At 41.3% G+C, this 72,089-nt stretch overlaps 2 protein-coding genes across 3 annotated transcripts; one reads left to right on the forward strand and one right to left on the reverse strand.

Moving 5' to 3' along the window:
- Positions 1 to 16,635: 16,635 nt before the first annotated feature.
- LOC112184492 (LEAF RUST 10 DISEASE-RESISTANCE LOCUS RECEPTOR-LIKE PROTEIN KINASE-like 2.3) lies at positions 16,636 to 38,533 on the reverse strand. Its single transcript, XM_024322781.2, has 5 exons — positions 37,677 to 38,533; positions 19,056 to 19,085; positions 18,696 to 18,812; positions 17,559 to 18,359; positions 16,636 to 16,952 (listed from the first exon to the last, which is right to left on the reverse strand). Exons 1-5 carry the CDS (start codon positions 38,491 to 38,493, stop codon positions 16,636 to 16,638), a joined length of 2,082 nt encoding a protein of 693 aa, XP_024178549.2. The 5' UTR covers positions 38,494 to 38,533.
- Positions 38,534 to 38,790: 257 nt separating this feature from the next.
- LOC112184364 (rust resistance kinase Lr10) lies at positions 38,791 to 41,418 on the forward strand. Of its 2 annotated transcripts, XM_024322697.2 has the most exons (4): positions 38,792 to 39,165; positions 39,386 to 39,774; positions 39,927 to 39,962; positions 40,095 to 41,418. In XM_024322697.2, the coding sequence occupies exons 1-4, from the start codon at positions 39,119 to 39,121 to the stop codon at positions 41,138 to 41,140; spliced, it is 1,518 nt and encodes a 505-aa protein (XP_024178465.1). In that variant the 5' UTR covers positions 38,792 to 39,118; the 3' UTR covers positions 41,141 to 41,418. The 2 variants fall into 2 exon arrangements, with proteins under 2 accessions (XP_024178415.2, XP_024178465.1); XM_024322647.2 differs by having other exon boundaries at positions 38,791 to 39,774.
- The last annotated feature ends 30,671 nt before the right edge of the window (positions 41,419 to 72,089 follow it).

The following is a 72,089-nucleotide window of genomic DNA, read 5'->3' on the forward strand; positions in this document are numbered from 1 at the left end:
CCATTATTCCCAGACTCTTAGGCCAATTTTGCAAGCATATAAAGGCTTCAACACTCCTAGGAGTTAAGGAACTCCTGTGTGGATCGATTACTCGCTTGCCTGTGCTAAAGCATGACTCAGAAGCTACTGTGGAGACTTGTATGGCTAGCACATCTTTTGCCACAGCTCGCAAGTTGGGATATTTCGATCCACTGTGCTTCCACCAAGTTAAAACTTCAAAGGTTTCCCCCACTTTAGGCCTCTCGAAGGGATCAATAATGTATCGATCAACTTCACACTCCACCACAATTTCATCGTTGTTCTCAAGTTCTTTCGCCCAATTATCCATCATTTCGGCCATCTTGCCACTAGCACCTCTCGTACTAGAATGCCTCGATCCATTGGTGACCTTCTCCTTTTGGTTTGAGGCTGAATTCATTGAAGCTACATATGTATCAGTCAAGGCCACTAGCAGATCTTTGACCTTTGCTTCCCTCTCTTTAGCTTCACCATCATCCATGCCCAACTCCGTCTTGCAAATATGAGTGAAACTTCGAAGTTTATACCTAGGATCAAGAACTAAGGCAACCAAAAGAAGCTGATTGACATCATCGATGTTGCTAAAATATTTTTGAAACTTATTCTTCATCCTCACTGCCATCCGACCCGTCAACGATGCTGTTTCATTCTCATAAGCCATTCCAAGCTACCACATTCCATCAATCTCAGCCTCTATTGCCACAATGTCATGGAAAGTTGAATGGTCAGTAGGCTTCAAAGTTGTACTTATCCTCAATGTAACATCATAGAAAACTCGTAAAAACTGGCAGAAAATGGCAGCCCTTTCCCAATCATCATCATTTGGTGGTCCAACCCTCTTCCTACGAGTTTTGGACTTCACTTCCTCCACCACTTCTAAATCTTCATCTATCGCATCTTCTTCACCGAAATATTCATTATATTGATGCACATTCTCTTCAGCTAACCAACCAAAGTCCTTTTTCAAGGCAATTGCTGTGTCCAACATTAGAAATCTGGAGTTCCACCTAGTCGGAACATCAAGAATGCAAACTCTATTGGAATCCAAAATTTCCTTCTCAACACACAACTTGAATTCATTGAGCCTAGAAGAAGAAGACCTCACATACCTCACTGTACTTCTAATTAAATCAACCGACTTGTCCATAATAGACAAGCCGGATCTAACTACGAGGTTCAAAATGTGAGCCAAGCACCTCACATGTAGATGCTTCCCCCCCAAAACCGGGGGACTTGTCTAATTCAATATCTTCTTCCGAACATACTCCACTGCATGTTTGTTGGCAGCAGCATTATCAACCGAAATGGTCAATACTTTATCTATCTTCCACTACACCAAGGACGTTTCTAAGATCTTCCCAATGGTGACACCCAAATGATTGGGAATGCAGCAAAAGTTCAGTATCCTTTTGTGCAAATTCCAACCTCCATCGATAAAATGCGCTGCCACCACCATGTAATTGACATTCTGTATTGATGTCCATGTATCGGTAGTCAGACACACTCTATGTTTGCACAACTCAGCCCTAAGCTCCTCTTTTTTGGCATCATACATCGCTAAGAATCTCTTCACAATAACCCTTCTGCTAGGGATTTCCCACCGAGGAATGGAAACCGAACAAAAGTACTTAAATCCCTCCTTTTCCACCTGACTAAAAGGTAATTCATCCATAACTATCATCACCACACAGGCCTCTGTACAAGCTTCTGGACTCCACTATCTCATCACTACAAAATTGGCACTCCCATCACTAGTCAACACCTTTTGTCCTTCCTCCAAATCTAATCTACCAGGATATTTTTTGCACACATTCTCTATATGACATCTAAAAGTTGAAGTACCATTAAAAGATGAATTAGCTTTGAACACAGTATCACAATACTTACATCTCGCTTTGCTGCAATGTCCGACTACATCCTCCTTCCCATCCTGTTCCGAACTCATAAGTGGTTCATCAAACTTCTCAAAATGCTCCAAAACATTAGATCGCCAACTGCTATTTCTAGTCCGACTCGAATCCTCCCTCTTTCTCTTCGCTGTCTCCGCTTGGCTTGAAGCCGTCTAACCACCATCAGTCGTCGCACCGCCACCAGTCGCCGCATCGCCGTTAGTTGTCGCACTGCCCTCAGCGGATGGATTCGCTGGCACCAACTCATTCCCAGAAGTGGCCATTTCGAACAAGAACGAACAAGATATCAGACGTAAAAGGCTGAAGAAGGCTATACATGAACCGATCGAAGCTTGATTTTAGAAATAGGCTAGGATTGGAAATCTGAAATTGGGGGTTTTACTTCTTGTTTTAAGGTTCGAAGAAAAGAGAGGCAGAGAGATGAGGTCGTGCGTGATAGCTACTAAACGAGTAGGATTGGAAATCTGAAATGGGATTGGAAATCTGAAATTGGGGGTTTTACTTCTCCTTTTAAGGTTCGAAGAAAAGAGAGGCAGAGAGATGAGGTCGTGCTAGGGCTACTAGCTGCTAAACGAGTCGTGTAGATAAGTGGGGGTTGTGATCACCTGTGGTCAATTTCACGGTATACTCAAATAAATGACCTATCACAGAGGGACATATGGCAGTAATGGGACTAATGGCTTTTACGGGCTATAATCCGGGCTTTTATGCATGAGAGATACCGGGCCCGGGACCGGCCTTTTTTTATTCATAAACGGTCAGGGCCTCAAATTTCCCTCTTTTTTTTCTCAAAGCCAGGCCCGAACTCTGTGGTCCGGACCGGTCCGGCCTGGTTTTTCCGGTTTTCAAGTCCAATCACCCAGCCTTAGCGTGACGGTCGTTGTCGTTATAAGGCGTTACCTCGGGAGTCGCCGCTAGCGGGAGCCTCTCTGCTGAGAGCTAGTGGTGCATAGCAGAGGCTTTCTCACTTGCAAGACGAAGGTGAGAAGTTCTGCCAACGGTGTTGCGCTTAGTGGAGACTTTCTCTCCTGAATGGTGAAAGTGAGAAGTTTCGTTAGCAGTGTTGCGCTTAGCTGAAACTTTCTCGCTTGCAAGACAAAGGTGAGAAGTTCCGCTGGTTGTGTTGTGCTTAGCGGAGACTTTCTCGCTTGCAAGACGAAGGTGAAAAGTTCCACTAGCGATGTTGCGCTTAGCGGAGACTTTCTCGCCTGAATGGTGAAAGTGAGAAGTTCCGCTAGCAGTGTTGCGCGTGTCGGAGACTTTCTCCCTTGCAAGATGAAGGTGAGAAGTTTTGCTAGTGGTGTTGTGCTTAGCGGAGACTTTCTCGCTTGTAAGACCAAGGTGAGAAGTTCCACTAGAGATGTTGCGCTTAGTGGAGACTTTCTCGCTTGCAAGACCAAGGTGAGAAGTTCCACTAGCGGTGTTGCGATTAGCGGAGACTTTCTCTTCTGAATGGTGAAAGTGAGAAGTTCTGCTAGCGGTGTTGCGCTTAGCGGAGACTTTCTCTCATGCAAGACAAATGTGAGAAGTTCCGCTAGCGGTGTTGTGCTTAGCGGAGACTTTCTCGTTTGTCGATTGATATGTCTGCTCTTGAAGGTTGAATTGGATAGATGTTTCTTCTGACAGTGCCTGACGTGTGTCGGCTACCTATTAGGTTGGCGTGTGGGTGTACGTCTTCTCAGCATGCCCATCGCTTAGCCATTAATGAGAGTAAATATCATTTTTGTAACCGAGGCGACACCTCAGTTAACTTAGATAGTGGGTGCGATCGTGGGGCATGCGTACGGTTCCTGTGCGATGTCATTTTTCAGTGGACGGCCTAGATTTATCTGATGTTGACATAAAAGAAAGGGAGCTTAGAGGGATTTGACACTTTCTCTAAACTTCAAACCTGATTCGTCATCTTCAAGCCTTGTTCTGTGAGAGTCAGAAGGAGTAAATACTGCAATTTAGGAGTGAGGGTGTCGATCTTGGAGGAGAAAAACTATCCCAGAGGCAAAATTAGGCATCTGCAAGCACACACGGCAAACATGCTTCACATATTTCAGGTTGGTGATCTCTGGCCACTGTTTCGTGTTTCATTGTTTGTCTGTCTTCTGTTCTTCTTGAATATTTTTCCTTTTGAATGAATTCTTGCCATTCTGTGACAACGTGTTTGAGGGTTTAGAAAGGTTTGTGGGTTGGTTTTGGCGTTTTTGGCAGAGGGTTCGTGGTGGTGAGTTTGCTAGATGGTCGAATCTGGGTTAAGATGGGAATATGTTTTGTCTGCTTTTGGTGGTTTCTGGGTTTTCTTTGCACTTGCGTTCTTGGAGTTCTTGGATAGAATCTGACATAGGGATAGTTTAGATCCATCTGGAACTAACTGATTTGGGTTTTAGGGTGTTTGTGATGGCTAACTTCATAGAGATCTCGAGCAGTGAGGATTCCGGGTTTGACGTGTTGCTCAACGGTTTAGATAGGGTTTTTATTGACTCGTTGGGTCTGTCTACGCCTATAGGAACCTCACTATCCGATCCGCTAGATATCGAACCGCTATTCACAATATACCCGACTATGGGTGGAGACGAACAAAGCGGTGGGGGACGAATGAAAACTACTGTGTCGGCAGGGGAAGATACCGCCGCCAGCCAAAGGCGAGTGGAGCGATTGGCTAGTCACGGTGCATCCAGCGGTTCACACGAGGAGGGTGGTAATCTTGGTAACGATAGCGCTGTTGTGTCGACATGGAAGTTGTCCGATGGGACGCCGGTTGACGAAACGGGCGGCCCGATGACGCAGATGGCGATCAACAGGGTGAAGCTAGTGTTCAAGCTCCCTGGGGTGGCGAAGCTAAGGTCGCCGTTGAGGAACGAACAAGCGTTGTCTCTATCGGCGAGCTATGCAGCTGTACACGAGGAGGTGTTTCATTAGGGGGTTTAGTTCCGCTGTTGCCGAACCTTTAAATACTGAATTCGACATCGCCTTTGGACAAGTCTGTCCAAACATGTGTCACCTACTAATTAAGCTTAATGCACTATGGAGGATGTCCGGCTATGAAGGTCCGACTGTGGCTGAGGTTCTGCACTTTTATGAGTTAGCGAACGTGCAGAGGAAAGGGTGCAGTGGGCAAGTGAACCTGAGCCAGCGTACCGGAGCTCCTCTGTTAGTTGAGAATCCTCCGGACTCCATGTCCCTCTGGCTGCAATCTACTGCGTCGTGATGGAGGGTTGGGAGTACGAACCGACCCTTAATAAAAAGGGTCCAACCCATAGGATTAAGTCGAAGTTTCAACCTATCAGAGGTTGCCGCTGTTCCTTTTTTTTTTTTTTTTTTTCATTGCTTCAATTCCACTATACCCAAAACTAACGCTTCCCTTCTTCTTAGTGTGTGCAGTAGGGTTGCACTTTGTGTTAATGCCGGAGGAAGAGTGCCACGTGGCTAGAATCACCAATTGCTAGAAAAATCGCAACCTTCTCGATCTACGGCTATTGACTGGCTGGGAGTTGTTGGTGCAGCTGAATTTGACTCGGCTTCCAGGTAGCTACCCCTGAGTATACTTCCTTTGTATTTTGTTATTTTTCTGTGTGTTTCCACTGTCCTATTGGTTTAACTTGACGCTGGCCTTGTAGATCCCGTTCCTAGCAACAAATTAAGTCATGCAGCTTTTGATAAAGCTATGGACAGCCCGGCCTTGACAACTACCTGGAGGGCATATTCACGGCGGCTCTTAATATGCAGAAGACCACCATTGACCCCCAGACGTAGGAGGTCAGCCCTGTTGAGCAACAGGTTCTCCTAGAGATGCCTCATCACTCCCATCTCCCTACCACAGGGGAAACAACTGTGAGTCAGACAGCCACCCGATCGGAGTGCCCGTGGTCAAGGGAAGGTAGCAGGCGGCAAGAAAAGGCCGTGGAGAAAGTTAATTCATGTTGCCCAGCGTGTGGTCCAGAAGGAGAAGGCCGTGCCGCGAAAAGATCCTGGCAGCGGTGAGGCTGTTACCATAGTCAGTCTAGAATCGGATGCCCCGACAAGGACAGTCGCCTCTGATGTCGCCAACGTGCTGCCCTTTAGAGGAAGCGGTGGCAGAACGATGGCGAATAGGGTGATGACGCGGTGGAAAACATGCCGCTTTCCCTACGCTAACAATAAAAGAAGGCACGGAAGGAGAGTCGGGCGGTCGTTGCTGACGCCGGCGGGGAGGTGCCATCCAGCGGTCATGACTCCTTCGCTTCATATGTTGAATTCCTCATCGACAGCGAGCGGGAGCTACTCTTCAACATCTGCGAGAGATTGGGGTTCAGAGGCATGGATGGCACCGTGCTAGACACTTCGCTGCAACAGTCAACATTCAGCTCGGCCTTCGGCCAGCTCATTGTCGGGCTAAACGAGTTGTTCTTGGCGGTCTCCAAACCATCCGCCGTCGAGGTGCAATTGCGCGCTGAAGTCAATAGTCTGCGGCAAGAGTTGGCGGGTGTAAAGAAACGGCTCCAGGAGTGTGAGCAACAACTCTCCAAGGAGGAGGTGGACTGGTGGATGCCCGGGGCAAGCTGGAGGTTGTCATCAATCAGAATGTGCAGCACAATGTCAAGGTGGCGGAGCTGTGAGAAGAGATTGCCTGCGTTAGCGAACAGCTGTCGGCTAAAGTAAAACGGCTTGACATCGTGCAACTGGATGCTGCTGCTCGGTCTGAAGAGGTCAAGCTGTTACAACGTCGGGCCGAGGGTTGGGAGGTGGAGAAGGAAAAGTTAGCCGCCGCGGCTGTTGAGGCCTTCAAGCAGTCGAGGGAATACAAAGACGCGCTGATGAACCCCGGCATAGCTGGTGCTACCGCCAACTTTAGCAAGTTGGATGTCAAGGGCGTAATCAACTGGGATAAGGCGGCCCAAATGCAAGCTGAGCAAAGTCAGCGACAGACCGCTGAAGGTCGACCTGACTCCTCGAAGCCCGAAGGTGTGTGGTTTGGTAGCGGTGAGTCTGTCCAGCGGAAGGGTGAAAGTCCTTAATAGTCCCTGGTGTCGACTGTCTCTCGATGCCTCCCATGGCCGGTTCATGGCTGCCAATACCCGCAATGATGGAACAATGATTACTCCGAGTCCCACTGCCCCCGGATTTGACCAGATGAGCGGCTCAGTGGCGCAACCCGCGCAGGTGGATGGATATGGTGCCGCAGGCCCCCAAGGAGAGTTGCGTGATGCTTAGGGCTTTTATTTTTGTATCGCCGCTAAGGCAATTTGTGCTTCATACTAAAACAACATTTTGGTTGGGGAGTCCCAACTAGAGTTTTCAATAAAGTGATGTTATTTCTTTCTTTGAATTTTTCGAAGTGTGGGATTGCCGCTTACAAATACTTGTGTTGTTTTAGTGTTAGTATACCGCTAGAGCTTGGCTTATGCTTTTGTTTGTCAATGAAACATTAAAGGAATTAAAATTGTTCTATGTGTACGAAGTAGTGGATGTGGTCCGCTGAATGTTGTTTGGTGTTTCCAGTTAACTATTTGTGCTTATGGAGAACAATGGTTTGAATAATTCCTAGTTTCATTGATAGCTGGAAGATCAGCGTTTACAAAAGAGTGAGAGTACCCATTGATTAGCTTCCCTTAGCTAAATATTGTTCAAAAATTTAGCTAAGTCAAGATGCTCGTGGGTCAGCGGTATGATTACTTGTAGTAATACCGAAGGTGTGCGGTATTCTAAGGGTGGGTTTGTCGTGATGCCATCCTTGTCCCTTAGATAGAAAGTGTCGGGGCTGACGACTTCTACTATTTGGTATGGTCCTTCCTAGGTGGGACGAAGTACGGTTGGTGGTGGAATAACTTCCTTCATTACCCAGTCCCCAAGTTGGAGATTCCAGGCCTTGACTCTAGCATTGTAAAAACGCGATACCCGTTGCTTATTTTGCAAATTGTGCAAGTGAGCCCTGTGGCATTTTTCCTTGAGGAGATCCTTGTCGAGGTTGATGCCCTTGCCGTTGGTCTCGGTGCAGTAGCCCTCGACCCTAACGGCAGGTTAGGTGACTTCGATGGGCAGGACAGCCTCTGTTTCGAACATCATGCAGAATGGTGTTTCACTGTTAGCGTATGTTGGGGTTGTCCTGATGGCCCACAGGACCTTCGGGAGTTTCTCCGTCCATAAGCCCTTGGCGGCATCGAGTTTCTTTTTGAGCAATTTTTTGATTATCTTGTTTACCGCTTCAACCTGCCCGTTGGTTTGGGGGTGTGCCACAGATGCACAGCGCATTTTGGTGCCTAGATTAGCGGTAAAAGATATTATCTCCTCGTTGTTGAAATGTGCCTCATTGTCTGTGACGATGGTGTGAGGGACGCCGTACCAGCAATAGATGTTTTTTTAGAGGAAGTGGGTTACCTTAGCGGTAATGATTGCCGTCAGCGGTTCCGCTTCTATCCATTTGTTGTTGTAGTCGATGGCGACGATGATGTACTTGAACTGGCCCTTAGCAGTTGGTAATTTGCCAACTAGGTCGAGGCCCCAAGTGGAGTGAATCCATGGGCCAATGATTATTGAGAGGGGCTCCACTGGGGCATGAGGGAGGTCAGTGTATTACTGACATTGGTGGCAGGACTTGGAGAGTTCTCTGGCGTTATCGCCGAGCATGGGCCAAAAGTACCCTTGGCGCATAGTGCGATTTGCCAGAGATCTGGCGCCTGAATGATTACCACATTCCCCCGCATGTATCATTGCCAGGACTACCCTTCCTTCTTCTGGGGTGAGGCATTGGAGGTGGGGATAGGTGAATCCCTGGGGGTAAAGCTTGTCGTTCTGTATGTTATAGCGGGTTGCCCCCCGCTTGAGCTACCGTGCCTCGACCTTGTCGGTTTGCAGCATTCCATTGTGCTTATATTCGATTATTTTATCCATCCCGCTGGGATTGACCTCAATGTTGAATATTTTCGCTAGGGTTTTGGTGATGCTTGGCTTGTCAAGGCATTCTACCCTTGTGTCCATCAGATTTTGGTGTGGCTGAGCGGCTGCCAGTCTTGCGAGAGAGTCTGCCTTGGTGTTCTTTTCTGTAGGGATTTGTGTGATGGTGTGGAACTTGAATTTCCTAAGCAGAGTTTTGACGTACCCTAAGTATGCCGTTAGCTATTTATCCTTGGCCTGGAAGATGTTGTTGACTTGGTTGACGACTAGTTGGGAGTCGCTAAATATGTTGACACTATCAGTGCCTGAGTCAAAGTTGAGGAGCAAGCCTATAATGAGTGCCACATACTCCTCTATATTCTTTGAGGCTATGAAGTTGAATTTCAACATGTACTCTACGTTCAGTCCCTTTAGCCTCGTCAAGATGACTCCCACTCCACAGGCCTTGGCGCAGTCTAAGCCATCGACATGGAGGTTCCATTTTGACTGTTGCTTGGGTGTTGGTTCCTCGGTGGTTGTCATGGCTGTACCGCTTTCCTCTGCCCCTAGGGTAGGTTCATCTTGACGTTCAGTGAGCTTAGCGATGAAGTCTGGTACCGCTTGGCCTTTCATAGCGGTTCATGGCTTGTATTCGATGTTGAACTTGCTGAGCTCGATGGCCCACTTACTAAGGCGGCCAGAGTGTTTGGGGTTCTGCATTACCTGCTTCAGCTGTTGATTTGTTAGGACATGAATTGTATGGGCTTGGAAGTATTGGCGGAGACGTTTATCGGTGACGATGAGTGCGAGAATGAGCTACTCCAGGGGTGTGTATCTTGTCTCAGCGCTGTTCATACCTCTGCCGGCGTAAAATACTGGGAGCTTGTCCTGTCCCTCTCTTCGTACGATGGTGCTGATGTGGATACCGCAAGATATATGTAAAGTATCTCACCTTATAAGGGAATGGAGAGGAGTGAGATTGCTGCTAAATATTGCTTCAAACTTTGGAATGCCACTTCATAGTCCGGGGTCCAATCAATTTCCTTCTTGTGGGTCCTCTTCATGGCTTTGAAGAATGGGAGACATCTGTCGATGAGCTTGGAGATGAAACAAGAAAGGGCGATTAGTATGCCCTGGAAGCTCTGAACGTGCACCTTCCACACCGGGGATTTCATGTTGAGGATTGCTTGTACCATGTCGGGGATAGCCTCTATGCCTCGTTCCTGACAATGTAGCCCAGAAATTTGCTAGTGGTGACGCCGAAAAAACATTTCTCAGGGTTGAGGCGCATACCGTAGGCTAAGAGAATGGCGAATATGACACGGAGGTTTGCCACGTGTTCACTGGCTTTGATGCTCTTTACTAGCATGTCATCCACGTATACCTCTATTATTTTGCCAAGGTACTCCTCGAACATGGCATTCATCAACCGCAGGTATGTTGCTCTGGTGTTCTTCAATCGGAAAGGCATGATATTGTAGCAGTATAGGCCTTTGTTGGTTATGAAGGTGGTGCATTCTTGGTCGCCGGGGTGCATCTTGATTTGGTTGTATCCGGAGAAAGCATCCATCATGCTGAGCAGCTCGTGTCCGGCTGTTGCGTCGACCAACTGGTCAATGCGAGGTAGCGGGAAACTATTGTTGGGGTATGCCTTGTTGGGACCTTTGAAGCCTACACACATTCGCCATTTTCCGCTAGGCTTTTTTACCATGACCAAGTTGGAAATCCATTGGGGATATTTGACTTGGCGGATGAACCCAATGCCTTGTAGTTTTGCGACCTCATCCCCTATTGCATGATATCTTTCTTCATCAAAGGTCGTTCGCTTTTTTTTGATTGGATAGAAAGATGGTTTGATACTTAACTTGTGCATGATGATTTCAGGGGAGATGCCTGGCATGTCGGCATAGGACCATGCGAACACAGTGGCATTATCACGCAGAAATTGTTTGAGTACCGTCACTATCTATGGGATGAGCTGAGCGTCGATGTTGACTGTCCTCTTAGGGTGTTCGTCAGAGATGCTGATGACTTGTAGGGATGTTTCTGGGTTGACAGGTTCCTTTTTTACATACTTCTTTTCGTCTTCTTTGGGGTCTTCAATTGCATCCGTCAACGGCACATGATTTCCTATCGTTAAGGTCTCATGGCGGCGCATTGATTGCGCTACTGTTGTTGAGTAGCATTTCGCGCTAGCTGTTGGCTTCCCTTCACACAGCCCGTGTCGTTGGGTGTAGGGAACTTCATGAGAAGCATGTATCCGGCAATGATGCACTTTAGCTTGTTAAGTGCCGGTTGGCAGATGATGGCATTGTAGGAACTGAAGCAGTCGACAACAATAAATTCTGTATGTATCTCTGCTGTGCATGGGCTAGCACCGATGGATAGGCGTATGTAGTCAGAACCCAGCGGTTGTGTGACGTCACCGGAGAAGCTGAGCAGCGACTCGTGATCTTGGAGTAGCTTTCTGTTTCGTTGGAGTTGGTTGTAGCAACCATTGAAGATGACATTGATAGCGGATCCGCTGTCAATGAGGACCCTTCCCACTGAGCATTTGTCGAGCATGGCGTTGATCAAGAATGGATCGTCATGGGGAGATGTACTCTGCGCTCTTCTTCCTCGGAGAAGGTTATGGGTTCCCATCCAAATCTTGGTAACTTAGCGGATCTTTCACAGCGGATGTTGCAAACTTCTTTGGGGTGGTTGGCACGCGCATAACGCTTTCTTGCCCTATAAGAATGTTGCTGATAGGAGCGCCACCGTCGATGGTGTTGATGCGACGCATGTGCTCAATAATGGCAACCACAGGCAGTGGCTGTCGTACTTTAAATTGTTCCAGCTTGCCATCCCGATATATAGTCTCGATTGCCGTTTTGAGAGCGTTGCAATTATTGGTGTTGTGACAGCTGTCTTCATGGTATTTGCACTACTTGCCGGTGTTCCTCGGTTTGCCCATTCTCAGAATTTTTTTAGGGGTGGCGGTTGGATTTGGTCCTTGCACTGAACATATATTTCTTCATATGAGGCTGTGAGGACTGTGAACACTGCGTACTGCTGGGAGGACTCTGCTTTCTTGTTGTGATTATCCCAGTGGAATGAGCGATTGACCTTGTTGTGGTAATGTTGATCCTTTTGACGCTTGCTATGGTAGTTGTTTTGCTACCACTCTCTCTTTTTGTCAGTTGGCTATGTGGCAGGGGTTTTGTTAGCGGTCTCCTGCTAGCTGGAGGAAGGTTGAGTTGACTTTGCTGGCGTTTGTGGAGGTGGTGGGGTTTCTCCATATGTGATGAACTCTACCTGTGCGTGGAGGAAGGCCTCGCTCATGACTTGGTCATACGCAGCGTTTGGATAATTGTAGTTGAGGCGATAGAGAAATGGTCCCTTTAGGAGTCCTTGTTTAAAGGCTGCCAGTGCCATCATTTTGTCAAGATTGCGGCACCGAGATGCCGCTGCTCTCCACCTAGTGACAAACGCTTTCAATGTTTCCTTTGATCCCTATTTGACGCTGAACAGTTAGCTTGTGTTATGATGTCCTATAGCCAAAAGGATAAACTGTGATAGGAAAGCATTCGATAGTACATGGAATGAGTCGATGGATCCCGATGGGTACTCGAAGAACCGGCTCATTGCCTTACTATCCAACGTCTCACTGAATAAGTGGCAGAGGGTGGCGTCATCGAATTCCTTGTTGTTAGTGACTTTTTTGAAGGTGTCTATATGGACGAAAGGGTCAATGAGGCTACTATACTGTGGCATTTTTGGCGTTTTTGCATGCACTGGTCTGACGGCCTGCAGGATTCTGGCGGTGAATGGTCCTGGCCTTGACGCAAAGAGCGGATTTTGGATTGATTTTGGGACGCCTGTCTCGGCCCGGATCAGCCTTTGCCCCAGTTGCTGCATTCTTTCCAAGATCAGGGCGGTTAAGTCGCCAGCTGGTCTTGCCTGGAGGTTCTGCTGAGCGAACTCCCACCTGCCCTCGGTTCTTGCTCTAGTTGCGGTGAGGTTGGTGCGTGGTTGTGATTCCGCTTCCTGTTCTATCATCAAAAGTGGTGGTGGTGGAGGGCCCATTCCCAACAGCTTGGATGGGTTTAGCGGGACCTGCATCTGTATGACTGGTGCGGGTATTAATCTTCCGCCCCTAGGTCGACTACGTCTGGTACTTTGTGATTGCTCGCTCTGCGCTGGGTTAGCACTTGCTTCCAGCACCTTCTTTAGCTCATTGAATTTTGACATCAGCGTGGCCACTTTCTTCTAGGCTTCGGCCTTTTCCTTACGCTTTTGTTCGTGCTCCCTGTTTGCCTTATGGAGGTCCGCTAGTGCCAGCTCATACATAGCGGCGAGGTCCTGGCCCGGTGAGCAGCGACTACTGCCTGGACGAGCCTCCGCTATAGTTTCAGTTAATGGGACCTAGAGGGTGTCTTGTGGTTCCATGCCAGGGTTGACAGGAGTGTTGAATAGTGCGCGGTTAACGTTAACCGCTGGGTTAACGTTAACCGCTGGGTTAACGTTAGTCGCTGGGTTGGTGGGTTGGGGGTTGACGTACTGGTCTGCTTGCTCTTCAGAAAATTCCCTGCTACAGTTAGTCATGGTGATTGTTGTGGTAGGGTGACGTTTTGCTCAAGGATTCCCACAGACAGTGCCAATGTTAATGTCTGAGACTCAGCGGTAGCCGAACCTTGATCAATGCGAGTTCGGAGGGCGAACCACTACTTGTGATGTTCTTGTTGCCTTCACTATCTGTCAAATAAAAAACACAACCGCGGTCTCCTCTACTCTAATGCCTAAGTCAGTTAATATATTTGTGTTGACAGAATAACGTTAGGTAACTAGTAAATGCATAATTAATGAGGAGAGAAGAGTGAACCTTTTATAGGTGGGGAAGAGACTGATCTCTTACTTGTTTTCGATGTGAGACTGATATGCTTCTGTTCCCAGCTACTGATACTTCAGCGAAGTGATGTTGGTGCGGAACGTGGCGGCGTGTCAGCTGTGATCCTGGGCTAAGCCAGAGCTCAAGCGATAGCATGTCTGGTGGTGTTTCCGTCAGTCACACCCTCGATGGCTGTTTGGAACAGCTATCGGTAGTATGAGCGTGGCTCATTGTAGCTAATTATGCTTTAGGTAAATGCTCATGTAAATACACAACTCACACCAAATCTTGACACTTTTCAAACAATAGAAATTCGTAATTCCTAAAACAATGTTTCCCGAAAAGTCAAGCCTCAAAACAATATAATGAAACCCATCAATCCCTATTGCTTAAATTACCCATCAACCCATAAGAATATACATATTTCAAGTACACACACACACACGTAATCATTCACTCAGGAATGTCACTAATACCAACTATAGTTTGCAGTTAACTCAATAACTCTCAAAATTATAAAGGTAACTTCATTCATAAATGAACATTGTGAGAATACTCACCTCAAAATCCTGTTGCGTCTTCTATACAGAATCGAACTACATTTTCACCAACAACTCGTCCAAATAACCTTGAGAAGCACCTAATCATCAATGGTCTCAAATCAGTACACGAATCACCAAGTAATTAAAGTTCAAATCTCCTAATCGAACAGCCCTGAAGTAACGCCAATCAAGGAGAAACCTCATCCGAGACCACGCAAAGTCTCCGGAATGCTTCTACAATCGATATATCAAAACCACAAGTCAATCGAACGCTCGAATCCTCACGGATCGAATAATCGAACGGTTCGAAACCGTAAAAATCATAACATATTCATACGATATCCAAAAATTGCATATTATATATCGAAATGCTCATATCGACGAGTAGATGATAAATAACACAAGAAACCGTCCCTTACATTGTCGAAACGTCGCCACAGGTGGTGGAACAACCACCACCGGCCAAAACTCAAAACCATCTTAATCCAACCGTCCAAAATGTCAAGAACACCAAATAGAACAACTTTAATACCTGGGGTTTGAACCAACTTAGCTTAGATCCGCCAAAATAAAGCTCACAAGCTGAGGATCACTATTCACCTTGTGTTGAACCAATTCCCATGTAAATCGCTCCAAACAACCACTAAAGATCGACAGAGGAGGCTGCTGTGAGCTCCACAAGCTTGGTTTGAAGCCCCACCGTCATTGGAGATTGAAGAACCGATCGGGTCCGATTGCACTAAACTTTGTTGCCTTCCAGTGCGGCACATGGTGTAAATCGTCGCTAGAGGATGCCACAGGGAGGAGCCCACGGTGGAGGCAAAGAAGTCTGTCCAAGTTTCAAGGCCGGAGGTCGCCGGAAAAGCAGGGTCGGATCAGCCGAGTACGGGTCGGGTCAGTCGAAAGTCAGGAAAGAGAAGTGAGCGTTTCAAACTTTCCGAAAAGGGAAGTTTCCAAAAATATTAATAGTAAATTTCCGAAACTGGAAATTTCTATTTATAGAGATTTTCCAAAAATATCCGAAACTTCCGCAGACCATAACTCTCTCATACGAACTCCGATTTCGGCTGTCTACATGTCAACGAACTCGTATCGACGCGCTCTACGACTTTTATGAAGGAAGTGTTCAGAGAAACCCAACGAATAAAAAGTCAATCCTTGCGCCCCCTCCCTAAAATGACGCTTCTTGAATAATTATTCACTCGAAACACTTCCGCTCCATCCACGAGCCACAAACCCTTCCGATAATCACTAATTAGATTCTGGAAAATCATCAAAAAATAATAACGGATTTCTGGGGTATTACATCGAGTCTACCAATCTAGCACAACCTAGCTTATTGCGGACTTGCTTATATAAGTAATTTATATCTATAATTTTTTTTACAATTTTGGGATTCAACAGAATCTTAATATCCAAATATTTAAAATTTACTGCGGAGGACAGTTCATTCATAATTGAGCGAGAAATTACACATAATTATTGCCTCAATAAGGTTGTTAGAAAGAACCATTATCATGGCAAAACAAATCTTTTTATAGCTGTGACATAAAACTTGAGTCATGAAAAATGAGGGTGAGTATGTGTCTTCTTCCTCAAATGTAGCCCAAGCCTTGCTAGAAAATGATGTTGGACACTCATCATCCAGTATGACAAGATAAAATATAAAATAAAAGGTTGTAGCCCATAAGTCAAGCCCTAGCAGAAAAAAACTCAGACCCAAGACCAGGAAAATCATTAGTATATGGCCCAGCATAAAGCCCAAATAGGCCTACTTCAGAGATGTAAAAACAATTTACTCTTTATTTTCTGCGTCTTTAGAATCGACTTTGAGAAAACGAGAAGGAGCAGTGCTTTTGTAGGGAATCGATGACAGAACTGATGATGATTTATAAATGATGATCTACCCTCCTGTAAGTTTAAGAATCCAATCTTGTATGCGTATTTTTAATTTTTTCTCTATATTGGTTATTTCTTATTACACTGGTTGAATTTGGTTCTCTCATTTTCTTTTCCAGTTCATTTATATATATGTGAATTGAAAAAAATTGTAGTGATATATGCATGTTTCTCAATCTCTCATACAATACAGTCACAATTTTTTTGTTTAACAGGCTAATTTTTATTACTTTAAAACTCCCCTATAATTCATCTCCTCCTAATGAAATTTCAGAACCTATGAAGTGATCATTAAATAGAGGTCAGATATGCTTTGTGCATGCATATCAAGCATAGCTATGATTAGCAATGACATAATAAGCATCATGTTTTGTTTATAAAATTCAACTTAAACACATACTTGTAGTTCATACATTGTGGAAACATATATATCACCAATCTTAATACATCAATACTTCAAAAGAGACAAAAATATGTAAAGAAAAGATGCAATATAAATATATGATTCGAGACCCTCACTTTTCCTTACACATCCACATAATTGAAGGTTCATAGATTAATGTGCGTGTCCAACCAAAGTGATCTCTGTAGATTCTGTTTTTGGGGATGCAGATGGATCCTCCACTCGCATTTGCTGTGGATATAAAAAAGGTTTTGGAGGCATTTGGATTCCCTGAATTTCCCCTTCAAGCATCTCTACAACTTTGCTCATTGAAGGACGTTCACTAGGTTTCAGCTGTATGCACCACAACGCAACCATGATCATCTTCTTTGCGATTTTCTTTTCCTCCTCTGTGGCATCTTCTATTTCTATATCATTTCCAACGCTGAGTTGTTCAGAAACCCATGTCGGAAAGTAGATTTGGCTTGTATGTAGGGCTGTCAATTCCGACACGACCCGATAACACGACTCGAAACCCGCACGAAATAAAGCGGGTTGAACCCGCACGATTAAAAAGCGGGTCAGCCATGGGTCAACCCGCCATGACCCATTTAATAAATGGGTCGGCCACGGGTCAACCCGCCAACACGAAGTGAACCCGTATAACCCGATTATGCTATACTTCATCCTGAAATTTTAGACGTTGGGAGTATTTGATCATAAGATTAGACAATTTGAAATATTTTGCTTTATAATTATTGGATTTAATTATTTATGAATAATATATAATTATTTACATTCTTCGTCTTATGGAGTTTTTAGTGAATTTAATCAATTTATGCATTTTTTTAGTTAAATGGGTCGCATTGTTGACCCTTAAATGAGTCATTTTATCAAAAACGACACAACCTATTTATTAAATGGGTTAAGCGGGTTGGAAACGGGTAACCCGTTTAATAAATAGGTTGGGTTTGGGTTTAAATTTTTGACACGATTATTAAATGGGTTGGGTTTGGGTTTGTATCTTGCGACACGACAGATACCTTGACCCGACACGAACCCAACCCGACACGACCCATTGACAGCCCTACTTGTATGCTCTACAGTTGCATTCAAATTCTTCCTTCTACCAGCCATTTCCATCAATAGCATTCCAAAACTATAGACATCGGCTTTGTATGAAACACCTCCAATGTTTTTATAGATCAATTCCGGAGCTATGTATCCCATTGTTCCTCTTGCAGCCGTTAACAACACATTGCTATTATCTAATGGGCATAGCCTTGCTAACCCAAAATCAGAAACCTTCGCAGAAAAGTTCTTGTCTAGGAGAATGTTGTGAGGCTTGATATCAAAATGCAAAATTTGCATGGTACATCCTCGATGTAGATATTCAATACCGCGAGCCACTCCAAGTGCAACTTCAAACATTTTCTCACAACTTAAGGATATTGCTCCTTGTTGAGTAAAAATGTACTTGTCAAGAGACCCATTAGGCATAAAGTCATACACAAGAGCACGTTTTGAACCTTCAACGCAGAAACCAATAAGTTGCACTACATTAACATGATGAATCCTTCCTATAGTGGCAACTTCATTGATAAATTCCTGCCCATTAGCTTTGGACTTGCCCAACATCTTTATGGCTACAAGACCACCACTTCGGAGCTTTCCTTTATATACAGAGCCATAGCCTCCTTCTCCCAATTTGTCCTTGAAACCTCTTGTCATCTTTTTGATATTCGAGTAAGAGTATCTTACTGGCATGAGATTATTATTTTTCTGGAGAAAATCTTCGATGTTGTCATACAAGGACAAATGCCTCCTTCGCCATTTGTATATTAGCAAAGCAATTAGACAGGGAAAGCCAATCACGAATTTGGCTACTAGCAATTCCCCTGTGTGGTCCCAAAAAAAATCATTGGAACCAGTAAAATGTAAATTAATAATTGATTGATGCAATACCATATCAACAGTTGCCATATATTAATACATTAAACAAGCTTTTCGAAATTTGAATGACATAATTTCTGAATCCATTTATCACGCATTTGTTTTGTTTTAGCCAATTTAGTCTTTATGTCATGCCTCTGTAGACAATTTATGTAAACAGTGACAACCACTGGGACTAAATTGGCGTTATTGAAAGCACAACGACTAAATTTTGTTAAAACAGTTAAAACAGAGTGGCCAAGAATACATTTAATCTCAAACAGAAGTATATAGTTTCTTACCCAGGTAAGCGATTACAAAGAAAAGAATCTCAGTGACCAAGGAATTTGGTTGAGGGGGAACGTGAATGAGGCTTACGAGCGTATATATAGGATACATAATTCTATATGCAACAGAATCTGCAACAGAAGTAAAGGAAAACTGATGAAGTTACGGTAAGTAGTTTGTTGGATAAAATTAAAAGGCATGATAATAAGGATGCATGACAGCAAAGTGAGAGTGAATTGTCCCTTAATTTATAGGAATTGATCACTCTCTATTTTTGAACTTATAATATACAAGTAAAATTTGGAACCAAGCCACAGATATTCAGAATCCATGTTTCTTTGCTTGATAAGCTACTTAAAGGGGTGAACACTTACATAATATGTTGAGTAAATTGTTCCACATACCTACAACGACAATGAAAATGAAAACATTATTTTTGGCTAATCAAATTATCATAAGATATATAAACAAGGGACCAATGAAACAGAGTTCGTCTATGCTACATTAATATATGATATCTCAAGTAGACTAATCCAATATAGACTAATTTGATTCAGAAATAGACTAGTTCGAGATCAAATCAAGTCAGCCGATCAATACATGGAGCTGGTTAACCTTTGTATCAAACTAGTCTACTTGATGTATTATATTAATATATCATAGAACTTCTCTAACGGGATATATATATATATATATATATAAATGTAACTTTGCTCAAGTGCGGATATCCGCACCTAAGTAAAAAGGTACTGATTTCCAGTTTTGACCCACTTTTCGTTCATATTTTTAAGGTGCGGATAACCATTCAGTTTTTACGTCCTAATATATAGATCACATCTGCAAAATTTCAGCCAAATTGGTAATCGTTAAGGCATCCAAAACTACAATTTACACGAACCAACCGAATCTGCCAAACTGGAACTGTTCGTGTACAATGTTGTAAATTGCAGTTTTAGATGCCCTAACGATCACCAATTTGGCTAAAATTTTGCAGAGGTGATCTATACATTAGGACCTAAAAACTAACGGTTAAGATGTGAAAATATGATCGAAAAATGGGTCAAAACTGGAAATTCATACCTAAGAAAAACTGCGGACCTCAGCAGTGGAGAAGCGCTGTATATATATGTATATATATTACACATAACATTAGAATCATGCTTTCACGCATGACGTCATGATATTAATAATTCACCAAGTACAATAATGGCAAGCCCTCGTAATACTGTAAAAAAGAAACACCCACTTAGAGTATGCACACCATATATTCCATGTGGCTTACCCACTTCTTCTTCAAAAGAGATGTATTAAGTTTCCGGTTAGCATTAGGTAGAGCCAAAGATATGGACTCAAAAATGTCAATGACAAAAGATTGGTTAACTTGCTAGGTCTCACAGGTGAAATACACAAGATACGCAGTGATGATGAAGCGAGATCATCATGACCAATTTGAAGAGACGACCCTCTACACTAGTCAAGGCAACTCAGCGGGAGCCTTACTAAAGCTCACTAACATGAATGGGTAATAAACATTACAAGTGCAAGATGGAGCCCCGGGGAGACGACTTCTGGGCGTAGAAGCCGAAAGAAGACACCGAAGAAGTTGTGCTTGTTCTTGAAGGGCCTGAACAAAATATTCCTACCTTTATTGTCATTTACTCCCTTGTCTAGGTAATTAATTTATTTTAAATTAACACAGTTAAAGAACTACTCATTCTGCATATCATCATACTAGCTTAGCAACCAAAGTTTTGTTGGTGATGAGATTCCTGTTAATTTACCTAGAGAGGAAGACGAAGAAGCTAGAGTTTCGTAGTTGATGCGAAGATGATGAGGTTTGGAAGGAGAACGATGAACTTGTGAAGGTGGAGTCCAAAGATGATCTTGATGAATTTAGCCCTTCATGTGGGTTGTGGTGCTAAAAAGGTGCCAACTTGTCACTACCACTATTACGTCTTGTACCTTAATTTACCTGTTTACTAGTCATTTGGATGGTAAACAATAATTCAATTTGCTTTTAACTTTGTTTTGGTGATTTTTGCGGATTCAAAAGTTGATTTTTTGTTTCGTTCGACATTTGAGAAAACTTATTTCAGTAAAGTTTTAGAGGACCACAAACAGAATTTGTGGACACATGGCACGCTCAAATCGGAGTTGGTATGCGAAAGTTATGCTCAAAAACGTAAAAGTTACTGTTTTGAAGAAACTTTCGATAAAAGAAGAATTCACCTTTTCGGAAACTTACCCAAAGAAATCAACCGAAATTCTCTCTCCCAAACCCGACCTGGATTCACAACCTGGCGGGTTCCGCCGCCTCGCGGCCATCCCAGGTCACCGTACCAGTCCCATCTGGAGCACTGCCTCACGGCAGTCATGTCCCCGGCCTCACCTTCCACGGATGAGCACCCACGGCGGCGAAGCTAAGTGAAAATGGGCGACGAGGCTGTGTTCGGGTACCCGGCCGGAACTTTATTTTTTGGCAACCTCCAACGACGATACCGGTCGGGTTTTGAACCCCATGAGAGGCTGATTAATTCCTTTAAACGGCTTGGGACGATTCGAAGTGTGGAGGGAGAATTGAGCTTCGGAAGGTTTTTTGGAAAAATCGAACTCGTCGCCTTTCGAGGTAAATTTTAACCAAATGGCTCATAATCTAACTATGTAATAGTTGAGACTATTGTTGGACTTGTTGTTGTTGACATTTTGGCATAGGTTTCATACCCTAGTTTGGGGTCGAGGTCAGTGGCGCGTGGGGACCACGCACAGCCACTTGTGGCAGCGCATGAGGGCTCGTCTGGCCATTTTTGGTGGTCTGCCTTGGTATATTGGGTAGAGCTTAGTGTTATGAATGATTCAATATGTTTTTTGTTGGGATTGGTGAAGTTTTGAGAATCGATCAAAATTTCGAAGTTTCGGATTTTCGGGTTGTGATTCGAGGAGATCTGACAGTTGGATCGTCCTCATTCTTCATTGGGATGTTAAAATAATTAAGTTGGTGAAACCCTTGAAGTTTGGGTTGATTCTAATGTGATTTTGGATATTCGACAATTTACTTGTGCGAGAGATTTTCTGGTTTCGTTTTAGAACCGTGTTTAACCTTCGAATCGTCGTTCACGAATTTGAATTATGTACAAGACGACATACTGTATGATCACGTGACGAGGAGCCTATGCTTGGCTGCATTGCTGTATACCGTGAGTGAACTTTGATTTTAAATATTGCATGCACTTATTTTTCTGAATTAATTATTTTTTCTATTTATCAAGCATATAATTTAGTTTCGGGTTATGAATTGCTTTTGGATATGATTCGGTCTTGATTTTGACTTGGACATTTCTTGTGCTCATATTTGAATTTATGATTTTAGTCATGACTTATGGTTTTTATTTATATTTGAAATGTGAGTTTAGTCATGACTTATATTTTAAGAATTGTTTTCCGAGGAGCCTTCCAGGATTGAAATATATGTGTTTGTTCGTCGATTTCAAACTTTTCAAAATATTTCCGAAAATGGGATTTTCGATGAAATTGTATTTATCTATTATTTCTTGACTTTCGGTTTGACATGTGAATGCTTTAGTGATGATTTTGGATTTGGATATATGATTTTACTCTTAGTGAGAATATTTTGGCATGCGGGACATGTCGTTGAATTTTAATTGATTTTCTCATGAGATTTTTTTGGGTACAGTTAGGAATCGTACTCGTATCTTCATTTGCGAGATTTTGGAGAAGCCTTATTGGTTTTCGGTTTTCGTATGTTTTTCTTCACCATATCTGGTTGCAGTGGTGTGCCATGGTTCAATATGGACGATGATGGTGTGTGTCTATAGTTTATTGGGTGGTACGAGTCCTGGATCTAATGATATCTTTTTGTGTAATGCCATATGATTGAGGACGGGGCTAGTCAAGCTTGTTAGGCTAGATTTTTGGTCGGTGACGCAGTACAAGCTGCACTGTTTGACGATATTTCGCTACCGGGATGTTTGGTGGAAGTGGTTAGTGATACGAGCATAGTTATATGACATTTATATTGTTAATATCCCTATATTATCTTTGTTAGTTTATTTTATTTTCGAGCAATTTAATTATTTTTGTATTTTGTAGGTTTTCTGAAGCAAAGAATGAAAAAAGAGTCAAAAGAAGAAAATTCGCAAGGAATTATGGAGATTCAAGGATCGCTAATGAATCAAGAAGAGTCCAACCTATAAAGTGCAAAAGATAAATTTAATTCAATGATTGATTTTAATGATGTGGTGTGCTCATATTGGATGGCTGATGTCAACTAATCCTAATTCAATAAGAAAATTCAATGTAAGCTTTCATTTGAAGCAAAAGAGTTAGAATTCTACAAGAAAACAAGGATGGTGCTAGAAATAGTATAAATAGCCCCTACGGACGTCAAAATCAACTCTAAAACATGAAACAAGAATCAAGAGAGAAAGAACTTGAGGAGAAGAAGAAAATAAGAAGAAGAAGCACAACAGGCGCTAGAATGATCGATCGCTTGCAAAGAGATTCATGGAAGTAGAATCAGCAAAAACCAAATAAAGGCTAAAGGTCGAACCAAAGGTTGACCGTTAAAAGCAAGCGATCGATTGTTTTGGCATCTGCGTTGCTCTATTGCAGATGCCCTACACGACATTCTAATCTTGTTGTAACGCAGCAACTTTCTCAAATGGGGAATTTAAATGCAGCTCATGGATATACTATTCCAAATTCAATCATGACTTCTGCGTATGCATGTCCTATTGTAGAATCTCCTCGCCTTTTTCAATCAAACTGCAAAACTGTACGAAACTGATGTTTGATTGATGCCAGTATTGGTGAGGAAGGGATACTATAAATATTGGGGTTTGGTTGAGTTGCTAAGTGTTATTTTCAACTAGCAAGCGGAATTTGCCTTTTTTCTTTCTTCCTTTGGATTTTTGATATATATATATATATATATATATATATATATATCCTATCCAGAGCGAGGCCTCGCTCTGAAATTAAAGTGCGAGGTTTGTGGTTAGAGTCACTTTTCGATCACATATCCACATCTCGACTGTTCAGTTTTTAGGTACTAATGTATAGATCATCTCTGCAAAATTTGAGCCAAATTGATGGTTTTTAAGACATTGATAACTGCCTTAAAGCTAGTACGGTTCAGTTTGTACAGATTCAGTTCGTCCATTGGTTTAAGCGAGTGAGGATTTGGCCGATGATGTGCGCGGACCGGCACTTGATTGCGGCAAAATAGCATCAGCTGGAATTTTTATGGGTGCAAAGCATTGAGGCAGTTTTGGCACTCCGATCCACTGTGCTCTGACTTGTGGCGCTACGAACTGTGGCAGTGGTAACGTGTTGCATCACCAAGGGCAAGGCAGCGACAATCGTCACGCGGTGATTTGCAGGGGCAATGATGAGATGGAAGATGTCGGCAATTGAATTGAGGGTCGTCTTTACCATAATGTAGCTGCCCAAGGCAGTGAGCAGGCAGTACGTTGCAGCGGCGCACGAGTTTGCTTGTGTTGCGGCTATGGATGACAATGACTGGATGGCTATGGTGCGGCCTCTGGACGGGATGAAGAGCACAAGTGCAGATGAAGATCAGGGGCCTCTTTTTGGTTTGGTGCCCCAACAAGTCTGGGTGCCCAAATTAAACTCAAATTGGGGGCCCTTGGGGCCTAATTTGATGAAGGCTTAGAAGTGGGCTCAATTATGGGCTCTAGTCTGGTCACGATGGATGGGCTTCTATTCTGGTTCTATGAGGTTTTGGATTTAGGATCCAGGTCGATTAGCTAAGCAAATCACTTTTATGTTCTTTATATTTGTAGTAAGTCTATGTACTATGTTTGTGTTGCGTAGTTCAGTGAGCTTGTTTGTAATTAGTGAGCACTATGTATAATGAGTGGTCTATCTCTATGTACCACTGTGGTACCACAAAAACTTCTTATCTATCTAGTAAATAGTAGTATAAAGGTATGTAATAGCAATTCTGGTTTGAGTTGAATGACAAATCATTTTTACATTTGATCTGCAAAAAAAAAAAAAAAAAACTAATTTTTTTTTTTTTAAGGTTTTTCGATCCAAGTCTTTTTAGTTATATAAAAGTTGGATGAAGTCCACACATCTTTTCTTGTTAATTGCAGTCCATTTACTCTTTTTGATAGTCTATTTTACCCTTAGATCCAAATAAGGTAAATAATTCAAAATCCACAAATTGAATCACAATTTTAGCTCAGTTTTAAATCTTAAATTTCAAATTCAAATATACAAAATCTATAATTCATTAATGAATAACTTTCAGACATGTAAGAATAAATGCATTCCTATGAAATCAATATAGCTAATATGCAAAAAAGGAACTAGTTAGAAAAAAAAAAAAAAACCACCGCTCTCTCTCTCAACCAGAGCTAGGGTTAGGGTTTTCTTTCTCTTTGCAACTTTCAACAGGTGTTCACGATGACTTCTGTTGATGCTGTGGCAGCACGTTTGGCTTCCTCCCTCACACTTGCAGAGGGGAAGAAGCAGGTTGATATGCGCCCAACCAAAGGAAAAGGTTTATGATAGGCTGATGTTTTCATGGTGGGGAAGTTGTTGACTGCAAGGGAGTTCAAAGTTCGTTCTTTTTTGGGAATGTTTCACAATGCGTGGAGGGTGAATGGGGCGTTTGCAGGTGGAGGAGGCAAAGGGCCAAAGGGTGCTGTTTATGTTCTCGGATTCGGCTAATAGAGAGCGAGTTTGGTTGGGAGTGCCATGGGGTTTTAATTGGGCCCCGGTGCTGTTGGCCATGTATGATGGTTTCTCCTGTGGCATAAGTGGCACTGGTGAAGGATCATATTGGATAACGCTGCTGGGTATCCCTCATGCCTTCAGGTCTGAAAGAATCATGATGATGATCGGTTATACGCTGGGTAATTTTCAGGAGATTGACAAGCCGAGAAGAAAGGCCGATAAGTATTGGATCTGGGTGGAGATTCCTTTCGCTCGACCTTTACCGCTACAACGTTGGTATTTGGTCGAAGATGAAGTGGAATTCTTATGCAAATTCCATTATGACAAACTGTTTGGCAGATGTGGAGTGTGTGGGTTGATAACCCATGTTGGTTTATCATGCTCGGGGACGGCATTGGATGAGGAGACAGAGGTGGAGCGAACGGTGTTGGGTGACCAGCAGACACTGCCAGCACAGAGATGACTATGATCCAAGGTGGCTGTTCGGCATCCAGTTCTAGGACGGGGCAAAAAAATAGCTGCAAGTTTAATGCAGCCATGCAAACTAGGGTTTCGGTGCAAGGCCAAACCCTAGTTTTTCGAACTCAGGTACCAAACTCAATCTCGGAACACTTTATGTATGCTCTTGCATTCAAACCACACCGGAAGATCACCATCAGGGAGTTAAATACAAGTTACATGATGATTGAATCGGTGACTGGTAAGAGGACGGACCAGGGTGAATTGGAGGTCACCATCTTGCCAAAGAAGGTGAAACTAAGCCTGGCAGTGGGAAAAAAGAACCTGCAGTTTATTAATATGAGCTTGGTCCTAGTGGAACAAGATGCAGGTGGTATTGCAATGAAGAAAAAGAAGGGGAGACCGGTGGGGAGTAAAAATAAACTCCCTTATGGTACTATAAGCAAGACGAAGGCTATTAAGCTGGATGGGAAGGTGGGAAAGGAGAAGATGGTGAAAACAAACCTGCTGGACAACTTGAACAAGTCAGATGAAGGCCCTTACTCTAACCCGAAAGGGAAGGAGCACATTATTGAGTAGTTTTTTTTTTTTTTTCAAGACATTAAGCTTATGTGAGGGCAAAGGTCTCTATGAGTCTTCTAAGATGTTTCTGGCATCTTACATGTACCACAATTGCATGCATAGCATGTGAGGGTTAGATGAATGATTTCCTTTCCTTAGAATGGCGAAGTTTTTTGTTTTTTACATAAGCTTGCTTAACGGTGAGTGTCTTAGAGATTGTACTAGTTTGCACTAGCTTAGATAGGTTTTCACGATTTGGCCGGGATTCTTATGTAAGTGTTTTGTAGACTTTAGCTGTTTTGGCTATTGATCTGATGATATCAATTCCTTCTTCAAAAAAAAAAAATATATATATATATATATGTATATATATAGCTAATATGCAAGTCTAGAAATATTAGATACTTTGTACCTACGTTATAGGATGAAAACATTAGAAAAAAAAAATCATACATTATTGCTTCTATTTATCGCTATAGTAAGTATTTTAAAGATGTATAATAAAGATTTGATCTACCTAGACATACAAAGTAGAAAAAAACATAGAGAATATTACCAATCTAATCAAAAGAAACAAATTAATATGTACATATAGAACTCATGCCTAACTAAAACGTCAAAAGTATGAAAGAGAAAGTGGAAGAGAATGAGAGAAACTTTAGATATAGAGATATACATAAACTTGAATTTTTTTTTGAAACTTGTGAATTTTACCTATAAATAAGGCATATAAATGTGAAATTAAAATATCGAATCAAATTCTAGGACAAAGGTTGACTAACACCATCATCGTTCTATGTCGAAGGTAAGCAAAAACTTCTTACCAAGTCTATTAAAAGTAGTTGCGAATTAAAGAAGTCACAACAAAGAAGGGAGAAACCACACAAAAGATACAGGTACAAGAGAAAAAAGAAGAAACAAAGAAATGAGAAGTATGTGTTGGAAAGAAGATAGCCATGGAAAAATGGAAAAGGAGAGGAAAAAAGAGATAATTTGGTAGGAAAAAGAAGAAAATTTTGGGATTGTTAGGTGTTTAAACCAATATATTAGGAATGGACTTCGCTTCTCTACTATAATTTCTTTTTGCTATGATCTGCTATAATATTCTATGAAGCTGCCACATCAGCATCAGTCAATCCAACGGCTAATAATAAAGAGTTTACAAACTCACATTGGTGGACTGAAGCACCATATCGTGTCCTCTTCTTCTTCTTCCCTTCCCTTCCCATCTCTCTTCCCTTCTTTGTAAGAACCCAGAAATGCTGGAGATGAAGCAGGAAGAAGAGAAGGAGGGAATGATGATAATCAAAGGAAAAGAAGCTATCAGATTGAGAAGGGGATTTAAGTTGATTGAAGTTTCTTTCGCAGTCGGAAACGCCCCTCCTTCCATCAACCTATCCACCTAATCTCCAGCCTACGCATAAAATACGAGTTTCCCTTCTTCCCAACACTGATCAGAACCACCTCCAATCCAAATTTCCTCAACTCCACAATTCAGGTCTACGCTTTCTTAGTCAATGCAATGTTGAAACCACCACACAGACCTCTATCACTAGTAATGACCACAAGGGCTACTTTCTTGACAGGTCTAACATTAGTCAAAGGGATATCAAAATCTTCACCTTGAAGCTGCTCATTGATGTCATATAAAACCTCCACAAGGGCCTCAGAGAAGGGCCGACCATTGATGACTGCGTCTTGAGCTCTTCGTACCCTGGCAGCCGCTACAAGCTTCATGGCTTCTGTGATTTTCTAGGTGCTCTTAATGGAATCAATTCACTCTCGGAGCTCACACAGACCGCAGCGGATCGCTGGGGTTCGTGAAGATTGGGAGTGACAACTTGGGCGTGAGATTTGGGGCAAAAGAGGATTTGGGTTTTGCAGAAATGAAGGTTTTAAAGAGACGCACATGGATAAAGCCATTGGCTTTGATTTTGGGTTGCTTGGGTTTTGCAGAGATTGAGCAAAAGGGTTTAAAGTTGGAAACTTTTTTTCATTGAAGTTGAAATTTCGAATCTCTGCAAAACGATTTTGTTAATGGAAACCAAAGTACATGGATTTGTAGAAACTTAGTTATCGAAAAGAATATGAAATTCAAGTTGATTTAAGTTTATTTGATCAGAGACTTAGTTACAGAGAAGAAGGGGAGAGAGAAGGGAAGGGAAGGGAGGAAGAAGAAGAGGGCACAATATGGTGCTTCAAGTCCACCAATGTGAGTTTGTAAACTCTTTATTATTAGCCGTTGGATTGGCTGATGCTGATATGGCAGCTTCATAGCAAATTATAGCAGATCATAGCAAAAAGAAATTATAGTAGATAAGCCAAGTCCATTATTTTTTTTTTCTTCATTTTTAAAAGAGGATCAAAGGGTTTCACTCCTGCCCCCATGGTGACTCGAACCCATGACTTCGTACATAGGTAGTGGGTGCTCTAACCACTGAACTAACACCACTTCGTCATAAAAAATTCTGCAATTAGCATGATTTGAACCCAGGACCTGTAATATAACTATAGCATGGCAGACCACTGCACTATCCCAACCATCTGTAAAAGTTAATGCACTAATAATTAACTTTGATTAAAAATATACAATTACTAAATTCAAAATTCCTAACCACATGCGCATGAGAGAGGAAAAAGAACAATTCTCAGGTTCACCCCGGGTGAATTAGCATATTCACCCTCTTTTGTGGTTAACGTATAATAATATTATAATTTTCTAATCCAACCATTCATGTTGTATAATGTAATACAAAGACTAGTTATGTAAAAAATCAATCAAACTGAAGACCATTTAGTTATTCATTTCTATGAAATACATGGACTGTTCATCATAATAACAGTAGGTGTTGTTAAAACAGTCCATTTGTTTGATTCAATTAGATAATTAAATGATTTCCGATTCAATTGATTTTTTACAAAGATGATCTTTAAAGGCTAATTTAAGATATTGACAGTAAAATTGAGTTAATCGACAATAGGGGTGAATATGTTTGTTCACCCTAGGGGTGAACCTAAGAATTGTTTGAGGAAAAAACACTAGCTTGCAGAACCCTAACTTTTTCGAACTCGAACGACGATGGAGGATGTGGATAAATGGCAATGCGCTTGGCTGCGTCTTTGGGGCTGGTAGACGCCCGAAGGCCAGTGGACCTTCGACCACTGAGAGGCAAAAGCCTGCGCTGGTCCCAAACTTATCTGGTATGGAAGCTTTTGACTGCTCGGGCTTTGAAGAAGAGGTCTTTCAATGGGATGTTCCGGTGAGCATGGAGACTAAATGGCCGTTATACTATTCAGGAGCATGATGATCACTCTTTTGTTTACGCTGTTGGATCCAACAGATCGTAATTAGATCCATCGAGGGGGACCGTGTTGTGGTTTTGATCATGCCCCCGTTGGTGCTAGCACCGTATGACGGGGTCGGGGCTATCAGAGAAGTTCCTCTCTCCACCTTAGCATTCTGGATCAAAGTGACTAGTCTCCCACCTGCGTTTCACACTGATAGATGCCTACGGTGAGTAGGGAGTGCCCTGGGACGATATATTTAAAAAGATACGGTGGAGATGAACCTATTGCCGCCGGTAATCTTTCGCTGGAGTTTCACTGAGGAAGATGGCGTTGATATCGACCTGGATTTCTTGTTCAAGAATCTTTATGATCGGTGTAGGGATTGCAGCCTTCTTACTCATGTGGGGTTTCCCTGCTCTGGAACACCGCTGTCAGAAGTCCTACGAACTGAGGCAACACTGGCGTTGCGGAACTTGGAGCGTGTTTTGAACATGGTGGAGGCGACACTAACTGCAGGTCCCTCTCTAGTGTTTGGGGCGCCGGTGGCTGCTATAGGGACATCTGGTTTGGAGAGATTTCATCCTCTTGCAAAATCTAGGGCAAGGAGGGAGATACACCTCTGATCACTCCCTCAGACCAATGGGGTAGACAACCATGCTGCTAGTACAGGCTATCGTTGGATGGGATCGAGAATGGTGATGAGTTGAGATCTAATGGCTCCAATCGGTTTGCTGCCAACTGAGGCTGGTGGCACAGTTGCTTCTATTGTGGAATGCGTAGGAAGATAATTGAATATGATGGGGTATCGCTGAAGAAGCTGTGTCTCAGTCTAGTTGTGGGTAAATTTGGATACTGTATCAATGGGGCTATGTTTTGTTCAGCCAGTGCAGGAGGCTTTAAAGAAACGGGGTATACCAAAGGCCTAGGGTTACTATATTTTTTTTCTAGAATAAATAAATCTATGCTTGAAGGTATCTCTATGAGCCTTAAGAGAAGTGCTTGGCTTTACCATACCACAATTGTGTGCTCGACGCGTGAAGTTAGGTAAATTAGATTGTCTATAAGATAAAGTATTTTTGTTGGCATAGACTAGTCTGAACCATGATTGTTGAAACAGAGTAGTCGTTTATTGTACTATTTTTATATATGAAACAGTGGAATAGAACTGATATGTACTCTTTTATAAATAAAAAAAATAAAATAACTTTGATTAAAGATAGTAATTTTAGGAAACTTTGTTTAGAAAGTAAATTAAAATTATTATTCCATGAAATCTTCTTTGACCTTCTTTAATTATGTTAATTATGAAGAAAATCTGCAACAATTTGTTACAGAAGTGTATAATAGGAATGTAAAAATATACAATTAATTTAACAAAACTGAAAAGGAGAGTATGCATGTGGCAGTGAGTCATACGACGACAATTAACAAAAAAGATTCATGTAGATTAGATGCAATCCAGAGGATGAATTTTGGATTTAAATTGAATTTTGTGTTTTTTTTTATATTTAATTTTACTTTTGGTTGAGAACAAAAATGGCACGTTTACTTACTTTGAATGGAAAATAATCAAGAATTGGAGACAAGTGGAATTGGAGAAGAAAGGAATCGGTATTGATTCCGGAGGAATGGGAGGATTGATTCATAAACCCATCTCCCCCCTTCGTAATCAAACTCTTGAGTATTCAGTAATCAATTCCTGATAAGGAGGTAAGACCTACATCCATTCCAGAATCATTTCGATTCCTTTACATGTGTGATGCCCCGGAAATTCGTAATTATTTTCCGAGGATTTTTCGGAATTAATTTTATAACTATTGGACGGTTTCGTGGCTTGTGGATGGAGCGGAAGTGTTTCGGGCGAATAATTAATTGAAGAATATGGTTTTAGGGGGTTGCCAAAGGTTGACTTTTTATTCGTAGGGATTCTCCAAAAACTTCCTTCACGAAAGTTGTAGAGCGCGTCGATACGAGTTCGTGGACATGTGGAACGCGAGAATCGGAGTTCGTATGAGGAAGTTATGGCCATTGGAAGGAATTTCCATTTTGGTATAAATAGAAGTTTCCCAAGTTGGAAACTTACTATTTTCATTATTTCCGTTTCCGAAAACATTCCTTTCTCTCTCTTCTCTCTCGTTCGCACCTTCAGAATCGAAATTATCCGGCTGACCCGACCCGAACCCTGACGATCCGACCCGAATTTTCCGGCGGACTGCGGCGGTCTCCGGCGACGAAACTTTCCAGATAGCATCGTCTCCTCCGTCTGGTCGTCCCTCTGGTGTCCTCTAGCGCCGATTCTCCTCCACGGCGGCGCTACAAGGAGGTGCAGGTTGGTGTTTTCGGACCCGATCGGAAATCTTTATTCCGACGTCGGCAGGGCTTCGAGTCTCCATGGTTGAACTCAGAACGGCCTCGCCGATCGATCCTTGGTGGTTGTTTGGATCGATTCACGTGAAACTTCGATCAACTCAGTTAGGATTACTGTTCACGGCTTGTGAGGTAGTTTTCGACCCCTTATGCTTGTTTTCTGACTTCGATCCAGTTATGAAAGTTCACAAGCATGCTTAGATGAAGCTTTTTGATGTTGGGAGTTTTGTGAAATAATGTATTTTTGGCCGGCGGCGGTGCACCACCGTCTGTGGTGGCGTTCCGGCGGTGTTCCGGCCACTTAAGGAACTGTTTCTGTTATTATATATGTTCTACTCGTTGATACGAGCGTTTCGATATATAATATGCAAGTTTTGGAGTTCGTTTGGAATTGTTATGATTTTTGCAGTTTCATACCGACCAATTTATGCTATTCGTGAGGATTTGAGCGTCCGATCGACTTGTGGTTTGGTCACATCGATCGTGGACGTATTCCAGAGACTTTGGGAGGTCTCGGATGTGGTTTCGCCTCGATTGGCGCTACTTTGGGGATTTTAGTTCAAAACAGGGGTTTCGGACTTAAATCGTTTGTGAATTATTACTAAGTGGAAATCGATTGTGATTAGGTACTTGACGAAGTATTTGGACGAGTTGTTGGTGATAGTTTTAGTTCGGTTCTGTATTGAAGACGCAGCAGGAGTTCGAGGTGAGTAATCTCACGAAGTTCATTCACGAACGGGTTGACCTTATTGTTTTGAGAGTTATTTAGTTAACTGCAAACTATAGTTGGTATTAGTGGCCTTCCTGAGTGAATGACCACTTATATATATATTTACGTGGACTATGTATATTCTTGTGGGTTGATGAGTGAATTGAAGCAATAGGTATTGATGGGTTTCATTCTATTGTTTGGGGGCTTGACTTTTCGGGAAACATTTTGTGGGAATTGGGAATTTCTATTGTTTTGAAAAGTGTCAAGGTTTGGTGTGAGTTGCTTTGATGTGATTTGAATGTTTTGATCTAACGACCGGGGGTCGGAAGATCTGAGAGTCACAGGTTGTGATTTCTCCTTTTGGTTTGATTTAACGTTTTGATCTGATGACCGGGGAGGTCTGATGATTGGAGGTCACGGGGTGACATCTCCTTTTGTGTGAGTTGAGTAACTTTTGGGTCCTGAGTGACCATTTTGAAAGGTTTTGATCTGACGACCTGGGAGGTCTGAGGATTTGGGGTTGCTGGGAGTAACCTCAGGCATATAAATCGGGACTTCACGCCTTTGGCCGGGTTTGTGGATACGATCAGTTAGAGCTCTAGTCTGTTTGCCATAGTACATCATGGGGGGTAGCGGGGAGCTATCTGATGCTCATGAGTACGTGTTTTTAAAAGGGAGTTTCGGGGATTCTTTCTTTTAAATGTCCTGGGAGGACTTGTGTATCATATTTAATTGTCAGAGTTTCAATTATTATGATTTTGTCACGGGGTGACTTGTGTCGATTTGAGAATGTGTTTTAAAAGGGAGTTTCGGGGATTCTTTCTTTTAAATGTCCTGGGAGGACTTGTGTATCATATTTAATTGTCAGAGTTTCAATTATTATGATTTTGTCACGGGGTGACTTGTGTCGATTTGGGAATGTGTTTTAAAAGGGAGTTTCGGGGATTCTTTCTTTTAAATGTCCTGGGAGGACTTGTTTATCATATTTAATTGTCAGAGTTTCAATTTATATGATTTGGTCACGGTGTGGCCTTTATTGTTTCCTTTGGGAAAAGAATGTGCTGTTTTGGGAAAACAGGGTGTGTGTGTGTCCCTTTTTACGAGTTGATGGGTTCCTAGTTGGGTGAGTTGTGCATGTGTGGTTTTGAGTTACTCATACGGGCTTGCAAAAGCTTACCGGGTTTGTTGTGTGGCAACCCGGTGCACCATTCCAACGGTGTAGGGGTTAATCCTGCAGGTTAGGATAATCGAGGTTGAGGCAGCGAGCTTGCAGCTTTACGGTAGGAAGCCACCTTTGTGACTTTACTTTTGATAAGGACTTCCGTTGTGTAGTTACTCTGAGCAGCCTTTACGTTTTATTTTGTTGTTGACAATTTAATTCGTAAGCTTGTGTAATATATAACTCTTTGGATGCGAGTGTATATTTACTTTGAGGGTTCAGGATATCAATATGTGTGTAAGTTTAAGCGAAAAAGATTTCAGGTATTTTGTATTGATGACTGGACGTTCACGCATATATAATTATGGGGTTATATATATTGATTTTCATGTGTGTAAAATCAGGGGCGTGACAACATGCTAGTAAACACATGAATGTTTTTACCCCGTAATCATTCCCTCCAATTCTAAGTAAGTAAACGTGCCCAAAGTTGATTTGCTTTTATTTTAATGATTTACTGTTTTCAGTTTCTAAGGTAATTTTTATTTTCTAAACAATTCAACTGAGCAAGGGTTTTTTGGAAAATTTAAATTTTTGATGATTGTAAGCATTATATGAATGGCATTGGTGCCCTATAGTTTAGACATGTCTATTGTGAAGCAAACAGTGTTACAAATCGTTTAGCACACCATGCTAGTTTATCTTTTCTAAATGAGCTCTAGTTAGATGAGACACCTGCTATTATTCAGAATGTTCTTTTCGAGGATCAATGTAATGGTTCTATTGTAGCTCGGGGTGCAGGTTTAATGTCCTTCCCGATGCAAATCTCTATTTTCAATATAAATAATGGGCGTGAGGCTGAGCCTCCCAGTTAGACTAAGTTTCAAACCTCTTTTTCAAAAAAAAAAAAAAAACTTGAGTCTTACGTTATTGCTGTAGAGATTAAAGTATTTTTCTATTTTTATACTTTCGCATTTGTTGTTTAAATAGAAATTATTCAGTTGTTTCCAGTCGTGTTCGCCCCGACTTAGGCAGGGTGACTTTATTTTGGGATTCACTTTCAGTGTATGGCGTGAGGCAGATGAGGAGTGGTTGGATCTAGTCTGTTTGGGGCCAATTTATGTTGTGGTACTGGTACGGCAGGGTTGGTTGATTCCGATCTTAGTGGTGTTGTCGATGTTTGGACGAGTCTTGTTTGGGGTATGGGTGGGTGTGGATATACTGCGCCGCCGGCAAGTGTACAGCGTCCATCGGCAATTGGGTGCGCGCCCGCGCGCGAGGTTGCTGGCCTGATATTTCATAGTCATTTTCTGTATATTGCTTTTACAAGTGATCGATCGAGAGAAAGGAAGTATCTTGGTTGATCTTTCGACTTATGGTGGTGGGTCTAATGGCTGCAACAAATGGCTGGGGTGGGCGACTACCAGATTTCATGAGGTGATGGGGGAGCACGTCTTCGGGGCTAGGAGACTGATCTTTGCCAGCAATTTTCGGTGCGACGGTGGAGAGAGCAAGAGGGAGGAGCTCTGTTTATGTTGGGCTCTAGAATTGGGCATGGACTTGGAGTTCGGTGGGGGGACCTGATTATGGGTTTGGGCTTATTGGACCTAAGTCAAGGGCTTTTGAGAAGGGTGTCCTGACACCCTCACTTATAACTCAGTGACTTGGGCTGACCTAGCTCAAGAGTCGGACCTTCTTTAATATTTTGGGTCAACATACGGTTTTCAAGTGTTAGTTTATTCAGATTATGTCTTCTACGGGAGTTGGTAACTATTTTGAATGTGACGGGCATATTTCAAGCGGCTTAGAGAAAAGAAATTGCTTCTATTTGTTTGCTAGAGAGTGGCTTTTTGTTGGTACCAAAATTGTGTGCAGGTTAATGGGAGGGAAGTCAATTATTTTTTTCCTGAAAGACAGGGAGTTGTTCTTTGTGTTGTAAGTTTGCTAAAAAGTGAGCTCAAAACAAATTTGTAATGAGTTTTCATTTACTTAAATAGAGTTTCAGATTTTGTTTCTGGGTATCTTGTTTTAAGTACATGTTAGACTCTAGCAATTGGCTATTGATTTTAATACTATCAATTTCTATTAAAAAAATAATTATTTAATGGCAAAATTGAAATAGAGTTTTTCTATTGAGATCTCCATATTTGCTCATGAGTTTTTCTATTGGAACCTCCAAATTTACTCACTTGACCTCTATGCTTTTTACACCTCTTATCAAATTTTCAAATACTAAATTTACTGACTAAACCTCACTAAACTTCCTCAAATAACCTCACTCATATAATTTGCAAACAAATTATTATCTTTAAAATAAAAAATTTAGTCATTTCAATGATTTAATCACTCTATAAATCTTAACTAAATATACATTTCTTAATCAAACTTGAGTTTCAAAAATTAATGTCTAATCAATAAGAAAATGCCATGAACTATTCTATTTAAAAAAAAAAAATTTCTCTATTTTAGCTATGCAAAAAAAAAAAAAAAATCATTTATTTTTATTCTAAAAAAAAAAAAATCATTTGCCTTTTAATGTTTATTTTGTTTTTCCCTCACCAATATGCGTTCAACATTTCTTAAAAAAAAAAAATGTTCAACATATATATCATATATTTTTATGTCACATGATCTTAATCATATTTTTAGTTCTTGTTAAATATATATGAATGCTTTAATGAGTATGTAGTGAAATTGGAAAATGAAAATAGATAAGGAAAATAATAAGAAATACAATCTAATATTATTCAATTGGAAAGTCCACATAAAATAAATATAATATTTTTTGGTATAATTATTGTCCTTAATTGTCATTTTATAGTAAGTTATATATGTCATTTAATAATTCATAATAGAGTGAGGTCAAGTGAGCAGACTTGGAGGTCCCAATAGAAACTCTCTTTGCTCATTTGACCTCTTATTTGCTTTTTAAAAACTAAAATTTGCTATGTAAACCTCTTTCAAATACCTAACTTAACCTTACTTATAAATGGAATATTCTGAGCATTAAAAATGAATTTTAATGCTCTCATAATTGTTTGTTTACCAAAAAAATAAAAATTGAAATAATTATCGAAAAAAGTCATAGCTTGGTAACTAAACAAAAAAATATTACCATAATTGTTTTCAAGCCTAATTTTTCATGTTTTATCGTTCCAAAATTAAATTTGCTCATTTTATTTTTTTTATTTAACTTTATCTTATATGTTGCTTCATATGCTTATTTGATTTAGTTTACACTATGACTCTCTATCCATCATTTCATAATCTTGTTATACTAAAATGTTCTTCTCATATCTAACATTTTTCCTAGGGCCCTTTTTCTATTGCATCATAGTTTTATTCTTGTATAATTTACCAAGTAAGTTTGAAGGCATTTTCTTTTGAATTTTTTTTTTCTTCGAAAGCTTTCATGAATAAAGAAAATCGTAAATGAAATTTGAAAATGGAAATGAATAATAAAAGTAATATAAATTGTGTTTCTATTATTATAAAGCATTGGATAGAGAACAAAAATATATATATTTTTCTAATATTTTATTGTTTCTAACAGTTTTTTTATATAAGGACATATATGTCCTTTAATAATTAAACAATGAGAGAGGTCTAGTAAGTAGATTAGGAGGTCCTAATAAAAATTCCCATTGAAATATTAGGGTAAGTATTCATACTTCGTTGTCATAAAGAAATTTATTAAAGAGACAGAAAGAAGTTCAGAAACTATACCAGGGTCGTTATTCTGGCAGAATAATCCATCCTCCCCCTGAACGCATATATTATCTCCGCATTTTGATTTACATTCATAATCAAACCATGTGATCTCCAAGCCACGTGCTATTTCATTATATATGGCTTCACATGACATCATGTACGACTTATCGGTTGAAGGTGACACCATAACCATTTGTGTTATTTTGCAGGACTCCCCCAAATCGAATGAACTTACTGAACTTGCGTAACCCAACATATCCAATCCAACCACGAAATAAGAATATGAATTGGGTGAAGTAGAAGAATACGTCCTCTTGTTGATATTGCATGGAGCTGTTTCAACGAAGATAGAAGAATTCATTGGATTTGCACAGTCGAGAAAAATAACAGGCACCGGCCTAATAGATGCGGGGGTGTACGGATCACGATCTTGAGCATTACTAAAGTTGAAGAGACTTAAAGAATAGAGTGGATTGGAGTAGTAGTTGTCTTTGATCTTCCGAATACCAACATCGACAACTCTGATTGTGAACTCATTGTAATTGATTTGCTGTACGTAATACGTTCCTGAATACAAGGATAATACTGCAATAGTATTATTTTCCTCACAGGACAGCTCATACATTTGGTTGCCACAGTTTTGGGGATCTCCTTTTATTCGAAGGGGCGGTTGTATGTTAATATTCCCACAAGAAAGGGTACAGTTAGAATTGTCTACAGAGGTAGTGCTGGACTTCGAAAACGTTTGGGAACAAAAGGAAGCAAGAAGAAGAACAAAAAAATGAAGAAGAAGGGCTGTGCAATCAGGAAATGGAACACGTCCTCTAGACATGTTAAGAGAGAGATGTAAGAGGAGAAAGGGAGAAATTTCAATTTTGTAGAGCCGGACTAAGATTAGATAATTTATTGGGTCGTGGCCGACCAAATATAAAGCAGTGAATACAACATAATTAAATTACTAAATAATTCTCGATTTGACCTGCTAATAAGTGGGGACGTAGAAATGGACTGTTAGATTAGTCAACAACAATACAATATCTTAAAGTGGGTGAAATTTCGTGGAATGGATGCTGCATAAAGTGGGTGAAATTTCGTGGAATGGATGCTGCATAAAGAGGGTGAAATTTCGCGTGGAATGGATGCTGCATAAAGTGGGTGAAATTTCGTGGAATGGATGCTGCATAAAGAGGGTGAAATTTCGCGTGGAATGGATGCTGCATAAAGTGGGTGAAATTTCGCGGAATGGATGCTGCATAAAGTGGGTGAAATTTCGTGGAATGGATGCTGCAGCTTATTTTCTGGTCGATACATACGGCATTTCCAGCCATGACTGTCAAAAAAGAATACCGAGCACAGTCGACAGGAGAAATGCTTCTTTTTTTAGTATACTGGTTGCTTATAGTAGTACATGTACTGCATTGCGGAGCAGGCAGCCTTGAGAATTGTACAGAAACAAGATGCAACCACCTGGGTCCAGCCATCCGATTCCCATTTCGAGTCAAAGGTAGGCAGCCAAGGCATTGCGGTTATAAGGGATTTGATCTATCATGCACCAATGACAACCAGACTCTGCTTGAGATCCCATCGTCAGCTTATAATAAGCTCTTCGTGTATATGATCAACTACACAGATCAGCGAATTAAAATTTATGATCCAAATGGTTGCTTGCGTACTCAGGTTTTGAACCTCAGCTTATCTTCTTCTCCCTTTGAATCTAAATCCAGGGATTGCACCACATTCAGTTGTCCATCGTCAATAGAAAGAGATCGTCATTCCAACATTTCTGGCTGTCTGGTGAAACTGAGCTGTCTTGGCAATAATCCAGGACACCAGATTTTTGCAGTACATTCTTCAGATGATTGCTCCATTGATTCCTTGCCTCTATTGTCTTGTACCAAGGTGCGTGACTACTCATCAGTTCCATCCATTTTGCCGGAGGACAATATTCGGAATTTATCCACCCAAAATGACATTCTGGACTTGTACTGGTCCATACGATCATGTGACTATTGCCAAAGGATGGAGAAGAAATGTCGACTACATTACAAATACCAATCTGTTGGTAGAGAATTTGAATGTTATCTGCCTCTGCCTAAGCCACCTCCACCTAAAGGTATCATTTATGCTTATGAACGACATATGTAAGCAAGCTAGAGTACTCAAAGACATATAATTAAGAAATAAAAAATAAAACTAAAAAGGATCTTAGTTATTTGATATAGACTTAAGTAAGTGCTTTTGTTTATTTACGATCGATTCTTGCAGGTTCTCACAATGGAAGGGCAAGCTTAAAGGTACTTGGTAAGTTTCCCATCTGAATCAACACCTTTACGTACTTCTTTGGATCTATTCATTAAGGCAAGTTAGAAAATTCGATTTGTAGAAAAATGGGTATTCTTGAATCTTGACGCAGAAGGTTATGTATATCTGCAGGTATTTCGACACTTTCTGTGGTTGCTATTGCAATGCTGAGTGTGATCTACTATTTTTATAGCTCTAACAAAACAGAAAAAGAAAGTCAGAGGAGAATTGAAAGATATTTGGATGATTACAAAGCTCAAAAGCCAAGTAGATATTCCTATGCTGATATCAAGAGGATTACAAATCAATTCAAGGAAAAGTTGGGCCAAGGGGCCTATGGTTCAGTGTTTAAAGGAACACTTTCTACGGAATTACTTGTTGCTGTGAAGATCCTCAACAATTCAAATGAAAAGGGGGAAGATTTTATAAATGAAGTGGGAACAATGGGTCGAATTCACCATTTAAATGTGGTTCGTATGGTTGGCTTCTGTGCTGATGGATATATTCGAGCTCTTGTTTACGAGTTCTTACCAAATGGTTCACTGCAGAATTTCTTGTCATCGGCTGATGATAAGAGCTCTTTCCTTGGTTGGGATAAGTTGCAAGAAATTGCCTTGGGTATAGCCAAAGGAATTGAATATCTTCACCAAGGGTGTGACCAACGAATCCTCCATTTCGATATCAAACCCCACAATATTTTGTTGGACCAGAATTTTACACCAAAAGTCTCTGATTTTGGTCTAGCAAAGCTGTGCTCTAAGGATCAAAGTGCAATATCCATGACTACAGCGAGGGGGACTATTGGTTACATAGCGCCCGAAGTGTTCTCTAGGAACTTCGGTAATGTCTCCTATAAGTCAGATGTCTATAGTTTTGGAATTTTGTTGCTTGAAATGGTTGGAGGGAGAAAAAATTTCAAAATCATGGAGGACTCCACAAGAGAAGTCTACTTTCCAGAATGGATCTATAATCTTTTAGAACAAGGGAATGACCTACGGATCCATATTGAGGATGAAGGAGATGCTAAGTTTGCTAGAAAACTTGCAATTGTGGGTCTTTGGTGCATTCAATGGCACCCAATAGATCGTCCTTCGATGAAAGTTGTAGTTCAAATGTTGGAAAGAGAAGGTGACAATCTAACCATGCCTCCCAATCCCTTTTCATCCACTTCGAATTGATCGAATGACAATAAAGTTGAAGCAGGTGGTAGTAAATACCAGCTTACCGTACCTCTTGAAGCTATATATGGCACTTCCTTGATCACTCTCCAGTCTCCACATGTGAAACTGCTTTTTACTGCACCTTATTCTACGGTTTTTTTGTGTTTCATTTTCCTGTTGTATAATGTGCTTAGTGTGTGTACTAGTACACGTTACTGTGTTTATTATGATTTGTATCAAAAGTTTGGTTATATTTATTCGCATCCTTGGTTCATCTTCTGACTATACTTGTGGCATTGAACCTAATCACCTGTGGCTGTATGAATTAGGTAACTTGGTTATATAAAAAGTAGAGAGTGAATTGAAATTATGAATTAGTGACAGAAATAGAGTTGCAGCAGCAAATTCAAAATAAGGCTGAAATTCTTGTCAGACCAAGAAAAAAAAAAGTTGAAAATTAAATTGAATTGCGCTGTTGAAGGATATTTACATAATGTGTGCATCTACAAACTAGGGTTTAGAATTGTAATAGGAAAGTGTTATAGGTATTCCGAATATTCTCTTACCTTTTGTATACCTTGTAACTCCCTATATAAGGGCTCCTATTATCAATAATAAACACACAATTCTATTCTCCTACAACACGTTATCAGCACGAGTTCTAACCCTAGCTTCAGAAAAAGAAAAAAAAACCCTAGAAGAAAAAAACCTTTTTCTTCTCTGCCGCCAACCCAAAACAAAAAAAGAACAAAAAAAAAAATCTCCATTCTCAGCCTCAGCCTCACCTCACCTCACCTCACCGGCCGGACCTCTCCAGCAGTACCTGCAAACCCAGCAACCCAGCCCGGCCGGCCTCCTCCCCAGCGCCCCCGCGCCCAGACGCCGCCACCCACTGCTGCCTTTGCGCACCCGCCTGCAGCCACCACACCAGCCCGCCTGCAGCCACCGCATCAGCATCAGCAGCCCACCACCTACAGCCAGCGCGCCCAGCAGCCCACCACCTGCAGCTCGTGCGCCCAGCAGCCCACGCACCTGCACACCTACCAGAACCTGCTGCTGCTGCTGACTGCTGCACTACTCTCGACCAGGGCCGAAGCCTCCGCAGCCTGCCTTCCTGCACTGCTACTGCCTGAGCCCGTGCACATCCATCTACAACCCGAAGCCTCCGCAGCCCAAAAAACAGAAAGAAAGAAGAAGAAGACGCGAAGGAAAAGAAGAAAAGAAAAGAAGAAAGAAAGAAAAAAAGGCAGGCCTGGTCCGAAAAAAAAAAACAAAAAAGGAGAAGGACTGGGCCCGGAAAGAAAAGAAAAAAAGAAAAAAAAAAGGAGGAAGAAAAGAAGGGAAGGGAGAAGGGCAGCCCACCAACTGCCAATTTCCGACCAGATTCCAGCAATCCTAATTTAGCTACACGCCTGCATCAACACGCGTGTGTCTTCAAGCCAAGAACAATCACATAAGTTTTTATAATTAAGGTTGCTGCTTTCTTGTATTTAAATTCCTTTTATTTTATGCAAATATTGGAATATATGTTACCAAATGATTTTGAGTATTTAACAAAGCGGAATTGTGAGGATTCACGCTTAACGAACTAAGAGTGTTCGTATGAACTAAGAGTGTTCGTATGAACTAAGAGTGTTCATAATTAAACGAACTAAGAGTGTTCGTGTGAACTAAGAGCGTTCACAATGCTTGGACTAAGAGCATCCGTAAGCATCAAATTGTGACCATATTAAAACATCACTGTTTGGTCTAATCCAAAAGAGATTCTTGGAAATTGATTTCTTGGTAGCATAGTTCGGAAATCTTATTGTTTTAGTTTAACTCCGAAACTAATATATCTTCTCTTCTTATTTTCAAGATGTCGAATGAACCTAGACTCGACTTTCCCATACTTGACTCAACAGGCTCGGATTACCACAGTTGGGTAACCGATGTTGAGAACCATCTCACTTCAAAGGGAATATTACCCATAATCCAGGCACCTAACCCGGATCTTGTGTTCGTGCAAACACCTACAAAGCATGCTCAAGCAGTTATCTTGATGCGACGCCATATGGACAAGGCACTCAGATTGGAGTATATGTCGATCAAGAATGCAAGAGAGTTATGGGTAGCGCTAGAAGAGCGCTTTGGCAATGTCCAAGATTCCCTCCTCCCTGACTTGAAGGTTCAATGGAACAACCTGCGCTTTGCTGATTTCAAGTCTGTTGCTGAATATAATTCAGAAACTCTTCGCATACAGTCCATGTGGAGGTTTTGTGGACAACCTGTCACAGAGCAAGAGCTAATTGAAAAACTCTCTCCACCTTCCCTGTTTCAGCCATTGTGGTATCAAAGCAATACCGTACTGAAGTCAATGCTGGACAGATCATGAGGTTTCATCAGCTTATCAATGTTATATCTGTAGCTGAGAAACATGATAACATACTCGTGAGGAATTATAATTCAAGGCCCATTGGAACTAAGAGCGTTCATGAGGCGAATTATAATGCACCAAAAGGAGGGCGCAAGGAGCGGTACCGTAAGAATGGGGGACATGAGGGACGTATGGGCCCATATAACCGCCCTTTCCAGGAAGGAAACCGCAAGTTTGGTGTGGATACACGTGGTGGTAATGCCACACGTGGGAGAGGGGGTCGTGGTATCCCTAGCCATAATGGTGGCGCCATGGGTCGTGGTGGTGGCACCAAACCTCCTAGGGAACGCCTGCAACGTGCACAACGTGCACCTCAATTAAAGGGAGGCAACCACAATGATGAGTGTCATCGATGTGGATCAATTGAGCATTGGTTCAAGCAATGCAAGGCAAGCGAGGAACTAGCTGCAAGATACAGGGCATATAGGGACCTGAGAGAGCAAGAAGTGTACCTTGCAGAAGAAGAAGAAGATGGTGGAGATGTCAATCTCACCATAGAGGACTTCAAAGCTGAAGATGAAGTGCACATGGATGCAGCAGACTTTGATTAGATTAGTCCTTTTATTTTTCCAAGAACTTTTGTAATGGCAATTTGCCTTAGTCAATAAATGACAATTGTATTAACTCTTTCTTATGTGGCGAACCCAATAAAATGTGATGTCTAGAAAAGTCATTGAGATTATTAGTACTTAAGAGAGCCTCGCTCCACCAACGTCTCTCTCTACTTTCCTGGTCATATTTGATTGGAGTTACCAAACGGATAGAGGGACTACAATGTGTCTTACTTTGATTTTATTTTGGATTAGATTTTGGAAACTTTGATGTAATCATTGGCTATTAATAAAGTGTCAATTCTTTTACTTAATGTCTTGGACATACCTTAATTCGAACTTTATTATATAAGAGCCAATGGTTTTCATGTGGAAACACATTATGAGAATGGACAGAGTTATTTTGCATCACCTCTAATGACTACGAACATAAACGAGTATTAGAGAAACTTATGTGTCGCTCTAGTGGATTGTATGCAACCACTATTTGAGTTATTGAATCCAACCATGTCATGAGAGACGACTTATGGGATTCTGACACATATAGGCTTTAACATGATGATCCGTGTATTAAAGACTTTACACGGACATCCATTTTCAGAACGAAGAAAAGTAAGAACCAATAATTGGTTCAAGGAGCTGCACATGCGCCTCATGGAGCCATGATTGTGCAAAGACAGGCCATACATGGATGGCGCCGCCTACCCCCTGCGGCAAATACATGGCATTGACGCCATAAACTCCTCTCTCTACTTCTCAAGTCTATTGTGACATTATGACTTAACCAAAACCTTCATTGGTTGATTATAAAGCCCATGTTTCATTCTGTAAAGCCTGTTATTTAGGATTGAGACCATCCTATGCAAAGGAGATTGAGGAAATAATTCCATTCTTACAAAGAATCTAAGGGAATTCTATGGATTTGATCAACCAACTTGCGGACCATATAGATGTTTTATGGTGTTGGTTGATACGCAAACACGCTGGTCACGTGTTGTGCCATTATCCACTCGTAATGCTGCTTATACTACACTCCTAGCACATAACATATGGCTACGGGCTCACTACCCAGATCATCACATTCAGTCAATTTGACTTGATAATGTTAGAGAGTTTACATCGACAATTTTCGATGACTATTGCATATCATTGGGTATTGATATCAAGTATCATATTCCCATGTACACACCCAATTGGTCTTGCGGAAAAGCCACCATTAAACAACTACGATGGTAGCCCGGACATTGGTAATGCGCACCAATATTTCCGCTTGGGTTATGCAATATCGCATGCAGCTATGCTAATTCGTCTATGACTCATAGCAGCCACTCAACTTTTATTTGCGTTACAGCTAGTGACTGGGTTCAAGTCTAATATCTCATATTTATGCATATTTGAGTGTGCGGTTCATGTGCCAATTGCGCCGCCACAGCGCATCAACATGAGTCATTGCAACGAATGCATATATATATTTGTTGGACATAAGTCTCCAACTATAAGTCCGCTATGTAGAACCCTTGCCAGGCGATCTCTATTTCGCTGGATTTGCGAATTGTCACTTTGATGAGACAGCCTTCCCGTCGTTAGGGGGAGATTAGAACGTCAATGTTCAATAGGAACGACAGGAATTGTCGTGGTCTGTCCCCACTATGTCTCATCTTGATCCCCTAAAAGTGACGAGATCACATATACCTGCTGCAAACATGCCTGCAAGGATTGATGTCCCCACAAGAGGACATGGTGCCACCCAGAGAAGATGGGTACTACACCACTACCATGGATGGTGGTATGGTGGCGCCACAAAGGTGGCGCCACAAAGGTGGCATAATGGCGTCATAGGCCATGGGTTCTGCTAGAGAGAGTAGGAGACCCATAGGTTCGATGGATTCTCGCCCTAAGAAGAGAGCGAGTCTGGCACAACTTGATCCATTGATCATTGATACTCAAAATCCGTCTCATGAGAATATTTTGGATTGTGGTTATGTCTAAGAGACATCGTTGGGGGACGCCTCAATGTTAGAACCAATTCCTGAAAATATAGAGATCTCTACGAACTACACTAGTGTACATGAGGACGTGGAATTATTGAGACCAATGACATCGAACCTTACTCCGTTGAAGAATGCCAACGTAGAGAAATTTGGCCTAAATGGAAAGATGCGATCCAGGTTGAATTGGATTCACTAACGAAGAGGAAGGATTTCGGGTCTGAGATGCCAACACCTCCTAACATAAAACTATTTACATTAACAGGTCTTCGTTAGATAGCATGATGAGAAAAAGAGATGGTAATCTCGCCTTATGGCGCAAGGTTTCTCACAACGCCCTGGAATCGACTACGAGAAGACATATTATCTCGTAATGGATGTCATTGCACTCCACTACCTTGTCAATTTGATAGTTTCCAAATAACTGAACATGCAGCTTACAAATGTGGTCACTACGTATCTCTATGGGGATCTAGATACGGAATATAATGAAGGTTCTTGTGGACTTTATTTACCCAAGTCAAGTGGCTCTAGACCACGGAGCGTATTTGCAACGAGGTTGAAATGCTCACTAAAATGACTACTTGATTGGGAAGGGATGTGATGAACTATGCCCACGCGTTTCCATGACAAGTTTCGGATTTACAATTGTTGTGGTTTATGTTGGTAAACATAATTGGAACCCTTGAGAGTTAAGGGAAACCGCTGAACACCTGAAATCCGAGTTTGAGAGGAATGACCTTGGGAGAACACGGTTTTGTCTAAATTCAGAACTTGTATACCGTGTCAAAAGACATTTTTGATAAAGTCAAAGACTCACCATGGTCGTCCGTAGTCTTGGCCCTAAAAGGGATCCGTTTCATCCCAGGGATGATGACGAAGACGTATTAATAGCAGAAGTGCTTACTTATGTACAATAGGCGCATTATTGTTGTGAGCACCGGAAAATTTGTCGAGTTAAGTTGAGATCGTTGGAAATTAATTTACGATCTCGGTAATGATTAAAGTGCTCGAGAGTATTTTTGGAAATTTTCACAAGGTGAAATCCTTAATTTAAGGGTTGGATAATAAAGTACACGTCACGACGAGTTCGTGGAAATTTTCGGAGAATTTTCTGGACACCCGAGCTATTTATAGCTATTTTCCAAAGTTGTGGAATTTTAGAAAATAAATTAAATAAATAGGATTTTCTGCGGTGCAATCCTGGCCGTTGATCTATCCACCGCTTCATCCTGGTCCTTGATTTCAATTTTGGTTCAGGTATATAAAGCCCTTGATCAGATCAAGGACAGAGATTCAATCAGAAAACACGAGAGAGAGAGAGAGAGAGAGAGAGAGAGAGAGAGAGAGAGAGAGAGAGAGAGAGCTGGGAGCTCTGACCCAGACGCAGTGACCCAGGAAGTGACCTGATCGGAACTTCCACGTCCGGCCACCCCACGACGACGCTCGACCACCAATAGCATCGTCTCGTCGTCGCCGTCACGCCTGTGGCCTTTGATAGCCCATGCACCGGATGAGGAGGGAGACTCGACGATGAGAAGCAGCGACTGCTCCGGCGAGTTTCTGCAATTTCCGGCCACCGCTTGGGCCGCCTTCGGTATGGAAGTTCCTCCTCTCGCCTTACCCTACACGTTTAAGTAACTAGTTTTTAAATTGGATCACGTTTTGACGATTTTGGTTTCTGGGTTCGTTTCGGGTTCACCGTTGATATTGCCGCGGGCGACCCTTTTGGCCTTTTCTGGTTCGCTTTCTACCTTGTCACCGTCTATTGTTGTGGGTTGGCTTAGACTGGAGCTAAATTCGAGAGGTACCAGCTGGAAGTACGTCGAATCCCTCAGCTCGTTCGTCGTAGTTTGGGCATACACATGAGGATGGTGGCTGATCGTTAAGTCGACAGTTACTAATCATAAGCTTGAGGGTAAATTCTTACTCTTGAATTGAAATACTGCTCGTATGGTTACTGTGAATTAAAGTTGGGCTTGCTACGTTGTTCTAGTTAGTAAGATGGGGTTAATTATGAATTGGAGTTGCTTGCTGGAGTTCGTATGTTGATCGTTAAGTGTAGTAGCACTTGGTAGTTTGAGTTTGTTTCAGGTTCTGCAAGTTGATGTTGGGTTAAGATTTGCTAGGACATTTTGTAATGTAAAAGGGTTGTGAAGAAAATAATTGTGGATGTGTAGAAACGGTTGGAATATGTTTTGGGTGTCCATAGTAAATTCCGTTGAATTACTATGTGACGACATTGTTAATTAAAGAAAAGGAAATAATATATTGGGTGGCCTTAGTAAATTACGGTACACCTAATATATTTGAAACTAAGTCATTGCGTGATTTACTTATATGTAATGGTAATTGATCGCTATCGTAGCTTCAATTAATTGTTTGGTAATTCGAGTAAATTATCGAGCCTGCCTCGATTGGTCAAACAATGGTCAAAGTTGGTCAACTCCTGATCAAATCAGGAAAAGTTGGTTTGGACGATATATGTTAATCGTCGAGATTTTCTGTAATTGTTCAAAAGATATTAACCATCGAAATGTCGGAATCTAGGACTCCAGTTACCCAAAAAACGGAAGGTTCGCGACCCTCGGAGTACGTGACAGAAAGCATCGAAATCCCGGTAGGGGATTCAGGACTCTCCTCGGTTAGCGATTTTCTTATATTGTTATTAAATGATGCACGTTAGTGGGTATGGTTTGGTCATGTTCAAATGCAATGCATACTAACCAAACCATGTGAGAAATGTGATGGCTTGAGAGCGAAGGGTGGCTCTGACTTCCTTGGGCTCGATCCCTAAAACCTCCGGAGGGTTAGTTACACCGGTCGGACGGTGAGCGATCGCAATGACGACCCGATCCGTGTGTGTCGCTAGGTAGTGGACGCTCTTGCTACGCTTATCTGGTGATAAATTAATTTGAGGTAAGGTCATGTAGTGGGTCTATGGGACCGGCCATCAGGTAATATTTGGATTTGGCGCCGTATTTATTTAAGCATCATGCATCTGTTTTCAAGATTGAAAAACATTAAAGTTTGTCGTTCCTTTAAAATGTTTGATTTAAGTATGTTTTCATACTAGGATCCCAAATATATATTTAGTGGTTTCAAACCTAGTCGTGGTAGAGTTCCTGTAAGAGCAGCGAGGACGAAAGCTCACCCCTACAACAGTGTGGATGCAGGTACTGTGTACTGGTGACTGGACAATAGCGGACGGAGCTGGGTGTGCAGAACAAGTTCGGTAAATTTTGTCGTTTAGACCTTGTTCTAAATTCTATTTCTCGAACTTCGTATTTCGAGACTTGTTGATAGTTAGCTTTGTGTCAATTTTGGTTGAGTTCTCGTTTCCTTGAAGTTCGTACCTTGTGTGTGAGAATTCATTTCAAGTTCTCGACGAATGAAATAAATTTTAGCAACTGAAGGATTTTTCACCTCAAAAATATTTGTAGCTTCCGCTGTGTTTATACGAAAAGTTCTCAAATAAAATGCCTAGCGGTTCTCTAGAATATAAATCGAGCGTTCGGTTTATGTTTTAGAGGCCCGCGGCACTGTGACGTGCTTAAGCTGGTGAGGTGCAGCTTGGGGCATTACAGAAAGTGGTATCAGAGCAATGCTTCCGAGTTTTCGATTTCAATGATTTAAAAACCTCTAATACCCAAACAAGTTCTGTTGGCTTGTGAAAATTTTCAAATCCTGTTGAAAAATCGATTAGAGAAACTCTTTCTCGGAAAAGTTTCGATTTCGAAAAGGTTGTTAGAATTTCTACCTAACGTTCGAAAAGGTTTGATTTCGGTTTTGAGACCGAGTTCGGAAAAACGTTCGAGACAGTGTTCAGAAAGGGGATTCACTTCCCGTTACTATTCAAAAGTTTTGGATTTCGGTGTTTACTATTTACGTGTTTAACTCGAGCCAACTTTGAAATGTGTTTTACCGGAAATATGCTTTGTGCCGAAAAGGGCAAGTTTTTGTGGAAATCGTTGTTTAACTTCAACATGGGTTTTACATTTGAGGTTTTTGAACAAAACCTTACACTGATTCAAACAGTTCTTTAAAGTTCGTCTAGAGTCTTGATTTCCGATTCACTCCTTGGTTGTGAAAGAGTAAAAAGAGAGTTTACTTGAAAGGACTGTTGCTAGTGTGTGTTCATATAATTACAACTATTCACTCGGTTTAGGGCCCGACTGGCCACCGGATCCCCCTAATGCATACCGAGGTTGAAAGTTGTTAATTACTGAATACAACTTGCGACAAATAAATGAATCTAGAGTTATTCTCTGCAACTTCGACTTGTTGTTAGTCGGAACTATTGTTTGTTTTTCCCTTTAGATCCCTTAATACGAAAATCATTGTCCCTTCTTCGAAAGGTTGACGTATGTTCCGACTTGTCTTTGTAATTGACCCTGTGTTTATGTAATTTTCTGTCATTTTGAATGTTGTGTTGAGATATTGTTGGATTCACTTACTGATTCGGTTGTTTGCCATCGCTCTGTTAAGTGAATCCGGTTTGTTAAACGTTGGACTTGGTAATTGATTCTTCTTTGGATACCTTGTCAAGTCTAGTTCACTTGATTACTTCCACAGACTCGATTGCTGTGATTTGTCTTAAATTCTTTTCAAGTCCAACTGTTATATGTTTATACATTATGTTGAATTGGATTATGGATTCACTTCCAAATTGTGCATATTCACGTGAATCCTGCTCATTGAAATATTGTTGGTGGGACTCGATGTTGCATCTGTCTTGTAATCTTTATCGAGTCTAGTTATTGTTCATCCTTTCATTTGTTTTTCTTGAATTTGAATGAGTATCGCCACCCAAAGCTCCTCCACAGTGCACAGACCGTGAAAAAGATTACGTGGGCCCAGTATGAGGTAAAAGTAAAAAGGAAAAGGTACGTGAACGACAAACTTTAGGTCCCTATAAGCATAGTGGATGTTTGGACATGGAAATTGTCTTGTGAGTTTCTTTTGGTTGTCTGAGTAGTGTTGATTGTTACTCTCTGTTACTCTCATGTTAGCCTTGAAATGTCGTTTGACAACGCTCGAAGACTTCGAATCATTATTCCGGGAAGATCCTGTCGAGCACAACTCGTTGACGCTTCTCATGCCTTAGGGGTATGAGTCAAGAAAAGCGGATCTTCAGCTACTCAATCTACTTAACGACGGAACTATAATCCTCGCTTGGATAGGTTAACTTTGAAATTAAGAGGAATTAATTGTGCTTTAGTACTTGCCTTTTGACGTTGCTTGTGTCATTTTAGGATTGAAAATCTGAAAGCTTGGAGGAGAGAGTGAATTGCTACTTGAACGGCCTCTGTCCCCGAAAACTAAGCATGGATTCGGTGAGTGGTACCATATAAGGCGTTGCTTTGGGGTAGCCGAGGAAGCTACCTGATTTGAAAATTTATAGGTTTGACTAAGGTCACCATACCTGGTAGCGTTTAGACTTCCTCGAGAATGTTTTAGCAAGATAATGCATATACAGCGTGGACCGGAAGTGTATCATAAGGGAAGAGGGAGAAGAGGTGTGTGTCACCCTGCAACCTCTATGGCGACTTCTCGAATTATGTTTCTTCGACTGACTCGTATGTGCTGCAGAAACTCCGTGTTAATTATGGCTATAGTTGACTCGAGTTTTTGGACGTCGAGATTGGCGTACGTATGAGGAAACAAGGCTACTTTGTTCCGTGGACCAAATGGTTCGATTCCAGGTATCGACAAATTTGGTCGATATCGACATGTGTTAACTATCGCGTGGTTGAGTTCGTTAGGAGCTCCACCATTTGCCGAAGTCAACAATAGAAGGTCATGAAGTAAGACATCTTTCAAGGGAGGGTAGACGACTCTCTGGGATTCTGGCCATCTACAACAATACGTATTACCGGTAAGATATCATTTGAGGACTGCAAGTATTTCTTCCTTGCTAATGGTTACGTTGACTTTTATTCCCTTGTTTTGGTTGATGTTGTTTTACGATTCTCCAACCTCATTAAAGTTCTGGTTGGTTGAAATCATGATAGTTCAACGTTGAAACTTATCCATTTGAGTTGTTTCCAAAGTTTAGAAATTCTAGTGCCTCAAGAAAGCTTTACGGGTTGCAAAAGTATTTTGATTAAAGTGATTTCAAAGTTATTTTCAAAATTGTTTTCAATTCCAACAAATTTCACCCAAAGGTGAGAAATTTTAACCCTCCGAATTAGTCTCAAAGCTGAGATTTTTAATCTCAAGGTTCTGCTGATTTTCCATTGCAGCAACTTTGGAATCAGTTTCAAATGACTCCCAGAGCTTCGAAATTTTTGAAAGTTTAACACAATAATGTCGGCATCTTGGCCAATGACCTGAAAAATTTTACTTCCTTTTGATTGAACTTGAAGTCATGGAAATTTTCCCAAATCCTCTTTACGAGAAAGGGAAATTTGAAAACTTATTTGCAAGTTGTTTTGGTAAAAATTTTCACTTCCTTTCTCTTCCCTTCTTGGAAGTTTACTGATTTGGTATTGAAAATCATTTGAAATTTTCTAGAGCTCAAATTGCTTTTCTTAGAAAATTTGCAAAGCGAAGTTTTGGCATTGTTTTTGGTTGCTTATTCATATACGTCAAGTTCAACGTTAACTGTAGTAATAAGGGAGGATATTCTCTACACTCCAAGTTGATTGGAAACCGAAGGACAAGAAGGAGATGTGCCAAGAAGGAAAGGCGGAAAGCTTGCGTCGTCACCATTAGAAACGTGACTTGCGTGTACTTAGCTATTTGGCTTAACAGGGTCTTGACGCTGTGCTATACGGGGAAGCGTGTGAGCCTTAAGTCCTTAAGAGGTAAACCTTTAGCGGTGACCCTCGAATTTCGTCAAATCATGATAGAAGCGCTTGTTGAAGATCGTTATCAAGACTGAATGTCGGTTCGACAAACTAGTGTCCAAAGGCTCGTTGACACATAGTTGTTGCGGGAACGGCAACATGATTTGATGTTGTTAACACGACGCATATCGTCCGCGTGGTTGGATGGAGTACTTCACTTTCGAGTTCGTAGAGTGGATGCATTAGCCAAAACGGCGGTCATAAATGAATACGTAACGAACTCGAGTACACTACGAGGTAATTCGTAAAGTGTCGCCGCGTGGAAATCCGTGGAATAACTTTTAGAAATCGATTGTAAGGTTCCGTGGTGCATTCCTTGTAAAGCGTGATTAGGGAAGACGGATGCTCAACTAGTTTTGCATATATATGTCCTTCTGAGGACAGTGGCTTCTTCCACGGTGAACTGCGGGTTATATGTTAGTGAAACGACCGATGAACTCCTAACAGAGAGTGTATTCCATTAGACGATAATGGTCGTCAAAGCTACGGATCGCAGCGACAACGTCGACTTATTGTTCATAGTTGACGTGGGTCCCGCGTAAGGAACATAATTTTACCTACGAGTAGTTGTATTCGACTACGAGTAGTTATGTCTTTTGACAAAACTGCAATTCCTGGAACATTGTATTTGTAATGAGCGGGAATTGGATGGAGACGTGAATCGTCTGTGAGTTGCCAATTGTGGCAGTATTGTGTTTGGGGTAACAAGGTTGGTAGTTACGCAGTCTTATTGGTATAAACATGATTGTCTGTGGAAATGACGAGTATGGTAGTGTTGTGAGGAGAGTAATGAGGTTGTTGATTACTCAGTTCGGTTGTTATAAGAAAAGTCTTGTGGTTACCAAAAAGTGAAATTTAGCGGAGCAAAGTGTATCCTGTTGGTGATAAATGAGGAACACTTGGTAAAGAGAAATGTTAGCTCCGGTGTTGATATATATGACTAGTAAGAGTCGAGTTGTACCACAGGAATTCATGAATGAGAATTGTTATGGGTACTGGAGTCCGACATGAGAAGTGAAATATTATTGACCGTTTGACCAATCATGAAATTTCGAGGATGAAATTTATTTAAGGGGGGTGGAACTGTGAGCCCCGTAAAATTTGTCGAGTTAAGTTGAGATCGTTGGAAATTAATTTACGATCTCGGTAATGATTAAAGTGCTTGAGAGTATTTTTAGAATTTTTCACAAGGTGAAATCCTTAATTTAAGGGTTGGATAATAAAGTACACGTCACGACGACTTCGTGGAAATTTTCGGAGAATTTTTTGGACACTCGAGCTATTTATAGCTATTTTCCGAAGTTGTGGAATTTGAGAAAATAAATTAAAGAAATAGGATTTTCTGCGGTGCAATCCTGGCCGTTGATCTATCCACCGCTTCATCCTGGTCCTTGATTTCAATTTTGGTTCAGGTATATAAAGCCCTTGATCAGATCAAGGACAGAGATTCAATCAGAAAACACGAGAGAGAGAGAGAGAGAGAGAGAGAGAGAGAGAGAGAGAGAGAGAGAGAGTGAGAGCTAGGAGCTCTGACCCGGAAGCAGCGACCCGACAAGTGACCCGACCGGAACTTCCACGTCCGGCCACCCCACGACGGCGCGCGGCCACCAATAGCTTCGTCTCGTCGTCGCCGTCACGCCTATGGCCTTTGATAGCCCATGCACCGGACGAGGAGGGAGACTCGACGGTGAGAAGCAGCGACTGCTCCGGTGAGTTTCTGCAATTTTCGGCCACCGCTTGGGCCGCCTTTGGTATGGAAGTTCCTCCTCTCGCCTTACCCTACACGTTTATGTAACTAGTTTTTAAATTGGATCACGTTTTGACGATTTTGGTTTCTGGGTTCGTTTCGGGTTCACCGTTGATATTGCCGCGGGCGACCCTTTTGGCCTTTTCTGGTTCGCTTTCTACCTTGTCACCGTCTATTGTTGTGGGTTGGCTTAGACTGGAGCTAAATTCGAGAGGTACCAGCTGGAAGTACGTCGAATCCCTCAGCTCGTTCGTCGTAGTTTGGGCATACACATGAGGATGGTGGCTGATCGTTAAGTCGACAGTTACTAATCATAAGCTTGAGGGTAAATTCTTACTCTTGAATTGAAATACTGCTCGTATGGTTACTGTGAATTAAAGTTGGGCTTGCTACGTTGTTCTAGTTAGTAAGATGGGGTTAATTATGAATTGGAGTTGCTTGCTGGAGTTCGTATGTTGATCGTTAAGTGTAGTAGCACTTGGTAGTTTGAGTTTGTTTCAGGTTCTGCAAGTTGATGTTGGGTTAAGATTTGCTAGGACATTTTGTAATGTAAAAGGGTTGTGAAGAAAATAATTGTGGATGTGTAGAAACGGTTGGAATATGTTTTGGGTGTCCATAGTAAATTCCGTTGAATTACTATGTGACGACATTGTTAATTAAAGAAAAGGAAATAATATATTTGGTGGCCTTAGTATATTACGGTACACCTAATATATTTGAAACTAAGTCATTGCGTGATTTACTTCGATGTAATGGTAATTGATCGCTATCGTAGCTTCAATTAATTGTTTGGTAATTCGAGTAAATTATCGAGCCTGCCTCGATTGGTCAAACAATGGTCAAAGTTGGTCAACTCCTGATCAAATCAGGAAAAGTTGGTTTGGACGATATATATTAATCGTCAAGATTTTCTGTAATTGTTCAAAAGATATTAACCATCGAAATGTGGGAATCTAGGACTCCAGTTACCCAAGGAACGGAAGGTTCGCGACTCTCGGAGTACGTGACAGAAAGCATCGAAATCCAGGTAGGGGATTCAGGACTCTCCTCGGTTAGCGATTTTCTTATATTGTTATTAAATGATGCACGTTAGTGGGTATGGTTTGGTCATGTTCAAATGCAATGCATACTAACCAAACCATGTGAGAAATGTGATGGCTTGAGAGCGAAGGGTGGCTCTCACTTCCTTGGGTTCGATCCCCAAAACCTCCGGAGGGTTAGTTACACCGGTCGGACGGTGAGCGATTGCAATGACGACCCGATCCGTGTGTGTAGCTAGGTAGCGGACGCTCTCGCTACGCTTACCTGGTGATAAATTAATTTGAGGTAAGGTCGTGTAGTGGGTCTATGGGACCGGCCATCAGGTAATATTTGGATCTGGCGCCGTATTTATTTAAGCATCATGCATCTGTTTTCAAGATTGAAAAACATTAAAGTTTGTCGTTGTAACGTCCCGTATCTTAAATTACCAGTTTATTAGTTATTTGGACGGTAAACGACCTTTACTTTCACTTTTCCTGTCGTTTAAGTACTTTTAGTGGCCCTAAAAGTTGACTTTTTGTTCGGGTCAAAATTTGAGAAAATGTTCTTCATGGAAGTTGTAGAGGACGTTAAACCGAGCGCGTGGATATGTGGTACGTAAAAATCGGAGTCCTTATGCGAAAGTTATAAGCGAAATACTAAAGTTACTGTTCATGTGGTAAGTTTCTATAAATAGCCAAGTTACTGTGGTAAGTTTCCATTTTTGGAAACCTACCGGGCTTTTCTCTCTCCTCTCCCCCGATCCTTTCCCCTCTTCGACCCGATTGCTTCTTCCTCCGATTTCTTCCTCCTCCGGCCACCCGACGATGGAATCCGGGCACCGGCAAGCTCGCCTCTTCATCCTTGTCACGCCTGTGGTGGTGTTTTGTGGTGGCTCGGCCGGTGGAGCTTGGAATTGAGCCGTGAAGTTCACTGTAGCAGTTTGAGAGTTTTGTCGATTTCCGGCGATTCCGGCCATCTACGGCCACCAAACTGGCGTCGAAGGTTCAGTTTTTGCCAAGGATCATTTCCCCTCTAGCCTTGAGCCACGATTTGCAGTGTAGAGGGAGAATTGATCAAAACCCGATCCTAGGGTTCTTGAGTTTTCTGGGTTTTTCTTCACCTGCCGGATTCGACTGTTTAAAGGTAAAATTGGGATGTGTTGTAGTTAAGAAAAATGATCAGTGTGTTGAGTAGGTGCTGTTGTCAAAATTTGGTGACCATTGGAGGTGGTGGCCACCGGCGCGTGAGCCCCACGCGCCGCCAGTGTGGGTGGCGCGTGGAGGCATGTAGGGCAGTGTTTTAATTCCGGTTTTTAGCCCATTAAATCCTATAAATTGTGTAGAGCTTGTATGTGAAGTTTGGTAATTTTTGGAGAAACTTGGAATTAATTATGAATTTTTGAAGTTCAGTGTTTCGGTTATCGAATTACGAGAATCCGACCGTCGGATATCTCTTGGTTCTGACTTGGAACCTTTAAGATAATGAATTGGTATTAGAGATAAAATTTGGGTTGAATCCGAGAACAAGTGGAGGGATGATTTGTGAGGATTTGATTATGGGATTCGTATTAAATTGTCGAATTGTCGCTTACAGAATATAATCGTGTACAGGGCGACGCACTGAGCTCTGGCTCGATGAAGGAACTCGTATACGTGATCGTCGGAATAGTACTGTGAGTGGACTTTTGTTTTAAATAATGATGCATGCGTTTATTTTTCTTGAATTAATGCTTTATTTATTTAACATATTACTTTTCGAGCGTATGAAATGATTTCGGAATTTGATTTCGATTTATCTCGTGGATTTGCTTTCAATAATGATTTTCATGAAGTGATTATGAATTATTCCGGTTGTGAATTTCGGATATTATTTTGTTATGCTCGGATTCGAATTTATAATTTATGTTGATTTTCGATGAATTATTTTCTGAGGTGATTCCGGAATTTCATATTATATTTTCATTCATCGATTTGAGATTTTTAAAGGATTTTTGAAATGGGATTTTGATGAAATTGTTCCTTGTTTATTTATTCGATCTTTAGTTTTGGCATTGGGAATGCCTTAGCAACGATTTCGGTTTGAGAATTATGATTTGGTTTGATCTCGCCTTTTTGCTATTGGTTTGAGATACTTTTGGCGTGTGGGACACGTCGATGATATTTTCAGCTTGCTGTGAGATTTTGGGGGAAGCTTTATGGATTTATGTGGTTTTCGGATTTTCTTTTTGCCATACTTTGGGTGACTATTATCATTGTTAGCATTGATCTTCCGCCTTTGTGGCGAGGTGATGGGATCACCGAAGCCCTCCGCCTTTGTGGTGCTGGTTACTGTCTTTGTGACAGTAATTCTAAAGCCCAGTATCCTATCGCTACACATAGTGGCGTAAGGGTATATTACAGGAGTAATGGGAGTACTTTAGCCTGGGAGGCTATCACCCAAGCCTGGGTGGCTCACTCGTATGGCTATCATCTTCCCCTACTCTTTATACTATTTTGACTAGCGGGGCTAGTCCGATTTCCGTTTAACCAGCGGGGCTGGTCTCGTTTTGTTGAGTATCGGAGTTTCAATCTTTTCTTTCAGTTGTTTGTGACTAGCGGGGCTAGTCGGTTTTCTTGAGCAGAACTTCTCTCGTCTTGGTTTCCTTAATCATTGCATGCATCGGGAGTTTTTAAAGAAATAAATGTGGGAAAGTATAAAATCCCTTTTGTTTAAAATTGTTTATTTTTGTCCACTCACACTAACGTGTTTTCAATTACTTTCCCCTGGGCCCTTCGGTTTCAAATGCCCAGTTTGCAGGCGAAATTAGATGAGGTCGGGCGTACATGGAGTCGAGGCATAGCCAACAGCATTGCTTCCGCGTACTCATTCTATTTCTGTGTTCTTTGTTACCTAATGGAATAGTTTTGCTCTGATAACCTGTGAAATTAATCTTGTAATGTGGGTTGAGACTTTTATTTGTGAAATTGGAGTTGTGATTTGGGGAGCAGGTGGCTCCAGGAGGATAAGGATGGGTTGTTTTAGAAGTGTAAATTTTCTTTCTACAGATTTTGGGTAGTTCATTTTAGGGGAAGTTCTGCCAAATTTTTGGAAGAATTTCTTCTAAGGTGGACCCCGCAGGGCCACTTCGGATTTCAGGGTGAAATCTGGGGGCGGGTCCTGTCAGTCGTTCCTTTAAAATGTTTGATTTAAGCATGCTTTCATACTGGGATCCCAAATATATATTTAATGGTTTCAAACCTAGTCGTGGTAGAGTTCCTGTAAGAGCAGCGAGGACGAAAGCTCACCCCTACAACAGTGTGGATGCAGGTACTGTGCACTGGTGACGGGACAATAGCGGACGGAGCTGGGTGTGCGGAACAAGTTCGGTAAATTTTGTCGTTTAGACCTTGTTCTAAATTCTATTTCTCGAACTTCGTATTTCGAGACTTGTTGATAGTTAGCTTTGTGTCAATTTTGGTTGAGTTCTCGTTTCCTTGAAGTTCGTACCTTGTGTGTGAGAATTCATTTCAAGTTCTCGACGAATGAAATAAATTTTAGCAACTGAAGGATTTTTCACCTCAAAAATATTTGTAGCTTCCGCTGTGTTTATACGAAAAGTTCTCAAATAAAATGCCTAGCGGTTCTCTAGAATATAAATCGAGCGTTCGGTTTATGTTTTAGAGGCCCGCGGCACTGTGACGTGCTTAAGCTGGTGAGGTGCAGCTTGGGGTGTTACAATTGTACTTAGCACAATACAAGACCGGACACCTCAATTATTATGAACTTGTTGGCTAGATATAGCCTCGCGCCAACGCAACGCCATTAGATTGGTATAAAGACAATCTTTCGATATTTGAGAGGTACGATTGATATGGGCTTGTTCTATCCCTACAGAGAAAAGAGATGACGGAAGTGTGGGATCGGACCCCAGAAGGCAAAATGCCACCTTCCGTGCTCCTCCTCCCCTCCATCAAAATGACAACAAGCATTTCTAAATATTGAAGTGAACCAAATCCGATCAGAGGATAATGTAGCAGACTTATTTACTAAGTCGTTACCAAAATCCACCTTTGAGAAACATGTGAAGAGCATTAGATTGAGAAAGTTATCCGAACTCCCATGATTGTAGCAATCAGGGGGAGATATTGACATCAGGGGGAGGCATGATGTCTACATGTTTGATCTCGAAGAGTGAAGGACGTGTTGTGCTCTTTTTGTCCTTCGACCAGGGTTATTTTTGTCCCACAGGGTTTTTGTTACCTGGCAAGGTTTTTAACGAGGCAAAAATTGAAGCGTCATCACCAAGTTTGAGCGGCATAAGGGGGAGTGTTGAAGGATATCAACATAATGTGTGCCTCTACAAACTAGGGTTTAGAATTGTAATAGGAAAGTGTTATAGGTATTCAATTGCATTCGGATTCTCTTACCTTTTGTATACCTTGTAACTCTCTATATAAGGGCTCCTATTATCAATAATAAACACACAATTCTATTCTCCTACAACATGCGCTACTTTTTGTGTGGCGTGACAAAGGTTATCACCTATCCTCGGGGTGTTTTTGCTTCTCTTAAAATCAGCTTTTTTGCAAAATGAATCTCTTGCATCAATTGTGGTTGCCGGAGATCATATGCCCGATTAGATTAAGGTCACTGGCAGATTGTACTTGAGGCATAGATATTAATACATAAGGTAAATATATGCATTTTAAAACAGAAGATGATATTTGAGAAGACTATGGGGCGAAGTAACTATACTCTCCGAGTGAAATCAAGACTTCAAGCCTAATATCATTGTCCCTCCGACTAATATTTGGGTCTGTGGATTCATAGAAATGTGGAGTTCTTATGCCTGCACCAATACAATATGCTACCTATAAATCTTGAACACTAAAATTACAGGCACTAAAATAGAAAATGGAGGTTCTGGTTGGACCTCTAAATTTGCTATTTGGACCTCACCTACTTAGTACACCTCTAATCAACTTTTTAGAATACTAAAAAAGCTAAATAGACCTCCTTATTTTTACCAAAATATCCTTGAACATCATATAATATGCGTTTAGCAAAGGATTTCCAGGGTTTGGGTTGGGAGATGGAGGACGGCAAGACGGCCCTTAAGGAGAGACCTTGTGGTGAAGACGGCGGCGCTAGGATTTCATGGTAGCGAGTTGTTGCGGTGCTTGATTTCATTCTCGGTTATGGCCGCTAATAAAACTCAGGGCTGGAGTGGCGACTCCTTTGATTGCTACAAGGAATACAGGTTTCCATCTGTCTCTCAATTTTAAATTTTGAATTGGAATTTCAAATTTTGGCAAACAATTTCAATTAAATTTGGATTCTGTTGAATACATGTTTTGGGTATCTTGAGTATGCAATGAACTTTATCATGGTGTTACAATCAATATCCCGAGTTAGAATCTCTGCATTTTAGTCTCTCAATGGTGTGCTAAGCGCATCCTAATTCCTACAAAATTTAGCTTTTTGAGCCATATATGAGAAAACCAACAAATTTAATCAGGTTGCAAGTAAGGCCTAGCTAGTGCGTCAGGAACCAGAGGTTGGGTATGAGTATTGATATTATTTCATGTAATTTCTAAAATGAGAGCTTCATTAGATACACAATGTTACAGCAAGATGAGTTTTCCAGTGTATGTTGGAATGCAATATGTTTTGTCAGGTGTGCTTGATTGGTTATTCTGTTGAGGGTTGTTTTTTCCTAGTCTATGAATATATTGATAATGGCAACTTAAGCCAACATCTGCGTGGTTCAAGTAGGACTGAGCAGTAAGAAAATATAACTGTTGGTGTGTGTAGGAGAATGTAATGATATTGTTTTACTTTGTAATTTCTCTTTCATTAGAACAGTAGTGCTTGTTTTGTAAATGTTTGCTCGGTTCTAGAATATAAAATTAGAACTTGAAACCAATTTGATTACTCTACTTTTGGGAGTTCAAATGGTTGGATTAGCGAAATGTTTCATTCTATTCATAAAATGTTGTAGTTTGAAGTAGAGGACCGGCTTTGTTATATAAGCCAAAATCATGGCTTCTATATTATAATTCTCACGTGTACAGTAGTACTAAATCCTTGACAGAATAATGGCATCAGCCGTGTTTACACATGAAGACATGATGTCATAGGACCTTAAGGACTCAAGAATCATTTAGAAAGGTGATTGTATGGTCTTGGTACAAGCTCGAGAAGGTGGCAAGAGAATAACAAGCATGAGAGATTGAAGGGAGACTATATATTGAAAGTGAAAAGAAAAACTGAAGAGATTTCTCATGGAAGTAAGAATTTTTTTTTCTCTATCTCTTTGTCCTTATTTGTCTTTTCATATGAGTTGACAAAGTCAAAGAAAAACTGAAAAAAGATGGAGGTCCAAATAGCAGATTTGGAGGTCTAACTAGAATCAAGAAAGATAGAAGAAAAAAAAATGAAATACCTCGAGAGGGAAAGCTCTCGCTACCCTAGCGCCCTTAACGACAAACGGCATCGATGGGAGCCTCCCAAGCTTTCCAGCCAGTGTTTGTATCAGCGACCGAGCGTAGCAGCGATGCCTGTGACTGCGCCTACAGGTTTCCAACTAAGTTTTCTCTGATGCGGAGAGTCCTTCTGGAGGTGGTTGATGGTGACGATTGGGCTGGGTGGCTTCTATCCATGGCCTAGGCGTGGCCAGCTTCAGTAAGTATTTTTGGGTGGCCTTTGGCTCCTGCTTTGGTGGCTATGGGAGGTGCGCTGGATTGTACTGGGGCCTGAATTGCAGGTTGCGGTGGAGACAGGTGGTTATGGCTAGGTTCCTAGATCTACTAGGAGATGGTTGGTATCGCTGGGATTAACGGAGGTCTTCGAGGGAGGAGATTGGTCCCTGACATGGTGGCTGGGATGAAGGCGGACGTCATCTGGCAGCAGGGGTGCGCTATGCTGGTTGTCCAGAGTAGTCTGGGTTTCCCAGATGTTGGGCTACTATCGGGCCCATGTTCATTGTTTGACAGGCCAAACCTCCTCATGGGTTTGGATTTGGGACCCAGGAGACCGTGTACCCAGCTTTTGCTTCATGGGTCTCACCTACTCTGCTCAGGAGGTTAGCCCTCAAGTTAAGGGCAAAAGGAAGCTCTAAGCTTTTTGATCTCGTTACCTAGCATTTGGATTCCAGTATTTTGCTATTTAAGTTTAGCTTATCTAGTTGTACACCAATTGAGGTCTCTATTGGTAGTGTGGATTTGTGTTCATATGGCTAGGTTTTAATAATTGTGCATATTTGTTTACAATGAGGGTTACTTGACATTTGTTTGGCGGCTTGTGCCATCTAGAACTATTGGTGCGAGACAACTTATGATGTACGTGCTTTCTGACCATGGATAAGTAGATCATTCTTCAAAAAGAAAAATAGCTTCAGTCTTTATGGGTACATTTTCAATGTTGAATTTTCAATTTCCCGATGGGGCATATTACCTTCGTTCAAGGGAAATCCAAACTTTGAATTTTCTTCCATACCAGAATCTGATGTGGATCAATTAATTAATATAGAATGCAGAGAGGGACTGGACTTTAAGAGGGTGGGGTGCACATTGATGGACATGTCAATTAAGAGAAACAGCCTTGATATTTCACTATTGATTAAGTCTAGGGACCAGAATTAGGTTGGGATTGTGGGGTTGGACTAGTAATAGTGCTGGACAAATTGACGGAGACTAAAAGAAAACGCATGGAGCTTTCTTTGCACGTTAAGGTGTTTATCGATCGAATTTAGACTCTGTTTGAGTCATATGTGGTTCAAGTTATATGAAAAAGCCTTTACAAGTGCATTTTCAGTATTAAATTTTCAACTTCCCGATGGGGCATATTTGACCAAAAAATGATGTAACCCCAAGGGTGTTTTCAATGTCTCTATTTTACAATTAGGAAAAAAAATAACCAACAAGTATACAAAGAGGTTGAAGCGGATAATTTTTTTTTAAAGGTAAAATGATTCATTATATTAATAAAAACAATCAACATATCCAAATAGAACATACACCAAAACATGATCGCATGCGTGCAAGCTTGTTACCTCCCGAACCTAAATTTACCGATTTACTAATCATTAGGATGGTAAACGACATTTACTTTCACTTTTACTGTCGTTTCAGTACTTTTAGGGGGCCCTAAAATATGACTTTTTGTTCGGGTCAAAATTTGAGAAAATGTTCTTCATGAAAGTTGTAGAGGACGTTAAACCGAGTGCGTGCATATGTGGTACGTAAAAATCGGAGTTCATATGCGAAAGTTATGGCCAAAATACTAAAGTTGCTGTTCATGGTAATTTTCTATAAATAGCCGAATTACTGTAGTAAGTTTCCATTTTCGGAAACTTACCGAGCCCTCTCCCTTCTCTCTCCCCGATTCTCTCTTCCTGTCCGACCTCTTCACCTTCTTCCGGCCATAACTCCTCCATCCGGCGACGGATTTTGACGTATAAGATGTCGTTGGAAAGCTCTCTTCCTTCTCTTCATTTCTGGGTTCGTTTCGTAGCTTTATATGAACTGTGGAAGGTGCAACAACGAGAAGAAGAGGACGGTCACTGTAGCAGTTTTGAGTCAACGCCGATATTTTCCGATTCCGGCAATCTCCGGCCACCAAATTGGCTTCGAAGGTTCGGTTTTTGACATAGATCATTTCCCCTAAGGTCTTTCATTTCAATTTGCAGTGTAGAGGTCGAATTAACAATTTCAATTTCTAGGGTTCTTGGAATTTCTGGAAATTTTTCACCGGCCAAATTGGAGCTCTTCCAGGTAAAATTGGAACTTGTTGTAGTTGAGAAAGAGGTTGGATTTGATGAGTAGATGGTGCTGCCAAATTTTGGTGGCCATCGGAGGTGGTTGCCGGTGGCGCGTGGGGCCCACGCGCTGCCCCTGTTGGTGGCGCGTGGAGGCGTGTAGGGCAGTGTTTTAATTTCGGTTTTTAGCCCATTAAATTGTATATATGTTGTAGAGCTTGTATGTGAAGTTTGGTGAATTATGGAGGAGTTTGGAATTATTTGTGAATTTCCGAAGTTTGAAGTTTTGTGATTGAATTGTTGGAAATTCGGCCGTCGGATTTCCCTCGTTTTCGTTGTGGAATATGTTAATTGAGGAATTGGTGTTGTGGGAGAGATTTGGGTTGAATTTGAGAAGTAATGGAGATAGGGATTTTCTGGTTTCGTTTAGGTTCGTAATTATTTTATCGGATTGCCGTTTACGGAAATATAATTGTGTACAGGGCAATGCCGCGAGCTACGGTTAAATGAAGGAGCTCGTTTGCGTGGTCGCCCAATAGTACTGTGAGTGGACTTTTGTTTTAAATAATGATGCATGCGTTTATTTTCTTGAATTAATGCTTTATTTAATTAACATATTATTTTCCGAGCATATGAATTGATTTTGGAATTTGATTTCAATTTATCTCGTGGATTTGCTTTCAATAATGATTTTCATGAAGTAATTATGATTTTTATCGGTTGTGAATTTCGGATATTAATTTGTTGTGCTCGGATTCGAATTTATAATTTATGTTGAATTTCGACTAGTTATTTTTCCGAGGTGATTTCCGGAATTAAGTATATTTCTGTTCGTTGATTCGAGATTTTTGGAAAGATTTTCGAAATGGGATTTCGATGAAGTGATTTCCTATTTATTTATCGACTTTCGGTTTTGGCATTGGGAATGCCTTGTTGATAATCTAATTATTCTTTTAGCGTGTGGGACACGCTGTTGATTTATGTGACTTTCTATGAGAATTTCCGGGTACGGTTGGGAATCGTACCTGTGTTTTCTTTATTCGCGGGACTTATGGGGAAGCCTTACTGTTTTTCGATTTTCGTATGATTTTAACCCACCATACCTGGGTCGTCATATTTATTGCTAGCTAGCCTATTAGTACTCCTCCCTGCTTACTATGTGTTCGTGGGTGAGTAAGAGCAGAGCATGGGATGCTCCAGAGTGTGGGACACTCCCCCCTTCTTTCGTATGGTGGAACTTCTTCCCCATATTTTATCGTTGCTTGACTAGCGGGGCTAGTCCGATTTTCACTGTAGCCAGCGGGGCTGGTCTTATCTTCTTGAGAAACGAGATTTCGGTTTTACGATGTATTTTTCGAATGTGGTGACTAGCGAGGCTAGTTGATTTATCGTTTTGGAATTCTTGGATTTAAAGCTAAATGTGTTTTTCTAATTGTTGCATGCATCGATTTTTAATGAAATAAATATGGGAAAGTATGAAATCCTTTTTCTTTTAAATTGTTTATTTTTGTCCACTCACGCTAACGTTTTTCGTCTACTTTCCCCTGGGCCTTTCGGTTTCTAATGCCCAGTTTGCAGGCGAATTAGTGGAGGTCGGGCATACATGACATTTGAGGCATAGTTGTCACTACTTCCGCAGTGTAGGATCGCTTGATCATTTACTCTTCTTTTTATATCCCTGTGTATAGTAGTATTGCTCTGATAACCTTTGGGATTAGTATTTTTGAGTTTTGTGTTTTGTGAAAGTTGAGTTGTTGGTAATTGGGAGCAGGGTGGCTCCAGGAGTTTAAGGTTGGTTTGCTTGAAGTGTTTTATGTGTGTTTTACAGGTTTTTGGGTTGTCCATTTTAGAGGTGACTCTGCCGAATTTTTGGTAGAGTTATCCCTAAGGTGGGCCCCACAGGGCCACCTCGGATTTCAGGGTGAAATTCGGGCCGGGTCCTGTCAAAGCTTGCATCTATTTAGTTCCTTTTTGTGCCCTTTATCTATCGTGAAAAGTTATAAACAAGGATATAAGGATGGCAATGGGATGGGTTGGGGATGGGGATCACAATACCATCCCCATTACCAGGATCATTCTCCACCCCCCTCCCCTCCTCAATCCTCAATAAAAAAAAAACTTCAGAGATTCCCTTGGGGATTGGACCTTCAAACCTGTCTCAAATCTTCGATAAGAATTTAATAGATAATTTTTTTTCTCCATATTGCCTTTTTCAAAATCAAAATCTTTATGGTTTAAAGAAGCCAATAATGTAAAGTTATGGTTTATTATGGTGCCTTTTATAATGTGAAAGTGCACCATTAATGTAAAGTAGTGTGTGTGTATACCCTTTTTTGGTATTTTAAGGGATCAATTATTAGACCAACTTTTCGATTACATATTACCATCTCTAACGTTTTATTTTTAGGTCTATATGAGTAGATCAGTTATGCAAATTTTCAACCAAATTGATAACCTTTAAGGTGTCCATAACTGTGATTTACAATTATAAGGATGAACGATTCAGGTTAGACAAATTCAGTTCATCCATTAATTTAATCTAGTTCGATACCTTAATGATCATCAATTTTACTGAAAATTTGCATAAGTGATCTATTCTGTAACGCCCCAAGCTGCACCTCACCAGCTTAAGCACGTCACAGTGCCGCAAGTCTCTAAAACATAAACCGAACGCTCGATTTACATTTTAGAGAACCGCTAGGCATTTTGTTTGAAAAACTTTGTGTAGAAACACAGCGGAAGCTACAAATATTTTTGAGGTGGAAAGTCTTGAATCACCAAGTTCAATTTGTTCGTCTAGACTTGAGATGAATGCTCACTCAGGAGGTACAAAATTCAAGGAATAAGAATTTAACTAGGTTTGACCCAAGAATAGTTTCACATAAGTTCCGGGACACAAAGTTCGAGAAATAGAAATCAGAATAAAGCCCAGAAGACGGTTTAGCAAACTTGTTCCGCACACCCAGCTCCTGCATCCATACTGTTGTAGGGGTGAGCTTTCGTCCTCGTTGCTCTACAGGAACTCTACCTCAACTAGAATTAAAACCAATAAACAAATATTTGGGCTGCCCAGTATGAAAACATATTTAAACCAAATATTTAAAGGAACGACAAACTTTAATGTTTTTCAACTTGAAAACCGATGCATGATGCTTAAATAAATAAGGCGCCAAATCCAAGTATTACCTGATGGCCGGTCCCATAGACCCACTACACGACCTTAGCTCAAATTAATTTATCACCAGGTAAGCGTAGCAAGAGCGTCCGCTACCTAGCTACACACACGTACGGAGTCCGTAATTGCAGATACTCGGACGACCGGCATAGCTAATCCTCCGGAGGTTTAGGGAATCGAACCCAAGGAAGCCAGTGCCCCTTTCGCTCTCAAGCCATCACATTTCTCACATTTGGTTAGTATGCATTGCATTTTAACATAACCAAACCATACCACCAAACATGCATCATTTTAACACAATATACAAGAAAACAACTAACCGAGGAGATTCCTGAATCCCTACCTGAATTCCAATGCTTCCTCTCACGTACTCCAAGAGTCGCGAACCTTCCGTTCCTTAGGTAACTGGAGTCCTAGATTCTGACACGATTGCAAATTAATAACAATTTTTTTAGGGAAATAATTGTATAAACCTCGACAAATTAAATTGTCTGACCATTCCCTAGTTTGACCAAAATTTACCAATAACTATCGATGAGCTTCCAATTTCCAATAAGAGTTAAATATTGTTTACTCCCTGAACTTTCAAGGAAAAAACAGTTCAGTCCCTGTCTTTTCAATTTCACACATTTACTCCCTCATCTCTCAATTTTGAACCAATAGGTCCATTCCGTCTAAAATCTCAGTTAAGTAGGTGACGTGGCAATTCATTCCTGCTAAAATGTCTATTCTACCCTCACTTCCTTTTTTTTTTGTTAATTTATTCTTTTTTTGTTTTTTATTTATTCTTTTTTTTTCCTTCTATTTATCTCCTCCCCTCCCCTCCCCATCGCTACAGCACTTCATCCACGCCATTGCCATGCACCACCACTTCCACCACCATCACTAACCACATTGCAGCCAAAGGCTGCTGCAACACCCCCCTCACCGCCACTACTACCAACACTTCCTCCTACATGTCCCTTTTCTTTCGTCCAAATTAATGCCACAATTCCTAGCAAATGCCACCTAATCGCCGTTTTCCTGCAACCAAATCAATGTGAAGTAGAACACCATCATCTTCAAGCTTCAAATCTCTAAGTAGAACACCCATCATCTCCAAGTCTGAGCAATTAGTCCAACATTAGAAAGAGGAATTTGCAAGGGCCTGATAGATCGATATGGGTCTCGATCTTTGATTTTCATCAAGCAAAAGATTGATATGGGTCTTGCCTTTCGAGTGCTTCAGCAAAAATACCAAAAATAGGTGGAGACGGCGGAAGTGAGTAGAATAAGATTCCGGAAGAGGTGGTATTGGTGGCGCCGCTGCTGTAGTGGCGCCATTTTTGTGCGCTTCGTCATGGTTTGGCGTTGGAGACGCCCCTCTTCTCAATCTTTGCTTCTCTTCTCTCCATTCCCCCAACAAAGGTACTCTCTCTCTCTACACACAATTTCTGCACCCAAAATTGACGAAGTGGTGTTAGCTCAGTGGTTAGAGCACCCACTACCTAATGACGAAGTCATGGGTTCAAGTCACCAAGGGGGTAGGAGTGAAATCCTTTGATCCTCTTTTAAAAAAAGGATAAATTTTTTTTTTCTGCACCCAAAATCACAACCAATCTGATTCAATTTTGCATCTTCAATTAATTTAGGGCTCAGAGTTTCCCAGAACAATGCCCCTTCGCCTTGAGCTTTCGCGCAAAACCCAACATTCCTACAGAGAAGAAGGGCTTGGGGTTTGAGGTCCGAGTGAGGAAGGTTCGGTTGATTATGGTGCCGGTCCGAATCCGTGTAAGCGTCGTGGCCAAGGGAGATCCAACGGCTGTGCTTCTCCGCCATCTTCTTCATCTGCTGGAGCATCCAATCTCTGAGCACCTCTGGATCGTTGTCGTCCAGCCGATCTAGGGCTGCGATTTCCTCGTCAAGCTTGTCCTCCACCGTCTTCGCCACCGTCAACACTTGCTGCTCAATTATCTACAAACCAATCAAAGGAAAACTTCAATTATGTTTCTGGAGATGTGTGTGTGCGTGTGTATATATATTCAAACGATAAGGAAGAGAGAGAAAGTTGTACCTCTTAGACAGTTCTCCATTGTTGGATTTGATGGATTTGCAGAAAGTTTGATTCAAATGAAGGAAATGAGATTTGAGATAAGGGGAGGGAGAGGGAGAAAGAAGGCTGATCTGGGTGAGATTTTGTTGAAGATGATAATGGAATTGGAATCCGGAGGAGAGCGAATTCGTAGGCAGACATGGGTGGAAGTGCTGATGCTGGCGACAATTGGGAGGGCGGACAGTAGGTCGTACTGTCATAGTGGTGGAGGATAAGAGATAAAAAGAAAGAAAGAAAGAAAAAAAAACAAAAACAAAAAAAAAGAGAAAAGAATAATGTGAAAAAAAAAGGAAGTGAGGGTATAATAGACATTTTACTATAGAAGGATTGCCACGTCAGCAATTTAACAGAATTTTTGAACGGAGAGTAACGGAATGGACCTATTGGTTCAAAATTGAGAGATGATGGAGTAAACGTGTGAAATTGAAAAAGCAGGGACTGAACTGTTTTTTTTCCTGAAAGTTCACGGAGTAAACAGTATTTAACCATTCCAATAAATATATGGAGTCTCTGTCCAAGCTTATAAATTAAGCTCAACCTTGTATTTGTATTTAATTGTGCTGCTCACTGCACATATATTAAATAGAACCAATCTCTACACTTAGAACCACTTAATCCCAAGGATTGAACAACGTGGTACTTCAATTTCTGTAAAGGCAACTTGACCTTTTAACATTTTTGTCACTACTTGCTTAATTAGGATATCAATTCCACATTACAAAGAGAACTAGTTTACAACTCTTGTCAATTGATCAAAACCACATACTTTTGCACTTTTACAGTAGCCTACTACTTTCACCAAAATATACCCATCATATATAGTCGGGTCCAACTATAATTATCTAAGGTGATCTCTCACTTACCTTGTAAAATCTTTCGATTAATCTCTTCCTTCTTGCTGGATTGTTGGACTAGAAACAACAGTATGCCTTCTCCTCCTTTTCTGGTTCAGTCAAACAAAAGCACTCAACACCACTACCATAACTCGTAAATAAACCCAAATTCAATTCAGTGCTAGAACCTTACCCTTAATTATCTGTTCCATCACTCCTTCCTTCCACAGTTCAATTATTCTCTTTGTTCTTACTTTCTCTTTCCTTTGCTTTGAATTTCTGGAACCAAATCTAACTGCAGTCTCCCTTCGGCACCGGCAACAAAATTGTCAACCAAAATCATAATCCAATCTCTCTCAAAATCAAAAAGGAAATTCAAACTGCCACCACAAGTGGTGGTACCACGATAGCAGCCTATACCACAACTCACCAATTCAACCCACTCAAGGAATCGAGCTCCACCAGATGCCAATCCCTGCTCCAGGAGGTCGGCGACGAACCCAGAAGCAAAGGACGACCAAGGAGGACAGCGGCTTCGCCGGTACCCGAACCACCAAAACATCAATTCGTCAAAACCCCACCAAATCTGAAAACTAAGTGTTTACCCAATATTAACATTTTTTCCCGACAAAGGGGAACTCAAAGAAAATCGGGCCAATATCGGTGGCCCAACTTATATATTTTCAACAAGTTTGAAATATATTATTTAGAGGCTAAATAAAGCATACTTGGAGGCCAACCAATCTTGAAGAAAATCTGAATAGTTCTTGATCTATTATTAATTATCAAATATTTGATAATTAAGGATAGTTGGTTTGCTTACCAAGATTGAGCAGGAGGGAAGGATGTGGACGAAAAAGCAGGGGCTCTTATTGATTAAGGAATCAAAGGGATGTATATATACATGCAATTAAAGATACGTGCATATGAGTCCTCGCGAAGATTTTCTCGCGAATATCAAGTTGGCCATATATATATATATATATATATATATATTTCCATACAATTAAGGAAGGGATCATGGCCAAGAACTATGCATGCAAGGAATCAGGGGGGTCCATATATCCTGCTAGCGAATGTCAAAGAAGGCTTGCCCAAGATGGATATACAAGTTAATTATAGGAATAATTTCACTTTACCCCCTTAAGGTTAGGGGTCGTCATCATGTTAGTCTCTCTAGTTTCAATTTAATCAGTAACACCCTTGTACTCTCTAAATTCATCAACCGTGTCCAATTTTTGGACTTCCGTCCAAATTGGACGTTAAATCTGTTATGTGGGCCCCTTTTAGGGGGAAAAATGGTATTTTTTTATATTTAATTTGGAGCTCAAAATTACCATTTTGCCCCCTAAAAGGGGCCCACATAACAGATTTAACGTCCAATTTGGACGGAAGTCCAAAAATTGGACACGGCTGATGAATTTGGAGAGTACAAGGGTGTTACTGATTAAATTGAAACTAGAGGGACTAGCATGATGATGACCCCTAGCCTCAGTGGGGTAAACTGAGATTAGTCCTTAATTATATATGTAAGCTGCATGGCTCATTACGTGG

Source organism: Rosa chinensis, chromosome 1 (assembly GCF_002994745.2).
Source record: "Rosa chinensis cultivar Old Blush chromosome 1, RchiOBHm-V2, whole genome shotgun sequence".
Taxonomy (NCBI): Eukaryota; Viridiplantae; Streptophyta; class Magnoliopsida; order Rosales; family Rosaceae; genus Rosa; species Rosa chinensis.

What these genes read in the sequence shown, in the direction of transcription:
- LOC112184364 (XM_024322647.2), top strand. Translation starts at nt 38,943, where the DNA reads ATGCTGCAGCTTATTTTCTGGTCGATACATACGGCATTTCCAGCCATG. An exon ending in TAAGCCACCTCCACCTAAAG is followed by an intron (nt 39,775 to 39,926) that starts GTATCATTTATG and finishes CGATTCTTGCAG; the next exon opens with GTTCTCACAATGGAAGGGCA. An exon ending in GGCAAGCTTAAAGGTACTTG is followed by an intron (nt 39,963 to 40,094) that starts GTAAGTTTCCCA and finishes GTATATCTGCAG; the next exon opens with GTATTTCGACACTTTCTGTG.
- LOC112184492 (XM_024322781.2), bottom strand. Translation starts at nt 38,493, where the DNA reads ATGTCTAGAGGACGTGTTCCATTTCCTGATTGCACAGCCCTTCTTCTT. An exon ending in CTGCCAGAATAACGACCCTG is followed by an intron (nt 19,086 to 37,676) that starts GTATAGTTTCTG and finishes TTGTCGTTGTAG; the next exon opens with GTATGTGGAACAATTTACTC. An exon ending in CTTTGTAATCGCTTACCTGG is followed by an intron (nt 18,360 to 18,695) that starts GTAAGAAACTAT and finishes GGGACCACACAG; the next exon opens with GGGAATTGCTAGTAGCCAAA.